Genomic DNA, 72,089 nt, shown 5'->3' with positions numbered 1-72,089 from the left:
TTTGTGGTTCCATATACATTTTTGGACTATTTGTTCTAGTTCTGTGAGATATACCATCCACATTTTAATAGGAATTGTGTTGAGTCCACAGATTGTTTTGGGTAGTATGAACTTTTTAGTGATGTTAATTCTTCCCATACATGAACATATAACATTGTATTAGTTTAAGGTATACACTATAATGATTTGATATTTCTATATATTGTGAAATGATTACCATGGTAAGTTTGGTTAATATCCATCACCTCACATAATTATACTTTATTTTTTCTTCTGATGAGAACTTTAAAGATCCACTGTCTTACACAACAAAGTATTGTTCATTACCTACCTATTTTTAAAGACTCATGGTAGCATGAAATCAAAGTCCTTCTTTCTTCCATTTCTGTTATAAATCTTGGTCCCTCCCACAGCTCCCTGGCCAGTTGAGCATGATCATGTGACCTACATGGGCCAATCAGATGATCTTACCTACGACTTTGAGTCTCAACATTGTGACACATCTATACAAGGGTAGTTAGAGGTCAATTACGGTAGCTGTGCTGGAGCCTCAAGTCTATCCAGAAGTGTCAAGTTGGCGGTAGTAGTCCAGAAAGGCTGTTTCTATCACAGGATCTTTTGTTTGTTTGTTTGTATTGTTAATCCTCACTCGAGGATATTTTTCCATTGATCTTTAGAGAGTGGAAGAGAGAGGGAAAGACAGAGAAACAATGATGTGAGAGAAATACATTGATTGGTTGCCTCTTGCACATGCCCCAATCAGGGCCCAGACTGGGTAGGAGCCTGCAACCAAGGTATGTGCCTTTGATGGGAATCGAACCTGAGACCCATTGGTTCACAGGCCAGTGCTCTATCCACTGAGCCAAACTAGCTAGGGCTGTGACAGGATCTTAAAGATGCCCAACCTTCCTTGGTTTTGCCCATTTTCTGGGCTTGGATCTCCAGGCTCTTAATGCTATGATCTATCCAGTAATTTTCTAGGAAATTCTTGTTACTTTAATTGGTCTGATTTGGCTTCCACCTTTGTCATCAGAGTACTGTGAGTAATGTGCTCATCAATTTCCACCAGCAAGTCCTGCCCTCCTGCACACATGACCATTGTTTATTCAAAGGAGATTCCCCCAAGAGAGGCTGTCAGCATTTCTACTCAATTGGAAGAAAAAGACATAAACCTCAGAACTTAATATAATTAGAACCTTAGCACTAAGGGGTAATGTTGGCCATCACTCCATTTTCACGAATCCACTAATCTGAGATAGATGTCCGGACAGGAGTTCAGACAGGACTTTTCTTCCTGCCACCTAAAGCTAAATTTCAATAATCTTATATCAAAGCCCTAGGTTTTTTCTTTCAAAAGGATGGCAGATTCACAAAATGAGTCAGGTCAAATTTCTGTTCTTGTGGCCATTAAATAAATAGCAAAAGCCAAGTTATGTAGAAATTGCTTTTGTTACAGCGTGTCTTAGATGCCATGTAAGATGCATAAGAGTACAAAGTGACAAGGGAAGTTGATATTTATTGGACTCTCACATTATTGCCTTCATTCTTCAACTCTGCATAGGGAGGTAAATACTGTTAAACCGATTTCTTAGTGGAGGAAAGCGGTTCACACAGAGAAAAGAACTTGCTCAGCCATAGAGCTGGTAATGGTGCAGCCAGGATGAAAAGCAGCTCCCAAATCCATGCTTTGGAAAAACAGAAGCCATTGTGGCTAATGAATTCAACCACATCTGAGAGCATTATGGCCAAAAAAAAATCTACTTTTGCTAGGTAATGCAAATGCATCATAGGGATCATTATAATTACACTGTTTCATTTCAAAGGAATTATATTAATAGATTTACTGATCTATCACATAGTAGGTGGTAAAAAAAATATTGAGTTGGAGTAAGTAATTCCTGACCTGGCTAAGAGGGAAACAGTAACAGATGTAGAAATAATTAATCTGGGCTTTTGTGCGGTGTTTTCCATACTTTTCGGTTTGTTTTGCAGTTTGGCAAAAAATAAATGTCCAAATTCTTTCTTGGCTGTTTCATAATTGATAGATGAACTCAGTCTAATTTTTGATCCATAGAGAATGGTTAGAAATACCAATACCCTCAAGGTTAAATTTTCCAACTTTTGTTGTGGAAATATTTAGTCAACTAACGATCTCCTCCATCCCCTGCTGTTAGTTTTGGCAGGAACTACATCTCTTGTTTTTAAAGAAAAACCAAAATAATCCACAAGGGGTAAATACCTTGTGAAGCTCCCAAAAGCTGGAATGAAAAAGGGACAACATGGAGGAGAAAATAGAAATTCCTTGCTAAAAAAAAAGAAAAAGAACCTGCAAACACATGAATGTGCAATCCTGATTTGAATGAGTTAAGAAGAAAGGAAAAGTACATCTAGAGACCCAAAGGACTGGTGGGAAATTTTTAAAATGTGGTCTTTGCCAAGTAAGGTCTACCTACCCTAAAATCTTATTTGGGGGCCAGTTTCATCCATTCATCCATCATCTATCATCCACCCATCATTCATCTACCAATCATCCATCCTTTCATCAGTGGTCATCTCTCCACCCATTATATATATTGGCCTTTTATTGAGGAGAACCAAAGATGCAAAGACAGACTGTTACTCTCAAGGAGCTCCATGCAAACAACACAGTCTGTTCTTTGTATGTTTGCTTAATATTTATTTATTAGAAATGCAACAGGCACTATGCTTAAAAAGCAGGACAAATATTCCACTTAATTTTTGCAACTATCCTGTGGGAATATTATCCTTAGGTTCCTGAAAGTTATATTATAATATATAGAGACAGAGGCCCGATGCACAAAAATTCGTGCAAGAGTAGGCCTTCCTTCCCCTGGCTGCCGGCACCGGCTTTGCGCGGGCACCTGGAACCTGGGCAGCTTCCCTCTCACCCAGGCTTCATCCGGAAGGATATCCGGAAGGACATCCAGTCTAATTAGCATATTACCCTTTTATTATTATAGATAGCGGGCTGCTGGCAGATCTGAGCCTCCAACCAAGTCCATTTGAGTCCAACGTATCGGCATGTTTTTAACTACTAGTTAAAATGTCAGTTTGTATAAGACACAAACTCAGATCATGAACACAATCATTATTTAATGTTTGGCAAGTAGTGGTGATTATAGTGTTGGAATATGAAAATTGTAATTGTTATGAGGTATGGATGTGTGTTTTCTGGAAGATTTCTGTTAATTCTTAGATAGTGGATTAAGAAGGAAAATGGATTAAGAAAGGCTTTATAAATTTTTGATAGTAAATTTGATCTTTGGAAAATAGTTTGAAGGAGAGTATACTAGTAAAGAGAAAGGGCATGGAAAAAGAAACCTGTCCTAAGAGTTCGTGAAGGAGAAGGTCACATAGGCAGTGCCATTTAAAAACATATATCTTGCATCCAAATAGCTCACTGTGTTGCCAAAAGTGTACAAGCCCACCATTTGAGAGCTATTTATTTTGGGCATGAATGGTTTTTGTCTTTATGCCATCAAGAACAGTGTCCTAGCAAGCATCGGAATTCTTGGGAGGGGCAATACACTAAGCAATTGTTTCTCAGCTGTGAAATTAGCCAGGGTTCTGGCAGAAAAGAGATGGCATGGTGGCACAGTCAATTGTGAACTATTACAAATTTGTGAAAAAAATTAAGAGGAAGCAACAAGGGTTGGTTAAGTACCCTTGGGTTAGTAACAGGGATGTCTCCACCTCCCCTCCTCCTTATCCCAAGGGGGGACCACTTCTGGATCCCTGAAACATCCACAGCTGCAACTCAGCCTGCAGATATTGGAGAAGGGTTGGGTGGTCTTTGAAAGAGAAGCCCAGCACAGCAAAGCAAGAGAAGAGAACACATATACATACACTCACCTCCCTTTCCTCATCTCCATTGGTGAAGCAGGTCAAAAAGCTGCCTGCCCAGGGCACAGAGCAGGTTGGCGAAAGACAGAGGGAGGATTTGAAAAGGCAAATGGAGAATGGCCAGCACAAAGACTTACAGTGGTAAGGTGGACCAGAAGCAATTCGTCACTAGTCACATCGAAAGCAATGAAACTTGCAAATTATTTTATTTTGTACGTTATGGCAGACTCAACGTTATCTCTGCAACAGCTTTCTCTTGCTCACCTGCATTTAGAGTTTCTTTTATGTTTGTGAGAGAAAAGAGTAAAGTTACAGCTAGCTAATGGGGCTGAGAATTATCCATAACCCTTCACACTCTCAGAAGTGTGTGTCTAATAAGTGAGACGCATCCATACTGCGTGTTGTGCGGAGAAAAGGTGGAGTATCATTGCTTTAGTTTAGGTCAACTAGACAGCCTTAAGACAGGAAATAGTAATTAATCTGATCCCATCCTGGCCACTGGTGATGAAGGAGTGGAGGGAGGGTGATGTAGCAGGAAGGAGTATGTGATCAGAACACTGGGCAAGGGATAGGGGAAGAAGGAAGGGACCAAAATAAAAATGCAACAATGTTAATAGTTTCCCTAGAGCTGTCCTTCTTACAGTAAAGAAGCCTCCTCCTTCCCTGACTCAGGAAGTTGAAGACAGTTATAATGGCAGAAGATGCACACAAGTGTGTGTGCGCGTGCACGCACACGTGCACACACACATACACACACATACACACATGGGCATACACAGCTATACACAGCTATACTCGGTAGTATGCCTAACGAAGCTTCGAAACTGAACTGAAGTGCACTGTGGTAAATTAAATAAAGCAAACATACCTTGGCAAGACTTAAGAAAAACTCTAGATTTTTCCCAGAAATAAGCAGTTTCATAAGAAGAGAAGTGAAAAAAACAAACAAAACAAAACAAAAATACCATCCAAAGCCATCTCAGATACATGGAAAGTTCACTAAAGTTTTTGTAAGAAGCTGTTACCAAAATCGTAAAAGTCCTCTCTGAGTTCCAGTGATCTAGTTTCCATTTTAAGTTGTTACTGGCTGGTGCAGCATGTCCATTACCCATGTTGAGCAATGTCTTATACATGCATAAAGAATTAGCATCCCGTGTTTGAATTCAGCAAGCTGTTTCCAGTAAGTAATTTGAAACTCTGAGAAATGCCAAAAACGTAATTACTAACCCAAATAGTCTTTTGTATCTGCATAAATAAAAACGGAGACCAAACTCTGGTTAATAGAGATCATTTCTGATTGCTCTCATATTTTTAATGTTGTGATATGGACGGTAACAGTCGCTTTTTATCATCATATTGTCACTGTTATTTGAAACACCCTGGGAGGAGAGATGGTGGTTGACTATAAATGTATTAACAAAGTAGATACAGTCTTTCTCTAAAAATATGTGACCTGGGGGCAGGCTGAAGGGGGTCAACTGGGGAAAAGGGGGACATATGTAATACTTGCAACAATAATTATTTAAGAAATAAAAATCTGTCACCTAAAACTTGGGGAACACCCTGGAGATTTTGAAAGTCTTTCCCTGCCTTTTCTTGGATTTTCATTCAAATGGCAGTGCTTCTGTCCATAGGAAAGAGATTGAGAGTGTTCATTAGGACTCACAGGGGTGGGGAGGGACATGGATTCTTGCTGTAGCTCCTGCTTAAACTGACCATGTGATCACAACCAATTCTAGTCAACACCTTCTCTCCAATTGCCCCAGGGTGGGAGTAATTTTGTCCCCTTCAGACAACTTGCAAAGTTCTTGAAAGACCTAGGACAACTGAACTGTACTTTAAAATTCCAGGAACCACTGAAAGGGGGGGCGGGGGTCAAAGGAGTCAGATTCTACAAACACAGTGTGAGCTTCAAGTCATGGGCATGAGCCTCAGCCACGGCCAATACGTTGTTTGCTAGGAGCCATTGGTAAAGGTTTTCTCCTCCCAACACAAAGAGATGTACCACACACACTTGAGAATGATTACAATTAGAAGGACTGACAATACCAGAGGGGAGGAGTGGCAACGGGCCTCTTCCACATTGCTTTGGAAAATACTTGGTCAGTTTCATATAAAATATGAATATCTGTTCATCACGAATATTGACCTGTACATTTTTTTTTCTTATATCCTTGTCTGATTTTGGTATCAGGATAATGCTGGCTTTGTAAAATGAGTTTAGAAATATTCCTTCCTATTCAATTTTTAAAAATTGTTTAAGAAGGATTGGCATTAGTTCTTCTTTAAATGTGTGGTAAAATTTATTCGTGAAACCATTTGGCCTTGGGCTTTTCTTTGTTCGGAGGTTTTTAATTACTGATTCAATCTCCTTACTCATTCTTATTCTGTTCAGATTTTCTATTTCTTTGTGATTCAGTCTTGATAGGTTATATGTTTTTAAGAATTTATCTTTTTCTTATAGGTTATCCAATATGTTGGTGTATAACTATTCATAGTAGTAGTCATCTATGATCCACTGTATTTCTGTTGTAATGTTTCTTCTTTAATTTTGGATTTTATTAATTAGAGTCTTCTATTTTCTTAGTCTAGGTAAGGATTTCTCAAGTTTATATTTTTAAAAACTCAGCTCTTAGTTTTATTGATTCTTTCTATTGTTTTTCTGGTCTTTATTTCATTTATTTCTTCTCTTGGTTATTTCCTTCCATCTGCTAATTTTGGGGTTAGTTTGTTCTTCTTCTAATTCCTTCAGGTATAAACTTCAGGTTGTTCATTTGAGATTTTTTTATTACTCTGTTTATTGCTATAAATTTCCTTTTAGAAGCTTTTTCAGCACCCCATTAGTTTTACTTATTTTTAAATATTTATTGTTGAAAGTATTACATATATCTCCCTTTTTCCAAACACTCCATTAGTTTTAGTATGTTATGTTTCCATTTCCATTTGTTTCAAGATATATTTTTTATTTCCCTTTTGTTTCTTCTTTGACCCATTGGTTGTTCAGCTATGTGCTGTTTAATTTCCACATGTTCATGAATTTCCTAACTCTCCTCCTATTGATTTCCAATTTCATAGACTATTGTGATTAGAAAAGATACTTGTTATGATTTCAATCTTTTTAAATTTGTTTCGTGACTTACGGTGATCTATCCTGGAGCAGCCGTGAGCAAACTACGGCCTGCGGGCCGGATCCGGCCCGTTCGGCTGTTCTATCCGGCCCGCGGAGCCGAAAGAGCGGAGGGTTCTCTTGCTCTCCCCTCCGCTCCTTTACTTTGAATTTGTATTAGCTCACACAAACACTCCATCCATGCTTTTGTTCCTGCCCTCCGGTCCAGTTTAAGAACCCATTGTGGCCCTCGAGTCAAAAAGTTTGACCACCCCTGATCCTGGAGAGTATTTTATGTGCACTTGAGAAGAACATGTATTATTCTGCTGATGGATGAAATGTTTCGTATGTGTCTGTTAGGTCCATTTAGCATAAAGTATGGTTCAAGTCCAACATTTCCTTATTGGTTTTCTGTCTGGATGATCTATTCATTGTCAAAAGTGGAGTTTTGACATCCCCTATTACTTTATTTTTGCATATTTTCCCCTTCAGATCTATTAGTTTTGCTTGATATAGTTATATAGTTAGGTGTTCTGATGTTGGGTCCATGTGTATTTATGATTGTTACATATTCTTGATGAATTGACTCCTTTATTGTGATATAATAATTTTTTTCCTTCTTGTTACAATTTTTAACTTAAAGCATCTTTTGTTTGCTACAATTTTAGCTTCCACTGCTCTCTTTTGGTTCCCATGTGCATGGAATATCTTCTTTTAATTTTTTTCTTTATTGATTAAGGTATTACATATGTGTCCTTATCCCCCCCTAATCCCCTCCCCACATGGAATATCTTTTCCTATTCCTTTACTTGGAGCCTTCTGTGTGTTTAAAGTTTAAATGAGTATCTTGCAGGAGGCATACAGTTGTGTCATTTTTTCAATCCATCTATCCACTCTGTCTTTTGATAGAAAAACTGAATACATTTATATTTAGAATAATTATTGTTAGGTAAGGACTTACTAATGTCATCTTATGAATTGTTTTCAAGCTGTTCTGTAGTTCTGTTATTTTTTCTTTATGTCTTGCTGCCTTTCTTTATGAATTAATGATTTATAAAAGTTGCATATTTTTATTCTCTTTATCCTTTGTGAATCTACTATAGGTGTTTGCTTTGTGGTTACCATGTGGCTTATATAAAACATCCTATAGATATAATAGTTTATTTTATGCTGATAGCAACTTAACTTTGATTGCATAGAAAAACTCTACCCTTTCACTTTCCTCTTTTATGTTTTTGATAATACAATTTACCTCTTTTCATATTGTGTATGAAATACGTTGTTTTATAAGTCATTTTTAATTGGATATTCTGTAGGTCAAGAAGAAGAAGACTATATATCAGAGACCAAATGCACAACTTAAAATATTTACTATCTGGTCATTTACAGAAAAATACTTGCCAACTCTTGTGTTATTCTATTTGTGCAGCCCAAAGCATCCTTACTCAAACACAGTTTGATCAGTGCATAACATTAATTTTTGGCACACCTCTATATGCACATTATGGAAATATTTGTCAGGTAGACAGTTGAACTTAATAGGTCCTCTGACATGATGTATAATGCTTTCAAACATCTCTGGTAAGAGAAAGGAGTGCAGCAAAAGGGTAAGGTGGCACTAAAGAAGATTATGCAATTAATAGGACAGGTGAGAACATTGCTTCATGCATATCTAATCAATATTGGTCAGAGAGGAAATAGTCCATTCACGTCCAGCACTAAAGGGTGACCAAGAGGATTGTGAGATAACTGAGATTACTTTTAGAAACACTGTGAGGCATTGTGATTACTGCTAGCTATCCCAGTATTTCAATTGTTTCACACATGACGCCTAAATCTCACACAAATATTGAGAACAGTCACTCTGGTATCTCTCCCTCCTATCTCTGCTCTTCCACTCTCTTTCTGAATATGATGCCAAATCATCATCTTTGTCAGCTAACCTTAACCCTTGATTATTTCTTCTCATATAAAATCTAAAACTTGCCAAGATTCCATAGTTTATCATCATCTGTACCAAACTATCAAAATACTCTTCACCATGTGCCACAGAGTGCACTGGAGTTTATATCCATTATCTTATTTAATCCTCACAGTCCATTAAAAGCAGGTACTATTATTAGACCAGAGCTCCTTAATGCTGACATTATTGACATTGTGTGGCTAGTTCTTCATTGTGGAGAGCTGTCTTGTGCAATATAGGATGGTTAGCAGCATCCCTAGCCTCTACCGACAGATGCCAGTAGCCTCCCTCTCCTTCAGTTTTCACAATCTAAAATGTCTTCAGACATTGCCAAATGTCCCTCAAGATGATAGGCTTCCTTATCACACCCAGCTGGGCAGCATAGCATTAGACACATTTTACTGATAAGGGAACTGAAGTTTGGAGAATTACTAGCCCAGAGTTCCTTTTTAGGTAAGGGACAAAGCCAATATTTCAATTTAGGTTTGCCTGTCTTCAAAACTCTGAATTAATATTCTCTATTGCCTATTCAAACAGAATTCCTGCTCTTCCCACTTATATCACTTGCTCTAGCAGCTTATCCCCTCCCATCTGAAGGAGATACCTGTACACGGATCTCTCATTCACCTCTTTACACATTCCCTTACCTTACATCTTTACAAACCCATCCTTTATCTCCCTGTCAATTATCACATTTTATGCTGTCCCGGATTAATGCACAAACCAGTTTAATGCAACCCTGCTCTAGAATGGATGTTATCCTTAAATATATTAGGAGAGTCGAGCCCCAGGAGAAAAAAACTGGATTTCTTAGAGACTTCAGAGTCATTTGCTTCCATTTTATATTTAAAGAAAAAAGACTATTCCACTTCTCACCCTCCGCCAAAGATGAATATTAAGTTAAACCAGTTACAGAAAATTAAAAAGTTAGAGCTCCAGGGATTTGGAAATGACCTTCCTAAACCATCTCAGTTTACATTTGCAAAGGCTGAGGCCTCTGGAGGAGAGAGAGAAACTCAAGATTAGACAGCCAGCTGGTGGAAAGCTACACCTCTGTATTTCCAGTCTAGATCTCTTTCTACTACAATCTTCTCTTTCCAGAAAAGAGCAAAGTCAAAACTGTAAAACTGGGCTTCAGAAATGGTTAGAATTATTGTTGAATTATACTTAGAAGTATATTTAATAGTTCCATTTTTATAAATAAATATTACAAATGAAATTCATTATTTTTGAAATTACTCTGCAAAATGACAAAGTTCATTAATCTCCCTGCCATTTCTTTTAGCATTTTTCTATGTTTGAGCACTTATGTGCTGAACTCGTTCTCTGACTTAATTCCTACAATGTGAAGTAGGTGCAATGATTATTGTATCAGCTAGGAAGCAGGAACCACTTTTTGGACTTTTCAGCATAAGAAATTTGATTGGGGAAATTGGTTAAACCGCAGCGTCAGAGCTGAAGGAAAAATGAGGGGGGCAGTGAGGCAACTGGGAGATTAGTAACAGCAGAAAGCTGCTGCCATATCTGGGGCTGGAGGCACAATAAGATGTAGTGTCACCAAAGTTCAAAAGTGGGGCAAGAGACACAACAGAAGTGAAGAGAGGGGTGGGAAAAGTACTTTTTTAGCTCTCACCCTCTAGTCTTCCACCAGTGGGTCCCATTGACTGTACCTACTGAGGAAACAGAGAGCAAAGGAGCCTGGGAAATATGATTCCCTGAAATACATATCAGAGCAGAGGAAGGACAGAGAATGTAGATTTGAGGGCAAACAGATATTGACCTACACAATTATCTTTGTTTTATCAACTTCTTTGACTTTGTGCCTGCCATTTCAATAGATTCCTCCTAGACAGAGGCAACTGGAAGGCAGATTGTGTAAGAGGAAGGATAAAGGAAGTTGCTGTTTTAGGTTCCCTTCTCTCTATCCAGAAGAGAAGAAGAGCTTTGAGCCAAGGCAATAGAAACAAGCCAACACTTATTATCTGGTGACTTCACTGTGGTAGAATCTACCAGCCAACAAGTTAAAAAGTATGGGACGCATTAGGCATAAGGCTCATGTATTTCCCAAAAGGAAACATTGTCAAGTCATGTAAGCAATAAAGGCATATTAAAGACTGAGTTGTGCTCTCCAGAAATACATATATTGAAGACTTAACCTCAATGGGATGGCATTTGGAGATAGGACCTTTTAAGGAGGTGGTTAAGGTTCAGTGAGGACCTAAGGGTGGGGCCCTAATCTAATATGACCAGTGTCCTTAGAAGAAGATGATGAAGAGACACCAGGGTGTGCACACACAGAGAAAAGCCTATGTGGGACACAGCAAAAAGGTGGCCGTCTGCAAGCCAAGGAGGGAGGCCTCAGGGTCAACAAACTTGCCAAAACCTTGATCTTAGACTTACAGCCTCCAGAACTATGAGAAAATAAATGTCTGTTGTTTAAGCAACCTCATCTGTGGCATTTTGTTATGGCAGACCTGGAATACTAACACAAGGCACAGCACAGTATGTTCAGTAAGAGTCAGTGCTCATTGTCGCTTTCAAAGATAGTATCAGGAGGTCACTTTTGTGACCCTCCTAGTCTCTGAAATTATTTATCAGACAACCAGGTCCTTTCCATAGTCAGAAGTGAGGCTTAAACATATACTTCACTGGGAGAAAAATATAGCAATGACTCAAACCGATATAAGTGATTTTCTTAAGAGAAGTGGGATAATGACAATGAGGCAACTAGGCATGCAGAAAAGAAGGAATGTTGTATGGTGTCTCGAGGACATTAATGGCACTAAAGATAAACTTTTCCAAGTTTTCAAATTTACCATGTTTGCTGGCTGAAGTCATGGTTAAGAATTTTTTTCTCTCTTTATAGCTGTGATTTGCAGAACAGTTTTAATACCATATATGGAAGCAGGTCAGCAGGCTATTTTCTGGATATGTTTCTTTCTCCAGACCGTGTCGCATAGAAAATTATTAAAATAGCCTAATTTGGGAACATTTCCTTTATCTTAAAAATCCTTGAACTAGCAGGACCCAAGAAACTGGTATCAGTATAATTTTGAGTATATTGTTTTACTGAAGATGCTAAAAATGTAGTCCAAATCAGTCCAAAGTGCTCAGATTGGCCATTCCCAGTGTAGGGATCCTGAGAGCTGCTGTGTGATTGCTTTTGGACAAAACAATTTTAAGAAGTAAATTGACATTCTGCTATTGGCATTGCCATCAGGTCCTCCGGGGGTCTGAGCAGCAATTCGAGATCTGCTTGGGATTAGCTGTTTCACATTTTTAGCTGTTTCATATTTTCTCTTAGAGGCCTGTCCAAGTCCTAGGTGTCATGCGTGAACTCCAGAAACGTGCTTTTCCCTGGAGAACTGGGGAAGGACAAGCATCAGGGGGCTATCTGGGGAAGAGAAGCATGGTTTGCTAGTGAAGCTAATCTCAGAAAGAAACAGAGGAGTGAATTGTGACACCACTGAGTTGCCACTATGGTGAAGAGCGATAGAGGAGTGAAACGACCAGGTTTCCTCCGCCTCCAGAAACCACACTGGGGCAAGTTTGTGAGGCAGTTTGTTAGTATCTTCTGAAGCCTTCTTACTCTAAGGGGAGGTCTCAGATGGGCAGAACTGACACACCTGGGAGCTCATCAGAAACACAGGCCTCCAGATCCACCTAATCAGAATCTGCATTTCAACAAGATCACTAGATGACTTCTATCCCGAGGTATTTTGAGAATTGCATCTGAAAGGGATGGAAACATTTTGCCATGGCTAGGGGGTACACTCAAGGTCTTCATTTCCCTCATGGTACTTGAGGAGAGCATCACTTAAAAATACAGTTTGCTAGGGTAGTATTTTGCTAGGGACTGAATGTGTCTCCCTGACTCCCAAATTCTTATGTTGAAGCCATAACCCCCATGTGACTATATTTGCAGATAGGATCTTTAAAAAAGTAATAAAGGTTAAATGAGTTCATAAAGGTAGGGTCTTAATTTGATAGTATTGATGGATTTTTATGACTTTTATGATGGACTTTTATCTCTCTCTGCACATACATCAAGGAAAGGCCAGGTGAAAACACACCGAAAAGGTGTCTGTTTTCAGTCCTCACCAGAATCCAACCTGCTGGTCCCCTGACCTTGGGCTTTCAGCCTCCAGAACTGTGAGAAAATAAATTTCTGATGTTAAGCCTTCACAGCCTGTGGTATTTTGCTAGGGCAGCCTGAGCAAATTAAGACACATTTATCCCATGAAAACAGATTGTTGGACTCTAGATCTTTGATAAGAAATGGAATGCTGCTGAATCCAAAGCTTATCTACAAACATTGGATTTTTTGATTTTCTGTCAATGATCAGTTGCACTAGTAATAGCTTCTGAGAAACTATCCATCTCCGTCAATCTGAGCATGTACTGCCCATGCTCTTTATTAAATGTAGTAACACACACACTGAGAGGAAGGAGGATGTATCAACACACACATTGGGGATAAGGTCACAACATATACACTGGCCAACTTAGGGTAACGAATCACCCAATTTGCCCAGGACTGAGGGGTTTCATGTGACTTGAGACTTGCAGTACTAAACCCAGAAAATTTCAGTGGCAAACCAGGACAAGTTGATCACTCTAAATGGGTCAAGTTTCACCCGCTGGAAAACATGTAATGAGGAAGTAGATCATTTATTGAAAGGTAAATAGAGCCCTGGATTGGAGCTCTGGTCTAGTCTTACCATTATGTGCTTTGGGTAAGTCACCGCACTTCTCTAGGCCTCAGTTCTGCTCTCTGTGATATGAGAGACTGGATTACTTCTAAAGAGTGTTCTAGTTCTAATAGGTCATCCTTTCTTATTTGCGAAGGGTTCTGTCATTTGAATAGGTAAGGTCCAATTGTATAAACCCACAAAGTAATCTAAGAAGAGGAACAAGGCTATATGCTAAGTGTAAGGATATAACTATGTGTATGGTACTGCCTTCATGAAGCTTACTGTGTATTGCAGGTAAGAGATGATAAATGAGAGCCTGGGCGATGAGTGCTGGGAAGGAAATAAGCAAGTGTTGTAACAGACAATAGTGAGGCATCTTCGAAGAAGAATGATATTGCTTTAACTAAGATTGGAAGAGCCAGACATGAAAAGAAGGGAAGGTAGAGGGAACAACGTATATGTAAAAGCCTGCGATTGTAAAGAGGTTATGAAGCTAAAGGAATAAAAAGGACTTTAGTATGAATGGAGCAGAACGAGTCATAACATATTGAAAAGAAATGAGACTGGAGAGCTAGGCAGGGGCTAGATCATGCCAGGTTTACAGGCTATATAGGGAGTTTACATTTTATTTTAAGTGCTAAGAGAGGCTAGCAAAGGATTTAAAACCATACTGGAGTTACAAGAGCAGGCTAGCCTTATTTACTAAATTATTTTTGAATATTTATAGACAGTTACATGCCATAACAATATAATGGCAAGTACATGATGCTCCTATTCCATAGGTTTGGTTTTAATTAACTGAGAAGAGCCTCCAAAGGTTTGATGCAAGTTTGGGATCTATACTTCCATCTCATCATTTTGAACTCTAGTGTCTACTTCTGCATGACTTTCATGGCAAATGACAAGATTAATCTGAGCCTCAATTTACTCAAACCTGCTCCATAGGGAGTGAAATGTTACTTGGAACACAGCCTTACAATTAAGATCTAATTATTACTGATGCTTAGATGAATGTTCTTACTGGCTGTATCTTCAAGAAAGTAAAAACACAGATTACTTTCCCCCCTGTTTTCCAGTGCCAAATAGCATTTGAATAAACACTCAAGGAGATATTACCCCTAAGGTTGGACATTGACAGGAGTTTGAATTAATGTAGGAAGGCTTACAAATTAGATCTGCATTGGTTTAAGTTTATCCCCCACCTATTATAAAAGCATTTGAGACAGCTTCAAAAATTAAACACGGTACAAACTAGAGCAATAAAGCAAGGGAAAAGAGGGTGCAAATCTCTATCCCTCAGGAAGGTATAACTGTCTGATAGATGAACTCAAAAGACTGAATTCTGCCCTTGACTTTCCTGGAAACTGAGACAAGAAGAGAAATGGTAGTTTGCAATGATGTTTACTATCTGATAACAAGAAAACATCAGATTCACTCTATAAAAACAAACTTTATCTTTGAATTCCACTGGAAAAAAATTTATCCTAGAGATGTGACATTGGGTATCTATGGACAATACATTTGAGGAAATTTTTGAAGGAAAGAAGACAGTAATGCAGTTCAAAATACATGTTTCTTGGGCCAGCAATCTATGGAAGTTAAGAGTGGTATAAATTCACAAAGGCATTTTTGTAAGAAGCTGAGGTATTGTGTTCCAGGTACTTTGCTTTATGACAGGGCCTTTACTCAGAGAACCTAGAAGAAAGAAGACATTTCTTAACATGTCCATTTAGACCCTTTCTTGCAAATTACAGCTACTTTAAGCAAGCCTTTGCTAGGTATTGAGTTGCAGTCATTTGGGGAAAGTGCAAATCTCAGAAAACGCAGATAGTCAAGACTATCAGCCCCAATGTACTTTCTAAATGGCCAGTCATCAGAGAAGCTGAGTTGGCCTGGTGGGATGGGGAGGTTAAGATGTGAACTTGTTGTCTTGTCCAGAACACATCCTACTTCATCACAGCTTTCCTGAACAAAGATCATATCTTTTTCTTGGAAAAGAGCTCTGAATGTTCTTAGGAACTCCTATAAATTTTTTTTGTGAGCCCCAAATTCAATACTCTGGCCCTTGAACAAATGCAGTGTGGACAGATGGAAAGAGAAGCATGGCATCCTATGGGGGATATAATTTCCTGGGGATGTCTGTCTGACTTTACAATTCCTACCACAGTTACTTAAGTGAAATCTGTATAGTACATCTATTGTTTTGCATTTTATACAGTCTTATTTATTGTGTTCAAATTGTTTTTATGACTTTGCTAAGTTCAAGATCTAGGTAATGTATATTTCTTCTTTTCATTAGAATTGCTTACTATTGAACATTAAGATTCATTAAATATTAATTTATTCTTCAGATTATAACCAAATATATGTGTGTATAACCATTTTATACCTTTATTCCATTGCTCATTTCTGACAAATAGATATCTGATGAATGAATGAATGAATGGATTTTAACACAGCTGGAGAAGGGAATGTTAATCATTTCTTTTGGTGCTATGTTTTATAAAGGTATGTAAGAATTTTTTCCTTGGGGCCACTGAAAATAATATATATGTACATTTTTATTCTGCTATATAATGTATGGTTTCTAATCCTTTTAGCTGAGTCATTCTGAGATAAATTAATGTAACACCAATGACATTTTACGGAGCCACGAAGTCAACTACATTAAGGTACCTGGCCTTCATGAAAGGACTCATTCCTGGACAAACTCAATCTGCTTGGGTGTGGATGATTTACATGTGGAATCCACTGGGCCCATTAGTAGCCTCCACCAGTGTGTCAAAGATGAACAGGCCATAGTCCCTGCCCTCTAAGAGCCCACAGTGGGGGAGACTTAGCACAATCTCTATATTTACTAGGTACGTAATGCATATTTACTGAATAAATGAATGACTGAATGATGAGGAAGGTTCACATACACCTATAAAATAGGGATGAATATAAATATGACTGCCTATAAAAGGCACCATATTCAATGAGGGAAGGAAAATAGGGTAGTGATTATTGTCTTTATCACCACTCACAGTCTTAACATTGGTACCAGACTCTGCCACACTGGCCAAAGTGGTGTACAAATGAGCCAGGCTAGGCCAGTTATAATTCTACCTTACTTAAGCCTTGAGGATAAAGGACACCTTGTTCAAGCTAGGCCAATTAGGTCATCTCTTCTAAGAATTAGAAACTTGGAGACAAGACACAGAAGGTCTAAGTCTATCATCTAGAAAATTGCCTTTTGAAAGGTCTATGGGCTCCTTTTGTTTGGATCTCTGAGCTTGTTTGTCACATAGCCTTCCCACCTCTTGTTTGTCCAGTCCCAAATTAATACTCAGGGAACTTTCTTTTTTTGTTGTTTTTTATGTTAATCCTCACCTGAGGATATTTTTCCATTGATCTTTTAGAGAGAGTGGAAGAGAGGGTAAGACAGAGAGAACCATCAATTTGAGAGAAACACACCAATTGGTTGCCTCCTGCATGTGCCCTGACCAGGGCCTGGGCCAGGGAGAAGCTTGTAACCAAAGTATGTGCCCTTGACCAGAATCACACCTGGGACCCTTTGGTCCACAGGCTGATACTCTATCCACTGAGCCAAACTGGCTCAGGCTCTCATGGTACTTTCATGGTCATTGATGAACATGTATAGAATGGCAAAATAATTTGAGTCACCTGACACACCCCTTCCCAGCTGAACAAGGTCCTTATATTTTTTGCTTTCGGACCATAAACAGGTGTCCTTTTTGTGATCTATATAGTGAAAGATATTTTGCATTGTTGTGTTTTTTGTTAGCAATTTCACTGTTTGAAATGGCCCATAAGCTTAGTGCTGAAGTGCCATCTAGTTTTCCAAGACTGTGATATGCCTGCCTTAAAGAGAAAATGCATGTCTTAGATAAGCTTTACTCAGGCATGAAATATAGTGCTATTGGATATAAATTCAATGTTCATAAATCAATAATACATATTAAATAAGGAACCTTTAACACAGTGAAAAAGGGTTGTGTACAGATGAGTGGATAAAAGTGTTGTGACCAGATCCTAAACTTGTATTTCCCTTAGGAGCAATGGCTCAGTATTTGCTAATTCAATGTTCACAGGAACTTTATAGACTATAACTTGAGTGACAAAAGATAATAAACTTTACTTGAGTTAAATCTATAAAAAAAGTAAATTATTGAAAAATTTAAATCCAGAAATATGCATTCAAAATTGTGCAATGAGAGAATTACTTATGTGGCAAGTGTGCAGGGTCTGCTGGAGCTGGGAGAGATGACTAGTAGGGAAATCAAAGAGAGTGTTCTAGGAGGTTACCTTCTGGTAGAATTGAAGCTAAGAACTTTCTTAATGGCTATGTTACCGGAAAAGAAGGCATAGAGGTAATATGTTTTGAAGGAAGAAGATATAGGAAGTTTGTGACTATGGAACAAAGCTGAAAAACAAATTAAAGGAAATATTGAAATTTTGAGTTTGGGTGAATGGGAAAATGTATGGTGGTACAGAAAAATGAGTCAGGCAAGAATCTGGTCAAGGGAGGAAGATGATGAATTTAGTTTTAAATGTCCTGAGTTTGAGTCTCTGTTGGTATGCAACAAACAGTGCATACTTAATAAACAGTATTTATATTGTTGATAAAATTACAAGTAGGAGAAATGTGATGAGGTAGAGAAAGAAGAGGGGAAAGAGAAGAATATCTTAGTAACCAGCCAGAAAAACTGTACTCAGTTGTACCTTTCAAGCTCCAAATGACTAAGTTTCTGATAGCCTGAATCCCCTAGTGAGCAAATTAAGGGTATAGCATGGTGAAATGCCTAGAGATCTAAGTTTCTAGCCTTCAGCAATCAACTCTTGTGATTTCAACTCATTATGGAATTGAAGCCTTGTACCCTAAGCCCACCCAGGTGCCTGGCCGGCCTGAGTCAGGAGCGGTTCTAGTATCAGTGACAATCTGTGTCTAGACTCTAGAACCAGCTCTTGCCAGAAGTACTCAGACGAAAACCCTCCTCTACTTCAGAGGCTCAGACCTTGTTTCTTGGAGTTGGAGCTCAGATGCAAGACTGAGCCTGGAGACTAGAAGTCCTACCGCTGCTGCTGTTGCTTCCTCAGAGTGGAGGTTGGATTGTGCCGCCTGCTCTCAGCCTGTGTCTATGTGGCCAAGCTCTCTCCCAACTCTGAAGCCTGGTCATTAGAGAAAAGAAAGTCCCCGCTTCTTCCAGTCCTGTGGGTTGCCTAATTCCCCGACCCAAAGTAACTATCTTCTCAGTACAGTTGACCTCTCCTTTAGGGGAAAATTCCATCCCCATTTATTTAGTCTTATCCTCATGGACTCATCAATTGGAAAATCACAGGACAGCTTAGGATTGGTTGATTTTTTTTTAACATCTTGATAATATGATAAAATCCAGTCACATGGTTCAAGTCCTGTGACTCTCTATTGTATACCCATAATCTGTAGATTGTTTGGGATGATTTGGTGCCCTGAGAACCCTGAAGAAAATGCCCTCTCTTCTTCCAACCTTGCCAGGGGCCATCTATTCTCAAGTTCTGTCCAGTGGTAATAGAGGTGAGCTCACACAAAGAGAAATGCCAGCATCAGTTGGTGGGATTGGGGGATCAATGTCTATAAGTTCCTGCAGTATCTCCTCACTCACCTGCCTAAGGTGAAAAGAGGAATCATGTTACCAGGGGTGAATGACTGAGGAAGAATGCAGGGCTAAATCCCAAGGTCACATTTAAACTTCCTAGTTTCACAGTATCAAAAAGGAAATAAAAAAGACAGGTGCAGAAGAGTCTCTCAGAAGGATTATTTTTTTCTTTCATTACTTGCTTTGCTTCCTCTGAAATGCCCTCAATGTCTTTCCAAAGTAAAGATAGAAGAGAAAAATAATTCCCTCTCTCTCTTTCTGACATATTATAGCCGATTTTAGGATTCTCCTAAGACTCACTGAGGTGAATTTCCTTTGGTAGCATACAAAGAGCCTTTCAGAAAAGGCACTTACAGATATTACAATGAAATCAGACACCTTTGCAACTGATTTATCAAAACCCTTGAAGGACCATTTCAAATCAAGGCAGGTGGCAAAGGCAAAAAATGTTGAACAAAGGGTGTACATGTGTACATCCATAGGCAGACCTCTATTGCATTTTCTTAAAAAAAAGAAAAGAAAAAAGAAAAAGAAAAACAGTGAGAGAGAAATAGGAAGCACACAAGGAACCATTTTGTTCATTTTTAAAATGTCTCTTTACTGGTTCTGAGCATAAACCAATACAATTTCTAAAGAGCCCATTCAAAGCCAAGTGGAGATAAATAAAGGCATAAAGGTACTCATTGCTTTCAGCATCTCATAAGGGTACAGGTAGAATTCTCTTCTAAATTTAAGGTAATTATAGAAACTATCTTTCCTGTTCCTTTAAGTAGGCACAGTAAAAAATAACCTCCTGTGAAATCATGGCTTTTGATAGTTAACCAAAGGGAGCATCATCTTGGAATAAGCGCAGGCATCAATGAAAGCATAAACAACACACATTGTACTTTATATTAAAATCTTTTCTGGTAAACAGAAAGAAAGGGGGCTGTAGCTCCAGAGAACAAAGGTAGCCCAAGAGAACAAAGGTACCTGGACATCCACTAGGACATCCAGTCCTAGGGAGGACTGAGCTGTGGCAGTCAATTCAATGTGTGCAGTGAGTCAGCTCCTGGGAAAGAGAATCAAATGAGAACAGAGGGCTTAGAAAGGTGGAAATAGCTTTCTGGGGAAATGGGGCCACATGACAACTGAAACCATGTTCTACTCATCACCCAATTCCATGGGAGATATCTCAAGGTAAAAATGGAAACTGGCCCAGCTGGGGGTTGAGTACTGACCCATGAACCAAGAGGTTTCCAGTTGGATTCCCCGTTAGGACACATGCCCGGGTTGTGGGCTCAATCCCCAGTAGGGTTGTGCAGGAGGCAGCAGATTGATGTTTCTCTCTCATAGATGTTTCCATCTCTCTATTCCTCTCCCTTCCTCTTTCTCTCAAATCAATAAAACATTATTTTTAAATGGAGGTGAGGGGGTGATTGATATGGATATCTGGGGAAGAGTATTCCAGGTAGAAGGAATAGCAACACTCCCTAAGTAGGTTTCTATGAATAGCTAAGTATGTTTGCTGAGTAGTTAAGAAAGCAAATGTGCCTGGAGCAGAGAGAGTGAGGGGGAAAATAATAGGAGATAAATTAGAGTCTATCATGGCTATTTGGTCCACAGAGCCAAGATATTCATAAGGAAGTGGTGACTTGGTCTGTGTGACTTGACCTAGACCTGGAGTTTATTGGTGTACCAATGACAGTTTTCACAAAGGCTTCCCCACTGTTAATGAGTTATTGTCAAGTAGCCAAAGTATCATCTTACCTATATCAAACACTTATTAAGCCTCCTCCATGTATCTGATTCTGTAATGGATATGGATAAGTATAAGACATGTCTCAGATTCAATTAACTTGGATAATAAAACATTTAAAAAACTTTATTAGTTAAAAACCATGCAAATCAATACCTGAATTAATTGCCAATTAGAATTGATACTTATAATTGCAAAGAAGAAGATATTGCTAACAAATACAAAGTAATTTGAAGGCAACTGAGATCATCTGAGTGTTAGTGATCTAAAAGAGGAAAGCCTTGATGGCCATATAGTAATTAGATAGGCAGAGAGGAAGGAGAATGGCATTCTGGAAGTACAATAATGTGGCTGTGTTTATAAGGTAAGAATAAAAATATGGCTAGAAGAATATGACGAAGTCAAATCATTAAAGGCATAAGTTATACCCCAGGATGTAAGAAATAGAGTCACTGAATGTTTTGGGACAAGAGACTACAAAATTGTCACTGCTCTTCATGCAACTACTATGGCAGTAGCATGTTGATTGAGTTGTTAAATGGAGGTAGGGGGCAGGTGAGGGGTTAAAGGGCAGAGAAGGAGAGATGACAGAAAAATCTAAAGGTACCAGCCTAGGATTTCATCTGCAGTTAATAAATCTCAAGTACTGGGTGTTATTATAATCAGTCTCCCTGGATTCCTGAGAAAAGGCAGGTTTCTGGATGAGAAAATATAAATGGTGACCTTTCAATAACATGATCTCTTTTCCTTTAGGCTCTCTTCAGTTCCTCCAACCAGTCTGTTCATCTAGAGTCCCAATTTGAATCTTCTTACAGCTCAGGGATCATTCTATTAGATTAGGGCCTCTCTTTCAGGGAGATTTATATTTATTGATTTCAAAGATAGAAACATCAATAATGAGAGAGAATCATTGATTGGTTGCCTCCTGCATGCCCCACAATGGGGATCAAGCCTGCAACACAGGCATGTGCCCTGACTGGGAATCAAACCGTGACCTCCTGGTTCATAGTTGGCGCTTAACCACTGAGTCATGCCAGCCAGGCTCAGGGAGATTTTCAATTTCTATACTAGATTGAGAGGAAAATTCAACAAATTTTACCCAAAATAAATTAAATGGGAACAAAATGTCAGGTCCTAGTGATGTACTGTTTCTTCCCCTCTTCAAATTACTACATTGTGGTTATCAAACATATAGTATTGTTTGTAGAAAAAAAATTGGCTTGAATGGGGACTAGATTATCTCTAAACATACGTAGTTTGATATATCTAATGAAGCATTTCTCTCAATGAAGTTAAAGAGCTCAGATTAAACTCTTATAAAGGGTAGGGAGGAAAGAAGCTGTTACAAAAACAAGGCCATGAGAAACACTTTTGGAATGGCAGAGTAAGGAACTCTAAAAATTTGCTCCCCAGCAAAGTAATAAGAACACTGACAAAGATGATTACCATCAAATCTTTTCAAAACTCTGGAAATTAATAAAGTACTTGCAAAAAGCCAAGAAATGTTTATTCAAGAAAAAAACTGGATCTTATTAAGAACAGTGAGCTTTGTGACATTTAAACTTACCCTATTCCAATCTCTTTCATTCCAGTTCTATGTTAGTCTTGGAAACCAACAGCCTTGCAACCACAGAAAAGGGCAGATCCGGTTTGGGGTACCTCACAAAGTTCTACCTCACAGCACTGTCATTATTTGACCTGTCTGGCAGCTCCTCAGAATAATTCCATTTTTCTGGACTAACCTTTATTTGACTTGACTCTGAGGTCACTCAATGAAGAAAGCCTTATCCTGAGGAAGGGGGTTGTAAAAAATAATCAGTGGCAACTGTTTAACACTACAACTGCCTGAGACAGCAATATCAGTTGGAGTAAACAAGAGGTGGGCCAAAAAACTTAAAAGGAATAAGATGTCTCAAGGGGTGATTTGAAAAGTTTCAACATATTCCTGGGGATCTTGAAGTTAATGTACATAGGCATGCTGTGTGTGTACCCAGGGAAGACCTGAGAAAATCCTAACTTCTCACTTCTGGCTGGTCTTGAGCCCCTGTGTAAGCAAGAAGTGAAGGCTAAGGTACAGATGTAAACCACCAGAGTAGTGAAAACACATCTCAACACACACACACACACACACACATTCTCAAAAAAGGATGGGAGGCTTATTGGTTAAAGGCACTTAAGGGAATCTCTATCAAATCATTATCTGGCCACTAAGCTAACCAAGCAGAGCCTTTTGTGGCTATGCATGACAAAGAAAACAGTCTTTAAAGAAATAGTCCATGGATGTTACTAAACAAATAAAAACATCAGTAAGAACAACAATAACAACAATGGGAAAAGGAGAAAATATCATTTCTAGAGTTGGCACATTATATTATTTCAAATGCCCAATTTTTAACAAAAATTGAGACATACAAAGAAACATAAAAGTACTACCCAACACAGAAACAAAAGCAGTCAAAAAGAAACTATTCTTGAGAAAGACCAGATTTTAGACTTAATTGACAAAGACTTTAAATCATCTTACCTAATAAAAGAGAAACATGCAAATTAACCATCACTCCACTACGCCTGCAGCCAATCAGAGTGAGTATGCAAATTAGCCCAACAAAGATGGAGGTTAATTTGCATATGCAGGCACGGAGCAGTGGAGTGAAGCCTGCTATGAGCTCGGAAGGGGGCAGCGGAGGGAGCTACTGTAGTGGTGCTCCAGACAGAAGCGAGGACTTGCTGGCTTCCGGGCAGCCAGGGAGCGGGGACTTGCCGGCTCCTGGGCGGCTGGGAGTGAAGCCAGGGGAAGGAAGGCCTATTCTTGCACGAATATCATGCAACAGGCCTCTAGTGTATTATAAATAGGTTCATAGAGCTAAAGAAAGACATATCTAAAGAATCAAAGGAAAGTTAAGAATAATGTCTGACCAAATAGAGAATGTCAATAATGTATTTGTTTTCTACTGATTTGGTAACAAATCACCACAAACTTTAGTGGCCTAAAACAAGACAAACATTGTCTAATAGCTCTGGAAGTCAGAAGTCTAAAATTGGCCAATGGAGCTTTGTTTCTTCTAGACAGAGGCTGTTGGGGGAGAATCTATTTCCTTGACTTTTCTAGCTTCTAAGGGCTGCACACATTCTTTGGTTCATGGTTCGGAATCATCCTTCTTTTCTTTCCATTCACATCTCCATTTCTGATTTTAACCCTCCTGCTTCCTCTTTATGAGGACTTGTGACTACATTGAGCCACTTGAATAATCAAGGATAAGATCCTTAACTTAATCACACCTGCTAAGTCTCTTTTACCATACACCGTAACATATTCCACAGGTTTCATAGAATAGGACATCAACATCTTTTGGGAGAGAGGGCATTATTCTGCCTATCACAAGTAAAGAGATAAAAATAATAAGAAAAAAATCAAATAGGAAGTCTGGAGTTGAAAAGTATAACAACTGAAATAAAAAATTTGCTAAAGAGATTCAATAGCAAATTTGAGTAAACATAATTAAAAATTGGCAAACGTGAAGATAGGTCCATTGAGATCATTCAGTCTGAAGAACAAAATGAAAATGATTAAAAAAATTTAACAGAGCCTCAGAGATCTGTGGGATATCATCAAGTGTACCAATTTATACATAATGGGAGTCGGAGGAGAGGAGAGATAAAAGGGCAGAAAGGATATTTTTTTTAAATATATTTTATTGATATTTTACAGAGAGGAAGTGAGAGGGATAGAGAGCTAGAAACATCGATGAGAGAGAGACATCGATCAGCTGCCTCCTGCACACCCCCAACTGGGGATGTGCCCGCAACCAAGGTACATGCCCTTGACCGGAATCGAACCCGGGACCCTTCAGTCCACAGCCCGACGTTCTATCCGCTGAGCCAAACCGGTTTCGGCCAGAAAGGATATTTGATCAAAACAAGTTCACAGCCTGGCAGCTCAGTGGCTGAGCATCGACCTATGCACATGCTTGGGTTGCAAACTCAATCCCCAGTGTGGGGCATGCAGGAGGCAGCCGATCAATGCTTCTCTCTCATCATTGATGTTTCTATCTCTCTCTTCCTCTCTGAAATCAATAAAAACATAAAAAAACCAAAAACGTAAGTTCACATAGTTCCTCAATGGGATCCCAGCAATACAGAATCCTTTAGGGCTATACTACAATGCAGTTGAGAGGTAACACAATATAGTAAAAAACTGGGCTCTGGGGTGCAAACCTCAATTATATCCTATAAAGTAGAATTAATAAATATCCTTGCCTTATAGGGATGTCCTGTAAGGATTAAATTAGATAACTCAAGCAGGAACTAAGCAGAGTATATATTACATGGTAAATTTCAACGCTGACTTTCTGAAAAAAAATATCTTTCAATTTATATTATTTGCTATGTTCTGGGCATCATGCAAAGTACTTTATACCCTGACTCTTTTCAATTCTTATAACAATCCAATGAATTAGGTATTATTATTCCCATTTTCAGATAAGAAATTCAAATTTCAAAGACATTGAACAATTTGCTCAAGGTCACACGTTAATAAGTGTCAGAGCCATGACTTGAACCCAAGACTGAGGCCACCATTGGTTCCCCAAATCACTAGACTCAACTGCCGCTCTGGTAGAACCACATTTCTATGAATTGCAGAAGTGTCAGGTCTCTCTGAGTTGTTGTGAAACAAAAGTTAAAGACTGAAAAATTGAAGTCATCAGAAATTTGCAATATTGAGTTTTCTTGTTTTAGAGCAATTATAACAATGCATGAGGCATTTCATAGTTTAGACATACAACCAACTAGAATTTTGGGTATTAGAAGTTATGGGGAGGTGCTATAGACTGAATGATGTCCCCCAAATTCTATGTTGATGCTTTCACCGCTACTGTGACTGTATTTGGAGATAGGACCTTTAGGAGGTAGTTAAAGTTACATGAGGTTACATAGGTGGTGCCTTAATTCAACAGGGCTAGTGCCTGTATCAGAAGTAGAAGATACATCAGAGCTCTCTCTGTACCATGTGAGGACACAGTGAATAGGTGGCTATCTGCAAGGCAGAAAGAGAGCTCTCATCAGAACCTGACCACATATCTTGGTACCCTGATCTCAGACTTCAGCTTCCAGAACTGTAAAGAAAATTAAATTTCCATTGTTTAATCCACTCAGTCTCTGATGATATTTTGTTATGGTAACTGAGCTAATACAAGAGGAAAACATGAGAAATGAGGAGGTTAAGGCGTCAGATCCTTCTTATATGCACATACCTTTTCACATAATTGGAGTCAGCATAGAAATATTAGCAAAGAACTTGAGTCATAAAACATCTGTATGTAATGTCTGTGTAAGTGTGACTCAACTCAAGTGAAGTTTCTGGTTAAACAGAACTCCTAGGCCTTTTGGAAAATGAACTGATTGAGTGCAGTGACATAATCCTTCGGTCTGGGACTGCTGACAATCATGGCCTGCCAGCACCAGAATTGTCTGGAGTGATTTCGGGTGGGGTCACTAGGAAGACTGACTAGATTGGGAGAGAGGATTCCAATGGCAGAACCTGCCAGACTGGGTATTTCTGAGTAATTTGTAGACAGTGGGGCATTTGGAGGAATTTGGAATTGGGGAGAAAATGATTAAATACATACAGAGCAGTGTGGGGGACACTCTAGAAACCTAAAGATCTGATGTAGGCTAAGTTCGGAGGGGATCTCTAAAGCCCAGGCTTAGCAGGTGAGCATCTGGATTAGGAATGGATGATTTTGAGGGAAGGGCAAACCTGTAGCAATAATTTAATTCACAGGATGCATAAGAGGAACAATTCACAGATTTTAGCCACATTTATCAAGATTTGAGAAATGACAGATAATTTATAACACATGGAAGAATTTATGTCTTTCTGTGATTTACAATTTGCAAACAACAAAATTAAAATTGCATCTTACTGCTTGCCTGGCTTTGATCTATGTGGCAACGACTAAGCAAGTGTTTTGGCCACACTTTAAGGAGAAGAAATTCATCTTCATTCATTCATTCATTCATTCATTCATTCAATACTTGCTGAGTACCTACTTTGGGCCAGGAACTATATTAGGTGCTGGTGATACAATGACAAGCAAGTTAGACATGATTTCTCATAAAGCTTACAGTACAGTGATAATCTTTTAACTTCTTCCACTAAGTCATCCTGTGAACATATTTTCTTCTTGGTAACATCCACTGCTCTGCAAAACCACATCCCAAGAAGTTTCCTCACAAGCTCTGCACAGACACCTTTATAACCAATGCAAACAGGAACGTCTTCCTTATGTCTACTCTGTAGTGTGCAACGTTTATGGGTGACAGCCTAGGATTCTAACCTGTGCTTACAGAATTGCAAGTATTTGGTGTTTCTGCAGTCATTCTCCTTAGGTTTCTGGAGAAGGAAAAGCACACAGTACAGTTCCAGTGTTTCCTGAGGCCTTAAGGTCTCTAAAATCAGTTTTCCGAACTGTTTTGTTTTTAATTAAAATTTACACTGAATTGAATGAGTTAACTTTTGGAAAGCTACTAACAGTTTGCCTGCTATGGAGCAGACAGTAATGGCAGGTAACACAGCATCATTTTACTGAAAATAGAGCTGGTTATGTTTCAGCTGAAAAACAGAGCTAGTTATGCCAGCATTCCCACCTCTTTGCTGATACAGAGAAAATCTCCCAGAATTATACAGGAAAAGAAAATTGGAGACACCATCTACATATGAACATTGACCCACGCATTTGCTTATATATGTTCTCATACTTGAGTCAGGGCAGCTGGTATACAGAGCAGAGCAGAGAGCAGGAATAAACATGCTTGCGTCTGATCAGCGTGCCTGAGATCTGCCTGTGGCCTGGGAAAGCCAGAAAGTTAGCCCATGAACAAACCACCTACTCATGCCTGACCATTCACGTACTCAGCAGTCCAAAACTACCTCCCTCTAGGAGCCAATTCTTAAACCAAAGCTTTCTTTACCAGTTCTAGGGAAAAGGGCAAGATTTATGGGCAAAATGGTGGCTGCTTACTGTCAATACTTGAGTCACCTTCTCGGCCAAAGTGGGTGGCATTTGAACAGATTCCAGAAAAACAAACTGGGAGATGTTATGGAAAAAACACTAGACTTGAGATTGGGGTTCTAATTGTAGCTGTTCCTTATTAGCCACGTGACCTCAAACTGTTACTTCAGCTTCCAGTTTCATCCTCTGTGTGCTGGGAATCTCTGCCCTCCCCGCCTCCCAAGGCCATAGTCACGTTTTCTCATGAATAGTTTCTAACATGCAAAAGAAGAGAGAGAATAGAATAGTGAAAAACAATAAAATATTCCCTGATTCAACAATTTCCTAGATTTTGCCACACTAGCTTCCTATACCACCCTCTGGGTTTTTTTTGTTTTGTTTTTGCTAAATAATTTAAAGCAGATCTCAGATCTCATGTCATTTCACCCCTTTATACTTTAATATGCATTTCTAAAAATATATGCATTATATAACTTCAATATGCATTTCTAAAAAAATATATGCATTATGTAACTTCAATTCTGTTATCAACTCTAACAAAATAACAATAGTTCTTTGAGTTCTGTTATGATCCATTGTGTTTATACTTACTGATTACATTTAAAAAAGTCTGTTTTTACAGTTGATTTGTTCAAAACAGTATTCAAATAAGGCCTACCTATTGTATTTGGTTATGACTCGTAGACTCTTTTAATACAGAGCAGTGCCACCTCCATCATTTTATTTTATTTTATTTTACTGTATTCCTGAAGGATATGATTCAGATAATTTCACATTCTCAATGATCCTGCTTGTTTCTTCATGGGAGCATTTAATTTGTTTGTCTATACACCATATTTCTTGTAAACAAAAATTTAGCTCTAAGAGGTAAATTATATTCAGGTTTGACCTTTTATTTTCATAAACACCTCGTGGGTGGTGCAATAGATTTCATCGTGCCTCAGGTGATAAAAATTTTGGGTTTTGTCACTAGGAGTAATGCTTAAACTGAGCAGTGGGTTCAGGTGGTAAGAGCCTGATGCTCATTTGAAAAATCCCTCAGACATTTTTTAAATTTTTTATTAAATGATAATAAACCACTTTTCTTCATTACCTCGAGATAGTTGGTGACACTAAAATACTGCTTATCCAGAAAAAGCAGAGGAAATGTTTAATTATTTCCCGTTACTTGTCAATTTTCAGAATGAGGAGTTACTTCCTATGCTGACCAATTAAGCTTTTTGAATTTTTTTTGGGGGGGAAGGGCTATGATTTTTTTTTTAACTATCATGAAAACCTATAGATCTTTATAAATTCACTGAGGTTTTTATCCATTACAATTTGTTTGGGCCTGATTTCCAATTGGGGCACAAGCCCGGGTTGCTGGCTTGATTCCCAGTAGAGGGCGTGCAGGAGGCAGCCCATCAATGATTCTCTCTCATCATTGATGTTTCTATTTCTCTCCATCTCCCTTTCTCTCTCTCTGAAATCAATAAAAACATTAAAAAAATTTGTTTGGTGCTCAAATTGCCCCATCTTTGGTTAGCAATAAACCCTATAAACTGGTCCCCATGTCCTTTTGATGTGACTTCATTAGTCTTTGTTGCATCTTTGCTCCCAGTATGAAAACACGGCCCAGGTTCAGCGAGTACATTTCCTGCTTTGGATCTGGAATCAGCCATTGCTCCATGGAGTCCAGATTCCTTTTCCTGGGGCACAGTCAGTTTTCACAAGGTGGGATCATGAACATAAAAATGTAAACACTATGCCAAAACCGGTTTGGCTCAGTGGATAGAGCGTCAGCCTGCGGACTGAAGGGTCCCAGGTTCTATTCCGGTCAAGGGCACGTAACTTGGTTGCGGGCACATCCCCAGTAGGAGGTGTGCAGGAGGCAGCTGATCGATGTTTCTCTCTCATCGATGTTTCTAACTCTCTATCCTTCTCCCTTCCTCTCTGTAAAAAATCAATAAAATATATTTAAAAAAAAATGTAAACACTGAAGTGCCTGGATCCTTACTCTTATTAAATGTGCACTGTGAATATTCCTTATGATGACGACGGAGTCTAGCTGCATCTCTAGGGCTTAGAACAGATCCTGAGATCCAATAACTTTCTGTTACATAAATGGAATTGCTCATTCTAAGATGACTTTCTCTCGTTCCTGAATCAGAATTACTTTTTGTATATTTCATTGTAGTTTATATCTCTGCTAGAGGTCCGATGCACGAAATTCGCGCAAGAGTAGGCCTTCCTTTCCCTGGCTGTTGGCACTGTCTTCCCTCGGGCACCCGGGACCCTGGCTTCCCTCTGGCCGTAGGCAGGTACCCAGGACCTGGGCTTCCCTCGCAGCCCCCGGCTTCGTCAATGTTGTTTAATCGATAAACAAATGAACACATGATATTATGACACTCTTCGTTTTACAAATCCATCAGTGGTTCTCATTGCTCTTGATGACTTTTTAAATTCCTTAAAGTGGTATACAAGGCCCTGTGTCCTCTGGCCCTACCCATCAATTTTTTCAGCTCTGTCTTCTGCTGCTTTTCTTCATGCCCAACCCAGCTTCAGCCCCTCAGACTTTCAGTTCTTTGAAGGTACCTCATTCTATCCTGCCTTTGAACCTTCACGTAGACTCTTTCCTCTGTTTGACATGATTGTCTTCCTTCACTTCTTCCTTATCCATTCTTTCCATTTAATTTCAACTCACATTTTGGATCCTTTTTCAAGATAATCTCTTCTAAAATGCCTTGCGTGGCTTCCCCAGCCTCCCTTGCTATATGTTCCCACAGTGTTTGTTACTTAATATCAGACTAGTACATACTAGTACTAGGTCATGAGTTGTTTAATGTCTATGTTCTATCCTATGCTGCAAGCTCCATCAGGCCTGTGTAGTCTAGCACTCTGCCCCAGTCCCTCAGGAAGTGCCCAATCAGTACTGGCAAAACCAATGGGTCTTAGTAACTGGTAAGCTCCTGGAATATAGGAACCATTCTATTTCCACTGTTATGTCCTTTTTAGCTTCTACAATCATTTGGATTATTTGAAGAGATTCAGAAAATGCTGGCTTAGTGGCTACATACTGTTTCTGATCAAGGCATTCAGTGATCCTAACTATTCAGAGAAAAAATATTTTCTGGCATAGTCCACCACTCCTTTACTAATTTTCTGAGTCTCAGGTGTTGTTGTTTTTTTGTTTTGTTTTTTTCTGGAACACATCTGTAACTTCACCTTCTCAATATAATCTCTAAGCAACTCCAGTACCAAAGAGTCAGCAGCCAAAAAGGTGGTCTATGAAGACTGCCACACTTAGGGGTGCTTGTACATCCCTCTTCTACACATTAAGTACCAGTATATTTGTCCATATGACTATGCTCTCTGGCAGTAAGAAAAGAGTGTGCAATTTGGGGAAGAACTGTGCTCCATCCAGGATGACTTAGCTTTTAGAGATCAATGCATTATTCCATGAGTCCCTTTCAGCAGCTGCTTAGTAACAGAACAACTCCATATTCTATTGCAGCCACAGCCAGGAGAGGAAAAGCTAGTGACACCTACTGGATACAAGTTAGAATGCTTTGTTGACATACGAAAGAGCAAATTGATCTCCATGAATGGCATGCATTTTGAAAAATATTGTCAACCTTACTGTGAACTTTCATTTCAGAAAGAACCATTCCATTCCATTATGACAGGGTGCTCATGGGTTGATCAATTACAAAGTAGGGACTAAAGATGCTTGAAGAAACTGGCATAGCAAATATCTTAACATTCAACCTATTGCTATGGAGAATTGCATATCCAGAAAGTAGAATTCATTGCCAGTGGGGATAAGGTGGGGCGAGGCAGAGTGGGGAAGATGCATCTCTTTGGTGCATCCATTGGTATCTGAGCAGCTACTCATTTGCAAACAGTTTCAGGCCAAGAGAGACTTTTCACAGTGGTTAAAATCTCAGACTTTGGAATCAAACAGATCTAGACTCAAACTCCAGCTTTACTACTTATTAGCTGCATAACCATGGACAAGTTTCTTAATTTCAGATATCCTTAGTTTCCTGTAGAGTGGAATAATAAATAGTGCCTAACTTATAGGATTTTTGTGAGGCACAAGGGGAAAATATATGTAAAACACTTAGTTCATTAACCCATTCCAAGTGGGCTTACTGAGGTAAATATTGAACATAATTACCTCCCTAAAAATATTAAAAAGCTATTTAGATATGATTTTAACAGTTAATTATGTAAAGATGCAAAAGTCAGCTCAGATTCTCAAAGAGATTGCAGACTAGCTGGGGAAACCAATGCATAAATGCCTAACTAGAATGCAATTTGATTGCGATTCCAATAGCTCTATGAGAAAATAGAAATGGGAACAATGAAGTGTGTTCGAAGTAGGGAGAAGCAAGAATGATAATTGGGCTAGCCTTGTGAGATGAAAAGAATGACAATCAAGATGGACAATAGAAAGGAAAGAACAGGTTATGAGTATGGAGGCATGAACATGAAGAGCTTGTTCAGGAGACATGGAGTTGCCTGTTGCAGTGCAAGTGAGGAAACTTTGGGTAGGGTGAAGCTCAGTGCATTCAAGGACCTAAAAGAAGGCATAGTGGCTCAAGCTTAGTTGGCAAGAGCAAGAGGAAGACAGGTGCTCTGTAAGAAGGGTCCTTGAATGTTCTATGATACAAGTAATATACAATGACTGTTTTGTCAAAAAAAAATGTCCAGTGTCCATTTTTTTTTTATTTTTCTAAAAGTTGACAATCTGGTTTTCCTATGGGAATAATCCATGCTGAACTTTCTGTCTATGTGATTTGGGTGGTGACTTACTTCATACTCATGTTCATTTTCAAGGGTAGTCATGTGATGTAGGCCTGGAAAACGAGCATATTGCATCCGCCTCACCATGGTGATTGGTTCAGAGATTGGTGATGTCACCTAAGTTAGTCGAATCAGAGTGAACTCCAGGGCCTACAAAGACTACACACTGCATTTGATAGCTATAAAAATGTGCAAGCCTGAGCTGCCAGGGGTCACCACATGTCCAGTAATGAAGACAACAGGAACTAAGAAAAGTGGAGATACGGACAGAGAATGACTAAGCACTGGTTATGTAATTTGGACTCCTGGATCCAGCCATACCTGATGGAATTTTTCAATTCCTGGACTTTCCAATAGATGTATATTTTTTGTTAGGACACATTAGTTGGCTTGCTATTATTTTTCAACCAACAGATTCCTGATGAACAAAATATCTACCTACCTATTACCATTAAGTCATAACATTTGGAAACTACTAATACATTTCTCAGAAAAATCAGGGATTTCTCTAGTTTGCCAATCCATGTTTTCCAGATATGAACTTTGTAATCCTGCAGGGTGAGAAAACAGCAGAGTCAACAGATAAGTATGAGAGTTATTATAACTTATTTGCAGCTGCATTGCCAGTATTTAAATCAATAGTACATGTCATTTTTTTTTAAAATATATTTTATTGATTTTTTACAGAGAGGAAGGGAGAGAGATAGAGAGCTAGAAACATCGATGAGAGAGAAACATCGATCAGCTGCCTCCTGCACACCCCCCACTGGGGATGTGCCCGCAACCAAGGTACATGCCCTTGACTGGAATCAAACCCGGGACCCTTCGGTCCGCAGGCCGACGCTCTATCCACTGAGCCAAACCGGTTTCGGCTACATGTCATTTTTTAGACAGTCAAGATCGGAAAACTATCTTTATGTGTTTTAAAGACCATTACAGGGCCTCTGCCTTTTTTGGCCATATTTTCACGGCTGAAGCCCTACCGAATGTACAAGAAGAGAGAAAAGAGAGATGAAAGAGGCCTTTGTGACTGACAGCTTTGATTCCCCAGCAAAGCATTACTTTTGGAAATCAGTGTGCTTCTCATTGAGCCTGGCAGCCAGCCAGCTATCAAGAAAGAGCCATCGCTCTGGACAAGGCCACAGCACAAGGCTGGTGTGCTCTCTCTCTGCAGCCCCATCTGGAACCACATGCTGCTCAGCAGGACACTCATCTGCAGGGGATGCATAGAGGCTTCAGAGAAGTCAACTGTTCATGAAAGATGCACTCGGGCTAAAGAGGTCACATTTTCCCTATCATCATCATCATCATCATCATCATCATCATCATCACATAATTGCAAAGGTTCAAACATTACCTCAGTCATCCCATCTAAGAAATGGACCACATTTTTAAGGGGGTTAAGGGAGGAGGTCAACTCCAGAGAAGCTCATCATCAATCATGAATTCTGAGAATTGAAACACCCCCCCCCAAAAAAAAAAAAAAAAAAAAAAAACTAAAGACACCACACTCAACCACAGTGCCCCACACATCTCTAATATACACATTCATCTGTCCTTTGGAGTCTTTATTCTGACTGTACAGTATAAAGAGGCAAATTCCACAGCAGATAACACACTATCTTTTCCTGGCCGAGCACAGGTTTAAGATGTTTTCTTTGTCTTACAGGATCTTATAACAAAAAAAAAAAAGTGGTTTTATTGGGCATTATTTATTTTAAATCAAATGTGAGAAAAACATTACAATGTTTTCTCTAAACATGGATGGATGTTTCAGGACCCAGGACAACTCCATGCAGATACCATATTCTTGATTAACTGCCAAGTCTAACATCATCCAGTGTTTAGGTCAAAGAGATGCTCATTTACCTACAAGCTGCAAAAACTGAAGAAGTGTGTGGGTGTGTTTTTGAGTGCATGATCCCATGTTATTTGCTGTTATTGCATGCTATATATTTTTTCTTCATAGCACTTCCACAACTGTAATTTAAGAATGTGTTTCACGGTGCTCTTATTTCCTGGTTGCCTCTAACAATTGACTAGAAGCTTCATGGGAAATGGGATAAAGTTTGACTTATTCATTCTTAGACCTCCCTGTGCCTATCACAAAGCTGGGAGCACAGAAGGCACTAGTTAAATATTTGCTAAATAAATGACTGAGAGAAAGAAATAGTGAGAAGAATAGAGGGGAATACCCCTTCAAAAATGTTGAGATTAGAAATTAAATATATTACAAATTTTTGTATGTACACATATCAGGTGCATTTTATAAAACTAACCTCATCCTGAAGAAAGAAAATAAGTGAAGGCTTATATGCCCATAGAGAAGGGGTCATGGTTACAGGGAAAGCAAATGTTGACTGAATTCTATCCATCCTGGGACAAGAATAGAGCTCAACTTGTAAGGAATACTAGTATACTTCTTATCCAGAAAGATTGGTTAAAACATACATGAATAAAAGAAACTTAAAGCACATGATTTTTTTTTTAGTAACCCCCTGAGCTGTCAGGAAGTGGGCACCCACATGGATGCAGCAGAATAATATAGGTCCTCTGGAAACTGACTCAGGCTGTGAAATTTGCACCTCCTCATGACAGTCAATGTGGGGATTTTATTAAAATGCAGAATCCTAGATCCTACATTAGGCCTATTGAACAAGAATTTATAGGCTGGATACTGGAGGGTTTTTTTATTTTTAGGAACTTCCTGGTTGACTTTAATACCTTAAATTTTGGTAATCTTTGCCAACTCAAAAAGGGTAACTTGCCATAATATCATGGCTTGACAAAAGTTGCCCCTTAAAATGCTATATTTTAATACATTTTATTAAAGTATAATTTGAAAATTTGCCAATGATTTTGATAAAAATATAAACTATTTTTCTCAACCTCTTTGCTGTTTTAAAATTGGGTGTTGGCTTGTTTTGCCATTTTCATTTTGTATAAAAATGGTTCCCAAATCTGCGATAAACAGAGTTTGGAGTGAAAGATGGAAAGAGTGAATGATGCAAGAGAGATGGATGGGGAATATACCTTGCATGATTATTTTAAGAATATTTGTTCATACTAACAACAGTGGGCACTGATCATATTTAAGCAGGAACAAGAAAGAGTCCACTTTCTTTTTAGCATTTGTGAAAGCTCCTTCTGGGACAAGAAATGGGAATGGGGGTGGGGCAGTCGGAAGGAAGGAATGATAATAAAGAGGAGAAATGATAAATAACAGTTGGTAGCTTCCTGGAGAGCTGCAGGTGAGAGAAGATGGTGGGTTTGGGTAAGCGTATTGATAGTAGAAATGTAGATATATACAACTTTAAGAGCTATGAGAGGTAGAAGTCACAAGCTTCAGTGATTGGTTGGATGTAGCAGAGGAAGAAGCAATAGGAATGACTTCCAGGCTTTTAACTTGGGCAATTGGATGGTGATGGCATTTACTTAAATAGGAAATCCCGAAGAAAGATAACCAAGTTGGTGGGGAGATCACAAGCAATCTTTTATTTCAACCAAGTTTCCCAGGCTCACACCCCTTCCTGAGAAAGCTCTGGCTTGAACCACTAGACCCATTTAGCTCTGCCCCTTCTTTTGCTTCATTACAAAATCTGAGTGAAGAGACTGGAGCCCTTCTATTCCATGAAGAGAATAATCATCAGACCTTAGTGACCAAGATGGGAATGAGCTGGCTCTTCAAGGAGCCCTTCAAAGCAACTCACCATCTCCCTGCTGATTAAACCCAAAGAGAGTCTTCAAAAATATGAGTTGATCGTCCAATAAGAAAAGGCCCCAATGTTTTGTCCTGGTTTTCTTCATGTTAATTATTAATTTAAAGTGAGAGAGTCAATATCAAGTATCTCTGTGCAAAAGATAAAGATAGGGAAATGATTTGAGGGTGGGAAGGCCATAGGTCTTAAGATCAGAAAACTCAGGTCTGGTCTGAATTCTGCCCCTTACTAGCTGTGTAACTTTTCTCATCTCTGGACTATAGTCTGGACTATATCTCTGGAAATATATATCTCTAAACTTATTATTAGAATAAAGGAGCGGGATTATTTGTTTGTTTGATAGCTACTTGTTTTAATATGAGTAGATCAGAATCATTGAGATAATGTATTGCATGATCAGATAATCCAGGATTCTCACACTGTATTTCATTACCTTGCACAAGTACTCCTGATCATCATCTGTTTTATAATCTAGGTATTGGGAAGAATAAAAAATGTATATCTTAAGGCTGTTTTAAGGATTAAATAAGAACCTACACATAGAATTTAACTCACATCATAACTTTATAGAAATTGTCAGAATTGAGTTATGATTTTATACAAGTCCTCAAAGATGTAATGAAAGATAAACTCTTTTAAAGCCAGGAGCCCTGTTGTTTCATGTGCCACAGGTACTGCTTAAGAATACAGAGACTAGCCCAGCCCGTGTGGCTCAATGGTTGAGCATCGATCTATGAACCAGAGGTCAGGTTTGATTCCCCATCAGGGCACATGCCTGGTTGCAGGTTCAATCCCCAGTGGGGGATGTGCAGAAGACAGCCAATCAATGATTCTCTCTCATCATTGATGTTTCTATCTCTCTCTCCCTCTCCCTCCTCTCTGAAATCAATAAAAATCTATTTAAAAAAACACAGAGCCTATGGTAAGTGTACATGGAGGTGGGGGAGAGGGAGGGGGTGATCATCTTTATATCCCTTTCTTGTTTTTTACTGCTTAAGCAAGTTAACATATTAAAAAAACAAATAAATTTTTATAAATTTAAAAGAAATATCACATGGGAATGAAAGAAGAGATCTTTCCTGAGTAGGGCCCCTTTCAGAAGTTGTTAGGAGGAAGAAGATGAAAATGTTCTGTCTTTTCCCCACACTCCCCAGAACCTGCTCTCTATTCCATAATTTGGTCAGGTTGTGGACTCTTAACAACTGCCTGGGAAGTCAGCCTTATTTCATACAATAGGCATTAAGCTCTCCCTGCTGACCCAGCATAATGAGAAACATTCAGTATAAACTTCTCTTCCCCCCTCCCCCCGCCACTTAAACCCTGCTCATAGCACCCCAGAATTTGAATGTCTCAGTTAAAAAAACATTTAGTCTTAACAGTGTCGGAAAAAGGCATATTTCTACATCGGATAACTTAAGGGTGGTAGGCAATGATAAAATATATCCTTTAAAATATTTTTTTTTGGAAGACAAGTAGAAGAAATCCAAATTTTGACATCTGAAAAGGTTTCCACTTTTTTCCAGCATCAAATCTCAACTGGCTTCTTGAAGATATAAGACAGAAACAATTGCTTTGGAGGACAGTGAAATTATACTTAATATAGCAATGAGAGTACATCTCTCCTCTGCAGTGTTTCTTCTAATCAGTCTTAAGTAACAGTGAAGAGACATTTGTCAGAGCATAATTTACTCTTCACACGAAGAGGAAGAAAAAAGACTAGAATAATTTACTATGTTTGCATCACCAACCCAAACATTAAACAGGAGGGAAACCAATTTTTCATATCATATGAGATGGTGATTTATAGGAAAAAGAGAATAACAAATTTATCTTCTTGTGGGACATAAAAATATCTAAGAGAAAAGTACAAAAAGAGCAACAAGTCTCAAGAAAATACTTTTGACCTAAAAACCTTCCTTTTTTGGTACCTGGAGAAAGTAAGACACTCCCCTAATCCCAGTCAAACATAATGAACTTTGGTTCTTGAAAGGGTTATAGCCTCAATTTGAATTGGAATGTTCCCTCCTGCTGGAAGTGTTCTGTGTCAGACCCTCTTTCCACTAAACACTTTTTAAATTTAATTACTGCTTTACACACGAAAGAAATTAAAGCTCAGCTCAAAAACTGCTGAGCTGATGTGGAATCTTGGCATGGAGCTAACATTTTGCTCAAAGTTTCTCCAGTTCATCTTGACTGAAAAAAGATGTTAGCTTTCCCCCCACTAACGCCCATATGAAATGGGGAGCTCATGTCCTCAAATTCATTAGTTCTGGAAGATTCCAATTTAATTTCAGCCATGAATGCCTTCCTCAGATGCTGTTTTCGGGTTAGTGTATCCAAAATATACATATACAGGAAATCTCCAGTTAAAAAACAGGTTATATTCCAGAAGTCCATGTGTTAACCCTCCGGCTCTCAGTTTGTCTTTTCTTATAAGTACAATATTTGGTTAATTCTAAGGCTCAGAGTGTTGTTCAGCTCCAATATAGGTTATGGGTTTTTTGGTAGACTTTGAAAGAAAAATGCTTCCTGAGATTTTTTTAAAGACAAAACCTGCTAAAGAGTGCAGCTGCTTTGGAAAATAGTCTGGCAATTCCTCAAATGATTAAACCTAGAGTGACCATATGATCCAGCAATTCCACTCTCAGAGATATGTCCAAGAGAAATGAAAACATATGTTTACACACAAAAATTGGTACACAAATGTCTACAACATCATTAGGCATAATAGCCCGAAGTGGAAACAACCCAAATATCTAGGAAAGGATGAATGAATAAACAAAATCTATAATGTCCATAAAATAAAATAGTATTCAGAATAAAGAAGAATGAAGCATTGGTGATGCTACAACTTGGATGAGCCTTCAAAATTTTACACTAAGTGCAAGATGCCAGTCACAAAAGTCCACCCCACCCAAAACCTATTATAGGTCTGAACTTAATGATAAACTTGGAATTTGTAATCGTTAAGAAAGAAACATATTAACACTGATGTGCTGCTAAACCCCAGATCTGCTTTACTTATTAATCTTACACATTTACTCTGTCCAGTTGAGTCAAGATTGAAGGATGAAGGTGTTGGATGCTAAGAATAGTTCGGTAACTAGAGGAGTCAGCCCCAGGGAACCTCTGGCACTTCTCTTGATGGGAATTCTTACATTTGCCATTTAAATAAGAAATTGAAAGTCAGGAAGTCTTAATCCTGTACTGAAGGAAATAGGACAAGACTGAGACAAGGATTTATTGATATCTAAGGAGATAGGAGGAGTCAAAATTAAAAACACTTGCTCTCTCCATAGATTTGAAGGGCAGAAGCAAAGAAAGGTAGGTCATAGTGCTCAGCAGGTAGATTTTCTTTTCTCATTTCACACAACTGACAGTCTTAGAATGGGTGTGTTTATAAAATTTTCATGACCTAACAGCATTTTATATCTTGAATAACCCTATAACATCAAAAATGTTTTTGGGGAAAGCAATATAGCCAATAGGAGGAATAAAGGTCTCTAAAACTATTAGGTGTCAAATGGCCTTTAACATTTATACCTAATAGCTTATATTAATCAAGTCAAAAGCCCAACCTGCCAAGCCTTAAGCTAAACACTTAATATAAATTATTTCACTATATTCCAATGCCAATTTATGTGCTAAGTGCTATAGTTATCTTTGCTTGACAGATGAGGAAATTAAGTGACTTGTCAAAGCTTACAAGTGGTATAAGCCAGAGCTTAAACCAAGATCAGTCTGCCTTTAAAGCACATTGTCTTAAAATGTCACCACTTTATACTGCTTCTTTAAAATCTCTAGAAATGTACATGACCCCTGTTTAACTGTCAATTAATTTATATTAAATGTTAGAATTAATAAACAAATTTAGCAAGATCCTGGATATAAAATAATTTTAATTTCTATATACTAGCAAGAAAAGAAAAATAAATTTAGATATTTATAATATCACCAGTAATAAATAGAAATAAATTCAATGAATGATGTGAAAGATGCCTATATTAATATTTTATATTGAGAGAATTAAAATAATATCTAACCAAATTGAGAGATTTACTATGGCCATGGATGAGATTTACTATTTTAGTGTTTTCCCAAAAATTATCTATATATTCAATGCTATCCCAATCAAACCCCAGATTGGTTTTTTTAATAAAAATTGACAAGCTGATTCTAGAATTTATGGGGAAATGAAATGTTCAAGAAAATCATAAAGAACAGCAAAGCTGTAAAACTTATACTTCATGAATCAAGTTTACTATAAAGCTACAATAATTAATGCAATAAGTACTGGCACATACATAGACAAATAGACCAACAGACTGGAAATAGAATCTAGAAACAGATTGATTTATGGCAAAGGCAAAATTTCAGAGGAAAGAATGGTGTTTTCAGTTAATAGGTCAATTGGATATACATGGGTAAAAGAGAAATCTGACCTTTATCTTACATGATACTAAAAAATTAATCCTAGATAGACTGACAATTTAAACATGAGAGAATATAACATAATATTGGGCTAGGCAAGAATTTTTAATTTGGACATGACAGCACTAACCATAAAGGTTGATTGATAGAACTTCTATTGATCAAAAGACATCAATAAAAGTGCAAAAAGGCAAGTGACCGAGTGAGAGAAGATATTTACAATGCTTTGTTTTTCTGACAAAGGGAATACATCAAGAATTCCCATAAATCAATTAGGAAAATATAGTTAACCCAATGCAGGGAAGGAATAGTTAAAGATACATCTAGAAACTTCAGAAAAGAGGTTAAGAACGACCAATGCACATATAAAAAAGTGCCTATAAGTTATCACAGAAATGCAAATTAACATCACAATACAACCTCACTACATACCCAATAGAATAGCCAAAATGAAAAAGACAAGTGTTAGCACATACCTGGAGCTTGGAAACATCAGCAAGTGAAATTTCTAGTTGTCCCATATTTGTTATAACACTTGCGGTAGCTATGAAGTTGAATCCATTACCCATCATTACCATTTCATGGTATATACCTAAGACAGACCTGTACGTATGCCCACAACAAACTATTGCTATATGCAACCACACAAATAAATTTCACAAACATAATCATGAGGGAAAGATGGCAGACACAGACAGTATCTACTATATGATTCTGCTTATGTAAACTTCTCAAACAGATTCTATATAAACTCATCTGGGATGTTAGAATTCAGGTTAGTGGGTGAAAGTCAGTGACTGGAAGAAACTGGCCTGAGGAAACTTGGGTGCTGATAATGTCTTGTGTTATATCTAGGTGTTGGTTGCACGGATGTGCACACTTTAAGAAAATTCATTGAAGTATACACTTATGATTTGTGCCCGTTTCAGAATGTTATACTTCAATTAAAATATAATAAAGACTAAATGACCCTCTGCATAAATTTCTGTTTGCCTGGGAAAAATGAAGACTTTTGAGAGGCAGATAAGGCACACAGCATTCTATCTCCATCTAGGGTCTTCTATCCTTCTAAGTACACAGATTAGTGAGTTCAGCGAATTCATTAGCTATCTGGAATGAAATTGAATGCAGTATACTGTGTTTCCTTTTAGAAAAGCATCACTTCATTAGCTTCAATTCATTTGTCCCATGTCTATGAGAGCAGTGGTCATTTGCCATGTCTGGGATCAATACCAACAACTTGAGAAGACTGGTCTCTATGTTAGCAACACACACCTGCACAATTTTCCCTTCTTGTCAGCCCATCCCTTGAGGAGTTTCAGCCCCACTTCCATGGACTCTCCAGGCTACTACAGAATTCTCCTCATCAAGAAAAAAAATATTTAGAAATGATAACTAAAAAGAAAACGGCATTTGGAAAAATCTTAGAGATTGCCTCGTGTGTTTTTCCTCTGGTTATCCATTTTCAAGATGGGGTAACAGATGAGCAAAGAGGAAGATAACGTGTCCAAGTCTATAAAGCTCATTAGTGACAGAACTCAAATTAAATCAATTCTTGTGATTGCCAGTCTGTGCTTTTCCATGGCACTGAGCTCCTCCATTATTTTGTCACGGTCACTATCCACTCGTCATGTCTGTGATTTGCTGTGCACATTCCCTATTAAGATGTTACTTGTCGCCTTGCAATACTACAGTTTTCTTCAAGACAGAGGTTATGCTTTACCTGACTCAGGCCCCGACACACACGAGGCTGATTCAATCAGCTACAATCAATTACTCCACACTTTATCCAGATTACATTCTCTCAGACCATGTAAGGAAGAGATAATGGCAGCATGAAATAAAATAGACGGTGCTTGGGAGAACAGTCTATGCCAGCATAGACAGACATGGTCAGGTTAACAGCCCTTAAATTTCCCAGGTCTCCCTTAATCCCTGAGTGATTACAATCTACTTGCCATGGAAGAAGAGCTCGATCAAAGGCACTTTTGCTGGCTGTACTTCAGTCGTTCGTCTACTTGGAGCTGAAAATCAAAGGAGACAACTGATATTTTTATTTTATTGAAACTCACATTCATTTTCCATCAAATTTCCATTTTTTCCCTTAAATGGGTACATTTTAATTTTTGGCTCATTATTTATTATCATTTCATTTATTTAGAAATGGAAACTCCAAGCAGTTTGATTAAGAGATTAAATAACGGGACTTTTGAGATCTAAAAATAATCTAGGTATGGGCTGCATTAGGTTTCAAAATATTTGGGGTTTTGATCAAATCTCTAAACACATTATTCCCACTCTCTGCTTCTTTTCAAATTTTAAACACATGTATATTTTAAGGAAAATTCATTACAGTTTTCAGAATCACTGCTAAAGATATATGAGCTTTTAAAAGAGCCTTTTCTTTAAAAAGTAAAACAAATTCTTCCTAAAATAAAATGAGAGGGTGAGGGAATTTTGGTCCTAAAAATGTTATCAACCCTTCAAAAGCTACAGATATCAATTCAGTTAAATACCTGCAACATTTCCAAGAACATTTCTCAAGAAACTAATGTCAGTTGACTACTTAAAAAGCTGTGCATTTTGCCTGGTGCTTGATTTATTCTTGAGAACAGCTCTTTGATGAAGGAATTATTAGTTCCCGAGTGGTTAAATCACTTGCTCAATATTTAAAAGAAAGAAAATGACAGAGCTGGGATTCATACCAAGTCTGCTTAATTCTAAAGACGGAGCTTTCAAAAGAATTGTCATTTGAGTGTCTTCAAGCTGGTTTAAGAGCTACAAAATAAATATGAAAGTATAAATTTGTATTACTTTATCTAGGCTTAGAAAAAATAAAAGAGAAAAACGAAAAAATAAATTAAGCATATGAAATAAAGCCTCCAAAGACATTCTTATGTCATGAAAGTTTTTAGCCTTCAATATGCCTAGCCAGGGCCACCTAATGGTATCTACAAGCACTCTGGGAGCTAACAATTAATTGGCAAAGTTAAATGAATGAACAGAAATTACCACAGCAATGAGCACTATCTTTTTGTGGCACAAAAGCATCTTTTTAGCACTTAGTGGAGGAAGGATGCCAGAGAAAGGAAGAAATGCTCATGGGTTGAAAATGACTTCTAAAAAATTGAAGTAGATCAAAGACAATGTGTTAGAGAAAGCTAAGTCCTGATGAATCATATTATTTAATTTCAACAACTCAACACACATTTAATATCATGGGCAGTTAGTCCATTAGAATCGAAAAGTTACCATGAAAGACACCAATGTACAAGCAGTGTTTGAGGAGGTTAAAGCACCTGTGATTATTTCAGAGTCACAGTGATAGGTCAGAAGCAGAAGTTACCATCATCATTTCTACTTTTGAGCAACAAAACGGTCTCCAACAAGAGCAAAGGTCCACCCAAGATCATGCAGCCCATCAGGAACTACAGCTACTCTTTAAATTTCCTCCCTCCCAACCCAAATCTCCTTCTTGGTTGAGCAGAGTATTCATATGACAGAAGTGCAGACAGACATAATCATATAATAGATAATTTGTTGTGCTAGCCAATACTCATCATTAGGTTTTGGTAACACATACTCCCAAGGATGTGGGGCTGAGGATCCAACCCATTTTTTTCCCCAGTTGGCAGCATCTCAGCATCATTCTTTCCCAGGGGAGTAACCATGGGGAATGAAGAATGATGTAACCTTGAGAGAAGTTGAGTTAATAATCAGAGAATTCTAGGGAAATCTATTGACTATTCACAGATTTCCTGTGTGTATGATTATATGCCTAATTCTTCAATTGGTCAAGAAATTTATCGGGAGCAGGAAACAAGTTACCAGGTAAACCAACAGAACAGATTTCTATTTTTATGCCTGCTTTTGAAGGTGTTAGAAAGCAAGCAGTCAATTCCAGGGATTCTAAATTCTAGACATGGAAGGTTTATGGAATAACCAGAGAAATTCCTCCTTATTAAAGGAATTGGCATTGCCTACGGCCAGCTGAGAATCTTTCACTATGGCTTCAGTCAATCATACTTTACAAAGAAAATGACAGTAGATATAATTACAACCACCATTTATTGAGCAGCTACTACAAGCCAGGTGTCAGAACAACAACAACAACAAAATGGCAACAGTGACAAACATTTTGCAGATGGTTGTGAAAGTAGCTTGTTCAATGTCAAATATTAAGAGCACAACAGGTACTTTAACTGAGATTAATTTGGCTAAAACTCACATGGATTTAAAACCATACCATCCTTCCTTCCACAAAATGCAGTCTCCACCATTTTTCTCTGATGTGTGTTTACAAGAAAAAAATTGATGATGCTGTCCACATGCTACCCTGTGAGCCTGGGTAAAGATGGTTTGAAGGCAGGGACGTGGGGGGTGGTGTGTGGAGGGATGTTTACTCTCCTCTACCTTGAACCATAAAACTCAGCAGTTGGACTTGGATACTTCAAAAACATGAAAAGATTTGGGAAATGGAAATTAGTCATTAATTAAAGCAGTTTACTGGGCGGGGATCCAAAAGAAATGAGCAACGGGGTACAAGTCTTTGCTTTCAAGTGACCATAACATAAATGTGGCTGCAGTGATATTCCTGGACCAATTAATCAATTCCTCTCTCCTCTTCTATTCAAATTTTGAGCAGACCTTACTTTAGCTAGAGCAATTGCCTTGCAAGGTCACAAATATCAGGGTTGCAAAGCTGCTTCTTGAATAAGGCAAAGATTAAGGCTTTCCATCAGATATTCCTGAAGATTAATGAGAAGAAACTGGGACATAATTTTATCCTTGACCAGACACAAAATGCTAAGCCAAATAAATTACCAAGTAAAGTCAGACAATAGCTGGGCTGTCAAGGATATGATTCCTTCTCATCTCTTCCATTACCTCCAAATTGTTCTCTTTCTGGGTAGCAGCAAACTTGAAAGAATCAGAATGGCTTTAGCAGCAGAACTACATTTGGGTTGAATGGGTTGAAATGACTGGGCTGGTCACACAGGCATGGGAAAGGAACAAAGCACCAACATCAAACAATAGCATAATGGCCCTCCTGCCTCACTGGCATCTCCTAATTCCTTCTGTTAGGCTCTGGCCTAACAATGCAGTTTTAGCTAATGTGGTGGCCTGTGAAAAGACTGGATTTCCTTTTTGGGACTTTGGTGATTTTTCTGGAGAAGTTCCTAAAATATAAACACACACAGGTCTGGGGTTGGTGGCTCTAAAATACCTTTCTCACTGAGCAGCAGAGTAAAAGCACACAGCTTTAGGATCAGTCCTCAATCAGAGGTCCCTCCCTTGTCTGGCTTGGGCCAAATTTTTTTTTTTTTTTTTTTTTTTTCAAATTTTTATTAAGGTATTATATGTGTACATATCTTACCATTGCCCCCCACCCCCACCCCACTCCCATACATGCCCTCACCCCCCAAAGTTTTGCATCCGTTGGTTACTCTTATATACATGCATATAAGTCCTTCAGTTGATCTCTTATTTCCCCCACCTCTCCCTAACCTTACCACTGTAATTTGACAGTCTGTTTGATGCTTTACTGCCTCTGTAACTATCTTTTTGTTCATCAGTTTATAATGTTTTTCATTATCCCCAAATGAGTGGGATCATGTGGTATTTTTCTTTCATTGACTGGCTTATTTCACTTAGCATAATGTTCTCTAATTCCATCCAAGTGCCTACAAATGGTAGTAATTCCTTCTTTTTTACGGCAGCATAGTATTCCATTGTGTAGATGTACCATAGTTTTCTGATCCAGTCATCTGCTGATGGGCACCTAGGCTGTTTCCAAATCTTAGCTATTGTAAATTGTGCTGCTATGAACATAGGGGTGCATATATCCTTTCTGATTGGTGTTTCTGGTTTCTTAGGATATATTCCTAGGAGTGGGATTACTGGGTCAAATGGGAGTTCCATTTTCAGTTTTTTGAGGAAACTCCATAGTGTTCTCCACAGTGGCTGCACCAGTCTGCATTCCCACCAGCAGTGCACGAGGGTTCCTTTTTCTCCGCATCCTCGCCAACACTTGTCGTTTGTTGATTTGTTTATGATAGCCATTCTGACAGGTGTGAGATGGTATCGCATTGTTGTTTTGATTTGCATCTCTCGGATAATTAGTGACTTTGAGCATGTTTTCATGTGTCTCTTGGCCTTCCTTCTGTCTTCTTTCGAAAAGCTTCTATTTAGGTCCGTTGCCCATTTTTTTATTGGATCATTTATCTTCCTTTTATTAAGTTGTATAAGCTGCCTGTAGATGTTGGAAATTAAACCTTTATCAGTGATACCATTTGCAAATATGTTCTCCCATACAGTGGGGTTTCTTGTTGTTTTGTTGATGGTTTCTTTTGCTGTGCAAAAGCTTTTTATTTTGATGTAGTCCCATTTGTTTATTTTCTGTTTGGCTTCCATTGCCCTAGGGGCAGTATCGCTGAAAAAGTTCTTTTGGCATATGTCTGAGATTTTGCTGCCTGTGGATTCCTCTAGTATTTTTATGGTTTCCCGTCTTATATTTAAGTCCTGTACCCATTTTGAGTTTATTTTTGTGTATGGTGTAAGTTGGTGATCTAGTTTCATTTTTTTGCATGTATCTGTCCAATTTTCCCAACACCATTTATTAAAGAGACTGTCTTGACTCCATTGTATGTTCATGCCTCCTTTGTCAAATATTAAATGCGCATATTGGTTTGGGTCGATATCTGGATTCTCTATTCTGTTCCATTGATCTATATGTCTGTTCTTGTGCCAGTACCAGGCTGTTTTGATGACAGTGGCTTTGTAATACAGCTTGAAATCTGGTATTGAGATCCCTCCTACTTTATTCTTCTTTCTCAGGATTGCTGTGGCTATTCGGGGTCTTTTTTTATTCCAGATGAATTTTTGGAGAGTTCTTTCTAGGTCTGTGAAATACGCCGTTGGTATTTTAATGGGGAGTGCATTGAATCTATAGATTGCTTTGGGTAGTATGGACATTTTAATGATGTTGATTCTACCAATCCATGAACATGGTATGTTCTTCCATCTGTTTACATCTTCCTCTATCTCTTTTTTCAGTGTCCTGTAGTTTTCTGCATATAGGTCTTTTACCTCCTTGGTTAGGTTTATTCCTAAGTATCTTAATTTTTTTGGTGCGATGGAAAATGGGATTGCTTTTTTAGTCTCTCTTTCTGTAAGTTCATTGTTGGTGTATAGAAATGCCATAGATTTCTTGGTGTTAATTTTGTATCCTGCTACATTGCCGAATTCATTTATTAAGTCTGTTAGTTTTTTGATGGAGTCTTTCGGGTTTTTTATGTACAATATCATGTCATCTGCAAATAAGGACAGCTTTACTTCTTCTTTTCCAATTTGGATGCCTTTTATTTCTTCTTCTTGTCTAATTGCAGTGGCTAATACTTCCAGTACTATGTCAAACAGGAGTGGTGAGAGTGGGCATCCCTGTCTTGTTCCTGTTCTTAGGGGAAATGGTTTTAGTTTTTGCCCATTGAGTATGATGTTAGCTGTGGGTTTATCATATATAGCTTTTATGATGTTGAGGTATGATCCTTCTATTCCCACCTTGTTGAGAGTTTTTATCAAGAAAGGGTGTTGGATTTTGTCAAATGCTTTTTCTGCATCAATTGATATGACTATGTGATTTTTATCTCTCAATTTGTTTATGTGATGTATCACATTTATTGATTTGCGGATATTGAACCATCCTTGCATTCCTGGGATAAACCCTACTTGGTCATGGTGTATGATCTTTCTGATGTACTGCTGGATCCTATTTGCTAGAATTTTGTTGAGGATTTTGGCATCTACATTCATGAGGGATATTGGCCTGTAATTCTCTTTCATTGTGTTGTCTTTATCTGGTTTTGGTATTAGGGTGATGCTGGCTTCATAGAAGGAGCTTGGAAGTGTTCCTTCCTCTTGAATTTTTTGGAATAGTCTGAGGAGGATAGGTTTTAGTTCTTCCTTGAATGTTTGGTAGAACTCTCCAGTGAAGCCGTCTGGCCCCGGGCTTTTGTTTGCCGGAAGCTCTTTGATGACTGCTTCAATTTCTTCCATAGTTACTGGCATGTTGAGCTGTTTAGATTCTTCCTGATTGAGTTTTGGAAGGTTATATTTTTCTAGGAATATGTCCATTTCCTCCAGGTTGTCCAGTTTGTTGGAATAGAGTTGTTCGTAGTATTTTTTAACAATCCTTTGTATTTCGGCGGGATCTGTTGTTATTTCACCTCTTTCATTTCTGATCTTGTTTATTTGGGTCCTCTCCCTTTGCTTCTTGGTGAGCCTGGCTAGAGGTTCATCAATCTTGTTTATCCTTTCAAAGAACCAGCTCCTGGTTTTGTTGATCTTTTGTATTGTTTCTTTGGTCTCTATGTCGTTTATCTCCGCTCTGATCTTTATTATTTCCTTCCTTCTGCTTACACTGGGCTTTTCTTGTTGCTCTTTTTCTAACTCTTTGAGTTGTTGGGTTAGGTAATTTATTACCCCTGTTTCTTGTTTTTTGCAGTAGGCTTGTAGAGCTATGAACTTCCCTCTCAAGACTGCTTTCGCTGTGTCCCATAGATTTTGGATTGTAGTGTTTTCATTGTCATTTGTTGTCATGATGTTTTTTATTTCTTCTTTGATCTCTCTGGTAACCCAGTCATGGTTTAATAGCATGCTGTTTAGTCTCCATGTGTTTGATTTCTTTGGGTTGTTTTTATTGTAGTTGATTTCCAGTTTTATGCCACTGTGGTCTGAGAAGATGCTTGATATGATTTCTATCTTCTTGAATTTGAAGAGACTTTGCCTATGTCCCAACATATGGTCTATCTTTGAAAATGACCCATGTGCGCTTGAGAAGAATGTATATTCTGTGGCTTTGGGGTGAAATGTTCTGAAGATGTCAATTAATTCCATCTGGTCTAGTGAGTCATTTAGGATTGATGTTTCTTTGCTGATGTTTTGTTTAGAGGATTTGTCCAATGGTGATAGTGGGGTATTAAAGTCTCCTACTATGATTGTATTGCTGTCAATGTCTCCCTTGATATCTTCCAGGAGTTTTTTTATGTATTTGGGTGCTCCTGTATTGGGTGCATATATGTTTACCAGAGTTATTTCTTCTTGTTGGATTGCTCCCTTTAGTATTATGAAATGGCCTTCCTTATCTCTTGTTATGTCCTTCAGTTTGAGATCTAATTTGTCAGAAATAAGTATTGCTACCCCAGCTTTTTTTTCAGTTCCATTTGCCTGGAAAACCTTTTTCCATCCCTTCACCCTCAGTCTGTGTGCGTCTTTTTTTCTGAGGTGGGTTTCTTGTAGACAGCAGATATATGGGTCGTGTTTTCTTATCCAATCTGTTACCCTATGTCTTTTGATTGGGGCATTTAATCCATTTACATTTAAAGTTATTATTGATAGGTACTTATTTGTCGCCATTCCTATTCTTTACCCCTGTGTTACTTCTTCGCTTCCTGTTTCTTTCTTTCTTTCTTTCTTTCTTTCTTTTTTTTTTTTTTTACAGTAGACCCTTTAGCATTTCTTGCATTGCTGGTTTGGTGGTAATAAATTCCCTTAGTCCTTTTTTGTCTGTGAAGCTCCTGATTTCACCTTCAATTTTGATTGACAGCCTTGCTGGGTACAGTATTCTTGGATTCAGCCCCTTCCTTTGCATGACTTTGTATATTTCATTCCATTCCCTTCTGGCCTGATGAGTTTCTGTTGAGAAATCAGTTGCTAGTCTGATGGGGGTTCCTTTGTATGTAACTTTCTGTCTCTCTCTTGCTGCTTTTAAGATTCTTACTTTGTCGTTGGTGTTTGCCAATTTAATTATAATGTGCCTTGGCGTCGGTCTTTTGGGGTTCATTTTGCTTGGGACTCTGTGAGCTTCTTGGATTTGTGTGGGTTTTTTCTTCCCTATATCTGGGAAATTTTCTGTCATTATTTCTTCAAAGAGGTTTTCTATTCCTTGCTCAGCTTCCTTTCCTTCTGGAACCCCTATTATGCGGATGTTGTTTTGTTTCGTGTTGTCCCAAAGTTCCCTTAGACTCTCCTCCTGCCTTTTAATTTTTTTTTCTAGAAGTTGCTTTTCTTGGGTATTTTTTTCCATCTTGTCTTCTAGCTCACTGATGCGGTCCTCTGCTTCTTCTAGTCTACTCTTGATGCTTTCTATTGAGTTCTTTACAGCAGCGATGTCATTTTTCATTTCTTCTTGGTTCTTCTTCATTTCCTCTTGGTTCTTGCTCATATTGTCGAATTTGTCTTCCATTCTTTTCAGCCACCTTATGACCATTTCTCTGAATTCTTTTTCTGGAAGGTTGCTTGCTTCCATTTCGTTTACTTCCTTTTCTGGTGATGCCTGCTTTTCTTTCATATGCGGGCTGCTTCTTTGTCTCCCCATGGTCTCTCTTCTCTGGGTGTCTGGTTATGTAGTTCTCTCTCTCCTTATCCCAGGCGAAATCTGACCTTTCCGTAGTGGAGTGTAGAGCTTCTCTGAACCCGTGTGCTTGCGCCAGTTGGGGAGCGTTGTTCTGGGGCTCGCAGCTGTTCCTGGGGTGCCGCCGTTGTGGATTCTCAGGCTTCAGATAAGCTCCACTTTCCGGATCAAGATGGCGCAGACTCCAACTTTGAGATCTTCCCAGCCTTTTGCAAAGGGATGCAGTTGGGAGAAAAAGACTCGGCCAGGGCTTTTCCTGGGTCTTCTGTCCACTCATCAAACCAGAACTCCCCGACTGGGCAAGTGCGGTATGAATAGTCCCCAGGTACTTTGTGGAAGGCTGGTCTCAGTGAAGCCCTGCATGTGGAAATGTCCTGTGGGCAGCTGGGTCCATGGTATGGAGCTCAGGAAAGACTTCTGGGTTGAAGAAACCAGCTTTGCTGGTCTTCTTCATGAAGGTGCCAATCACTGCCATGAATGGCACATCACGCCTGGGATGAGTCACTGCAGTGTTTATCTCCCTAGCTAAACCGAGAGCTCTGTGCGGGCAGGGTCTGCGTGGGACCTCCTGGTATCCCTCCAGCGCTTGCAGTGGCTTTGCCCAAATTTTGTTTTATTAAGATGAGCAAGGAAGCAGAAACATTTGTCTAAGACTAAGAATGGTCAATGTGTTATTCTACTAGATCTTCTCTACAATCTAAAACAGTACTCACTGGTTTCCACTCTCTCCTTATAAGATCTTCTTTTTTTCTACTCAATGTCTCAACAGATATAGACCTTCCACCTGTTCTGGAGTGGCCACCAAGGGTTTTGCTTTCCATTCAGTGACCACTCCAGAGGGGGAAGGTGTTTTAGCTCCTTTTCATCCTCATCCATTGGGTAAGATGGTTGCAAGTGTTAGATCCAGTCCTCCTTCATCTCATCTGAGGCAGGTTCAGTGGGTGGCCCTTCTCTCCTCTTTCAAAGCAATTTGGAAAAGTAAGGGGCACAATTTTAGGCAGAGGTTTTTAGGGGAATGCAGTTGTCATTCCATGTTCCATTTGTCATTATGTATGAAATGTACATTTCTTAGAAAATGACACAGGTATCTCAATGCAACTGACTTAATAGCTCTATCATTCATTAGGTAGTGAATATTAGGCTGTTCCAAGTTTATAAATGGAATTTTGAGGATAATCTCCCCAAACAAACACCCACACTGATGGAATTCTGGGTTCAAATCTGAGATCAGGTTTTCATTAATTGCAGTTATTGGACTTCATTAAGCCTAAGTGAAACTGCTATGATATGAGATCATGGGACTGTAGCATTTTATCCTAGGAATGAGTTCCTAAAGATTTCTCACTATTCAAAATTTCCATAATTCAGGACTAATTTTCCCATAAGAAAGTGGGATTCACATTATTTCAAAATTTGTATATTTCTTTATGCCTTTCTATTTGAAATCTGCATAAAATAAAACCTCATTGTAATGATAATAGTACTATAACTTTATGGCATCTTTTGAGAAATAACTGAAATAATCCATGCATATAAACACTTTGTACCTGGCACAGTGCTCAGTAAATGATCATTGTGACTTTAATTATATTGTCACTATTACTGCTATTAGTACTATTATTATTATTACCAGTACTCTGAACCTTGTGTACTCTAGTCTTCGTCATTTCAAGGATGATTGTCAAATTATATTTCAGAGCAATTCTATCATTTAAAAACATCGAATTCCTTAAAAAATTGTTCCCTTCAGAATTGCTTTGATGGAATTATGCTGGAGAATGAGCATAATCGCACCGAAGGTGATTATGCAAAAGAGCCCTGTGAACCGTGCCACTGTTCTTGCTGCTGTTTGCTCTTGAGGTTGGTTGTCACATCTTGCAAGAAAAATCCCTGGCTGCTCTGGTTTCCAGGAATGGTGAAGAGTAAAAGTATCATTTTAGAAATATAATCCCTGTGACAAATCTTCCCTTGGACCTCCAAAGAGCCACGGCTAAATCTGTAGCTTGTGTAGGACATTTATGTATCATCAGGCCTCTTTGTTCTCTCTCACCTATGTTGATCTTTTTTCTTTTGCCCCATCTTTAATTCATACTACTTTGCATGGGGAATGTACCCTTGTAAGCTCTTTGCAGTCGTTTCTGGAGGAAAAGGAGTGTATGCATGAATGAATGAATAAATTCCTTTAAAATAAAGGAGAGGAGGGGTACATAGAACAGCTTCCAAACACAAGCTTGCTAATTATAAATATTCATTAAGGCTGTAGAAATTGCTGAAGTGGAGCTTCATTATCTTCTACAATGGACATCTATCCCTTCTGCAGGCCCAGCATCAATCCATCTGTTTTCCTTTGGGAAGCACTTCCTTCCAATCACAGGTCCTGTGGTTTTGGTGAAATAGATACCACTTTTGGCTCCTGGGCACTTGACTCAGCATAGGAGTACTTTATTCATCTCCAACCCCTGTGATTGGTTTATGAATGGGTTCATAACCTTAACTGGGGGGATGTGGATTACTCCTGGGATTCCAGGTGTAATTATTGGGAAGAGGTCCTCTTTACACTAGGGTTGTTCAATGGGTAGGATACAAACTTGGCAAATCTAGGGATGTCACATGGCAAGAACACTCGAGGACAGAGGTGAGAGAAGTGAGAATCCCTGAGTGTGGCTGACATTCTTTGTGTTCCTGAATCCACCTAAAAGTAAAGCTTTTCTGCTTCTGGACTTTTCTGTTATGTAACAATGAATCACCTTTCGTTTAAGTCAATTTGAGTTATTTGCAACAGATAGAGTTCTGCCTATTATTCCACCTCAAATACTAATTTTCATCTGGTTTTTCTCTTACTGAATATAAAGTGAAATATTACATGAAAAGAAAGCAAAAGTCAAAGTTGTCAAGCATCTCTATGGGTCTCCTCTTGAACATCCCCAACATTCCTCATCATATTTCAGCCTGGCCATTTCCTTGCAGTTAGAGGCTCAAAGTTGAGAAAGTTTACTTAATATTTGCATCCCCAAATTTAGGAAACTTAAAGATGGAAAAAAGTTCTGTCTACATATCAACATGCTGCAAATAGCTGGTACTGAGCTGTGATGGTTGCTTTTGAGTGTGAAATAAAACGAAGAAGCTTTTGAGCATATGTAACTTCCTCTAAGAACTCACCCTCCACACAGTTCTTACATACTTCCCAGTAACACCAATTGTGTGACAACTATAGTATACTCTTTCTACTTCTTAGAAAAGTTTGCTGTAAAACAGTCTGCCCTGTCTTGCTAGCCTCAGCCTCATACATCTTGTGTTCACTGCATCTCTTGATTACATCACTCCCCTTGTGCTTGATTTAATCTCATGTTGTTTTGTAACATGCTGTACAGGCTTGTGGCCTGGGAGCAATAGGCTAGAACATGTTTCCTGGGTATGTCGTAGGCTATGCCAGCTAAGTTGGTGTAAGTACACTCTATGATGTTTGCACAATGACAGAATCACCTAAGGACATTTCTCAGAATGCATCCCTATTGCTAATGGTGCATCCCTATTATAATTTTAAATATAACAAAAATAATTATATTTTTTGAAGTGTTATTAAAAAACAAAACCACTGAGAGCTGTTCTAAAATATGTAATGCAGGAAATTCCCATAAACGGCAGCACTGTGAGGGAAGTCACCCCTCTGTGACACAAACTCAGTGACAGCTGGTCTTGCAGCAAAGCTTCCCCCTGGCAATCTCATGAGCTGTCTTATCCTCCACCTAGAAAGAAGGGGGCATGTTGGCCTCAGTGAAACATCAAAACTCCAGCCTTCTCCTCGGGGTCTTTTATCTTCTTGGCTTCAAGGAAACTATTTTAAGTCATTGAATTCCAGGAAGCAGTAGGACACACATTAACCTTTTTACTTTGCCCACAGCAGCCATTGTAACCACGGGTGCTTCTCAGATGCCACGATGAAGACCCGATTTTACTGATTTGCAGTAGCTCTTCAGGGTGAATTTGCACAGCCGACTTTCTTTAAAACAGAACCCTGCATCTTCCTCTTCAAAAGATGTTGTCTTGCAGCAGCGGTAAGAAATAAATAGACGGTTCATAAGAGTCCGTGCCTGGAGAAAACACACTGGGTTTCTGCACAGCAAACCCTGCAGCCATAGCCGATGGGACCTCAGAGCACAAAGACCCAGCTATGAGCGCCAGGGTTCCTGAGTGTAATTAAGACCATAGCGATCCATTTAAATAAACCGACATAATTATATAAACTATATGGTAATCTTGTGGATGATAGGAGGCTAGTTTATGTAGTTTCAGCCAACTAGAAATAATATTAATGATACAGGTTGCATGCAACTGAGCAAACACCATGTGTCTGGCACTGCATTAACATGTATTTGTGGGAAGCCACCACTTGCCAATGTTGTCAGTGCACCAAGGAATGCAGAAGGCTGATAGGATAGTTGAGATAGTGGTGGCTCAAGGCAATTCCCTAACCTGATAATCCTTTTTGTTTACCAAACTTTACCTTTGATATGCCTGTATGCATTGCTAGAGGGCAAGATGTGTATCTAAAACTGAATAAAAAGCAGACGGGTGCCTCTTCAAGAAAGACATCTCCGCCTGGCTCCCCATGCTTCTAAATTCATATTTCTTATATAACATTTTCATTTGTGCATCAGCCCCTCCTTCAGATCCTGAACCCCGCGCAAAGGTAGAGGCATGTATTCCTTGCTACACCCTTGGGAGTCCCTCTTACCTCTGTTTCACAGATGGACAAACTGAGGCTTAGTGAGGATAAATAACCAGATCTTCCCGCCAACTCCCAGCATCCTTCAACACCTTTTTGCACATTGCTTTTCCTCTCACTGGACTAACTCAGAAGACTTTAGTAATTTGCCAATGATATGCTGCCTACAACCTTCAAGCTTTGAAAAGTATTTTCACATTTGGGATGACTTGGAACACATGTTATAATTGAATCCACCCCCATTTGTTCTAGCCATCGGCCTGAGGGCTGGGAGCAGCGAGGAGTGGCAGGGCTCTCCCTGTGCTGTCTTTGGGGGAAGAATGACTTTCTCTGTGCCAATCCTTGGACAGATGCATCAATCTAACTTTTCATTACTTAGAAATACAATCTGATGTTGATGAGCAAATAGCACATGTAAGAGAATCATGTGTATCTTTCCCAAACCTGCGAGGTAGCTTTTATCACCTGATTTTACAGGTAACAGCATATGTTGCACAGCCATACACTCAAGTCTCCTATTCTCAACACTCCATACAGGACTGCAAACACCTAGTGTGCAAACAGCCACTGCCCCAGTTTGTGCTCATGTTAACCATCACTCACAGTATTTGTCTTAGATTAGGTTCCCCCAGAAATAGACCCTGTGGTGAAGATTTGAGTACAAAAAATTGATCTGGGAGTTGATCCTATGGTCAGGGAATGAGGAGTCAAGACATGGTGCATTAATAATCAGGTTAGCTCCTTGGCAAGTGGCGCTCAGGCCTGCTCGGGATTGCTGGGGGTTGGGGGAGCGGTGGGGGACACATATAGAGCATGCCCCAGCATTGTCCTCCACCAGGGCATTTTCCACCAACCTCAGCCAGTCCTTGGCTGTCTCCAGGGGCATTAAGGGCCAGGCACTTTTTCTGCCTGCCTTGTCTGCCTAGACCACACTAACAAGCTCTGGAGGCCATAGAAAGTCCCTAAGCAAGGTGTTTGCAGTTGGAAGCCTATGAGTACTGAGCCGTGAAGTGCCAAGGGGATGGGGATGGGGCATGGGCTTTGTGGACTGCTGTGTTCTTTCCGCTACATCTAGAAGCAGTTCTCTACCGGCTCCCCCTACCCCAACCCCACCCCACCCAAGGCAGCCACCACCACTTCAGCGGAACCCCGTAAGCAAACTGAAGTCAGTTGATCATTTTTATTCTTACTTTACTGATTTATAAATGTAAAAAACTTCTGCTCTGACCAGGTAATAGGTAAATTGTCAATGTTGATGATATGTAATTCAGTCTTATGTGTTGCCCGTATAGTTTTCTAAGAGACAGAGGGCAGTGTGGGTTATGGTTAACAGCATAGATTCTGATGTGAGACTACTGACTACTGATTCCCCTTCCAGATGCTCAACTAAATTGGCACGTGACCTCATGAAAATTACATAATTGCTCTGTCTCAGCTTTTTTCAATACTTGGGAGCAAAATAGTATCACATAGGTTTTTCTGATAATTAAATGAGTGCCTGCCTATCTATCAAACAATCTATCATCACTTAGTAAGTAATGGTAAATGTAATATGTTATCATTATCAATATATGACATATAACTTACAAAATGTAGTAGCAGATTAAATTTTAAAGATCAAATGTGTGGAGTCTTTAGTAATGTTACTTTCCATTATAAATGGCAACTCTTAGTCACTGGGAGACTGTGCTCATGTAGCTAGACTTGATAATTCAGGCAGGAAAAAAGACTGAGAAATAATTTGTCATTTATATAAGGGAACATGGATCCAATTTCGGCAGCCAGAAAAAAAAAAAAAAGTGTTCTATTTTTCAACGTACATAAAAAAGAAAAACCACCTGAAAGTAGAACTGGGAATCTTGTCCCCTAGTTCCTTTAAACCCGAGAGCCGCAGGCACCTCCCTTATATTGATTTCATCTAGTAAGTGGATCCTGGGCTTCTTAACTGAGACAAAATTGAACCTCAGCTCTTCAGAGCCTGCACTCTCTAGAAATCCCCCAGGGGTCTGAAATCACTGATCAGATGAGAAAATCCACCATTTCAATTACCCCTTTTCTCCTTTGGGAGGTAAACCAAGTCAATAGGGCATCTGACTTTTCATGGATGTGTGCTTTCCTTAACCTGCAGACTCAGCTCAGTTGCAGGCTGGGCAAAGGGACCAATTGGGCAGCCTTGCAGAAGAAAGCACTGATCCTCTTTCTTCCAAATCACAAGCTCTGACAAGCATGCCTGATACATCACCAAGCATCACTAGAGATTTGATTTCTTGTCTCAGTGTGAGAAAATCCCCAGGAATAAATACTGGCAAAAAAAAAAAAAAAAAAGTCTATATCTCTATATTAAAATCACTGAGGATGTCTTTTCCTGTCCTTTTTCTCCCTTTCCTTTTCCTTCTGATCAAACAGAGAAAGGTCTTGAATGACTTATAGCTCATCAATACCCGGAGAAGGCAGGCAATAGGACCCGAAATCCACAAGACGAAGTCATTTTATAGCTCTGTTTCAAAAGTGGACTATATTCTACTCATATGTTTTAAATTAACTTCCTTTTGTAAGGGAGTTTCTGCAACCAAGGAGAAGCTATAAAACTTTAGGTTGCCTGCATCTCCTAATAAAAAAATAAAACTTTAAAGTCCCTTTTAGCTTTGAAATTCTATGGTGCTATAATTCTAGAGCTCTGACAAGAGAGAGAGAGGTTTGGAATGAGTTGGAAGTGGACTACAAGGAGAATGCCAATTGGAAAAATAAAGTCTATTTTTAAAAGGCAAGCAATATAAAGCCACATCATGAATTTTTCTCTTTTTACAGGGAGATGCTCAGAAGTTAGCAGAGATTCTTGAGGAACTAGGCAGCAATGCCAAAAGCCAGTCCAATACCTTTGCTCTTGGTCCACGCCAAAGGTCAACGGCAGCTTTGATGGAAAGTTCCCATACAGCCTGATGGCTCCTGATCTCAAGCATCAGTGCCTCTAGGCCTGAAGCCCTCTTCTGCCTATAGAAAACCAGAAGGAGGGGGGGGTTATACCTCCAAAGAGCCACTCACTATGGACCAGGGACAGATTGTAGAGGATAAATATCTCAGGTTCCTCATACCCCAGGGAGATAGCAATGAATAGACAATGTGAAAACTCGAGGCCTCAGTTGTACCTATAGAGAGGCCCTCATCCCCTATGTGGAAGAGTCAGCTCAGAGGAAACATTCTGAAAGAATGGGTGTATCTTTCATTAATTAAAATTTATGTACATTTATTAAATCAGGACTTTTTATGGCACTGTCTCCAACAGGAAGAACACATGGGTCCAGGAACCAAGAGATGGCAGCAGAAGTGGTGCCAAATATGTCACAAAAATGTACACTCCAGACTCTGCAGGATTGGAGGTCCTGGTCCTGTAAGGAGACTCACTCTGCAAAGTAAATACAGCAAAGGTGCCATTGACTACAAGGTCTGGCTTCCACTAGGCAATTTTAGACTCCTTGTGCTTAGGAATCGGATGTGAAAAGAGGAGTGTGAGGGCTAATTGGCCATGTTCAGCAGGAGGAGGAAGGGCTGTTTTCACACACAATGGAGGCACGGAGGATATATGAGAGAGCCAGGTGATCTACATTGGCACTTGCTGGCACTGACTGAAAACCATGGGCAGATATGTGCACCATCCCTAGATTGAGAAGCGTCTATCAACTTTTCAGATGACTCAGGAATTTTTTAAAAAAGATATTATCAATTTTGTTTTAGAAGAAGTAGCCCTTCTGCTGAAGGGATGGTTTCTAACCCTTTTTTTCTTCTGCCTTCCATCATTTCCTTTTATTTTATTTTTGCATCTTATTTTGATGCTTATACAAGCTCGTTTACAAATTCATCATACACTTCAAAGGAAAGAAAGCCATTTAAAACACTGAGCTTCTTTTTCCAAGAATCTCAAAATGTTTATCAACCGTTAGGCTCCATAGAGCCCCGGAGGAAACAAGGAAGAAGACAATCAGACAGAAGAAGCGGGGAATGATGTGATATATTTCATCCCAGAATTCAGTAGCTATGGCATCTTATAGTTCTTATTTGATCTATCTGCCAAAACTTCCCTACCATCATTGGTTTAAAAGCAGGCAAAGGGGGCTGGAGGAATGGAGACATCTATAATAGTCTCAACAATAAAAATAAAGAAAAACTAAATAAAAGCATTTGGTTAAAATCTTTATTCCATCCAAAATTTTCATATTTCAATATTTGCCATCAATCCCCATACAGCCAATTAGTTCCTTACTAGGGAATGACCTCCTTGATGGCAATGCCCATGGCAGAGAGACCAGTCCAGCCTACAGTGAGTGCTCAGAAAACATTGGGTGGATGTTCTTGTGTCATCTGAACAAATATTTTCTTAGACAAGGTGCCATACTAGCCACATGATCCCTATTTTGAAGGAGTTCACAGTCTAGTGAGATGCAAAACTATAAAGATGTGCTACAATGAGCTGGCAACAATCATCACTCTCTCTGCTCTCTTTAGTCTTCATGCTGTGGGCAACACAGAATCTCATTTCCTGTTAGGATTCCTCCCCAGCCAATTTCCTCACTCCTTCACTCACACTGCTGTGCTCCCAGAGATGGCTATTTGGAGATATCAAGCTAGATAATGGGGACACAGACAGATGGACAGCTCTACTGGAGAAAAATAGTGTCTTTTCTTGTGTTTGGGACTTCAGCCTCTTTCAGTCATGAGAAAATATGCCAATTGGTATTTATTGAGCTCAGCATTTTGCCAGGCATTGCACGCATTCATTCCACATTACTGTGTACCTACTATATGCTGGGCTAGACGTCAAACACTGGGAAAGCAATGATGGGGTAGATAACAGCCCCTGGATTTCTCTTATACACAGTAACTAGAGGCCTGGTGTATGGCATTTGTGCACTGGCGGGGGTGGGGAGGTCCCAGCCTACACCCTCTCGCAGTCCAGGACCCCTTGAGGGATGTCCGTCTGCCGACTTAGGCCCACTTCCTGTGCTGCTCAGCCAGAAGCCAGGCTTGCTGCTCCTTAGCACTGCTGCGGAGGCGAGAGAGGCCACCACCGCTGTGCTCGCCAGCTGTGAGCCCATTTCTGGCTGAGTGGCACTCCCCCTGTGGGAGCACACTGACCACCAGGGATCAGCTCCTGCGCTGAACGTCTGCCCCCTGGTGGTCAGTGCGTGTCATAGTGATTGGTCATTCCGCCATTTGGTCAATTTGCATGTTAGCATTTTATTATATAGGATAAGTATTATTCAGTCAAAGCAGACAGGTGCCATCTCAAACCGTTAGGAATGTATAATCAGGTGATGTATTGTCAGAGCCTAGGAAAGCCATAAAGTCTATAATCACCGATACTGGAGGGAGGAAAAGAAAGCATAATTTTACTCAGTGCCCTGTGCATAAGGTCATTGTAGTCACATTTAAATGAAATTACATTCCAGGTGTAAGAGCAATATGATACATAACAATCCTCAGTAAAACTAATAGAAAAATTTCTCAGTCACAAAAACGGATTAAATGCATTTCATTTCAGATGCCCCAAATCAAAGCCTTTATGTGCTGTGTTCTGCTCTGCCTTCCCGGGTCTTACAGAGAAAATTGCCTCTAAATCAGGTTATCCTGCTCAAAACTCCAAGTTGGGGTTAGGCCAGAGCCCAAATCCAGAGCTACCAATCATTAGCAAGATGACCTTGGGCAAATTTCTTAATTTTTTTTAGCATCAGTTTTTTAGCTATAAAATAGAGATCATATTACCTATTTCCTGGGCTTGCTGTGCATAAGAAATGAAATACAATAATGTATGCAAAGTTCCTGAGTCACGGTAAGGGTTCATTTATTTATATCTACTATGATCATAATGATCATTACTGTTACAGTTATTGACTAGAGGCCCGGTGCACGAAATTGGTGCACTTGAGGGGGGTCCCTCAGCCTGGCCTACACCCTCTTTCAGTCCAGGAGCCCTCAGAGAATGTTCGACTGATGGCTTAGGTCTGCTCCCTGCTGGCAGTTGGACATTCTTAGCACGGCCATGGAGACGGAAGTCTGGCTTTTGGCTGAGTGGCGATCTTTCTGTTGGAGTGCATTGACCACCAGGGGCAGCTCCTGCATTGAGCATCTGCCCCCTGGTGGTCAGTGTGCATCGTAGCGACCCGTAGTTTCACTGTTCGGTTGATTTGCATATTAGCCATTTATTATATAGGTTGTTGATATTCACTCCAGGAGAATATTCCAACTAATGTCACAACTTTCATGTCAGAATGTGTATACCATCTGCCCCAATTCTTGGAATGTCAGATCCTTGGGGTCAGGGGCACCCTGTGTAAGTTTTTTGTGCCCAAGCTCTTTGAATAAAGCTTTTTGTACACAGAAAATAAGCTTTGGAGTCAACTTCCATAAAACTTTATTAATATTTATAGATCTACTCAGGTTTTCTTTTTGTTCTTGACTTGATTGGTAATTAATTTCTTTTAGAAATTTTCCACTTCAGCCAGGCTGGCGTGGCTCAGTTGTTGAATGTCAACCTATGTACCAGGAAGTCATCGTTCAATTCCCTGTCAGGGCACATGCCAGGTTTGAGAGCTCAATCCCCAGTAGGGGGCATGCAGGAGGCAGTTGATCAATGATTCTTTCTCATCATTGATGTTTCTGTCTCTCTCTCCCTCCCCCTTCCTCTCTGAAATCAGTGCAAATGCTATGGGACACAATGAAAGCAGTCCTGAGAGGGAAGTTTATAGCTCTACAGGCCTACTTCAAAAAAACAAGAAAAAATGCTAATAAATCATCTAACTCAACAACTCAAAGAATTAGAAAGAGAGCAACAAGAAAAGCCCACAGTGAACAGAATGAAGGACATAATAAAGATCAGAGCAGAAATGAATGACATAGAGACAAAAAAAAAAAAAAAATACAGAAGATCAATGAAACCAAGAGCTGGTTCTTTGAAAGGATAAACAAGATTGATGAACCTTTAGCCAGGCTCACCAAGAAGCAAAGAGAGAGGACCCAAATAAACAAAATCAGAAATGAAAGAGGTGAAATAACAACAGACCCCACAGAAATACAAAGGATTGTTAAAAAATACTATGAACAACTCTATTCTAACAAACTACACAACCTGGAGGAAATGGACACATTCCTAGAAAAATACAACCTTCCAAAACTCACTCAGGAAGATTCTAAAAATCTCAATAGGCTGATAACTATGGAAGAAATTGAAACAGTCATCAAAAAGCTTCCAGCAAACAAAAGCCTGGGGCCAGATGGCTTCACAGGGGAGTTTTACCAAACATTCAAGGAAGAATTAAAACCTATCCTCCTCAGACTATTCCAGAAAATTCAAGAGGAAGGAACACTTCCAAGCTCCTTCTATGAAGCCAGCATCACCCTAATACCAAAACCAGATAAAGATAACACAATGAAAGAGAATTACAGGCCAATATCCCTCATGAATATAGATGCCAAAATCCTCAACAAAATTCTAGCAAATCGAATCTAGCAGTACATCAGAAAGATCATACACCATGACCAAGTAGGATTTATCCCGGGGATGCAAGGATGGTACAATATTCGCAAATCAATAAACGTGATACATCACATAAACAAATTGAGAGATAAAAACCACATAGTCATATCAATTGATGCAGAAAAAGCATTTGACAAAATCCAACACCCTTTCTTGATAAAAACTCTCAGCAAGATAGGAATAGAAGGATCATACCTGAACATAATAAAAGCCATATATGACAAACCCACAGCCAACATCATACTCAATGGGCAAAAACTAAAACCATTTCCCCTAAGAACAGGAACAAGACAGGGATGCCCACTCTCACCACTCCTGTTCAATATAGTGCTGGAAGTACTAGCCATTGCGATCAGACAACAAGAAGAAATAAAAGGCATCCAAATTGGAAAAGAAGAAGTAAAACTGTCCTTATTTGCAGATGACATGATACTGTACATAGAAAACCCTAAAGACTCCATCAAAAAATTACTAGACTTAATAAATGAATTCAGCAATGTAGCAGGATACAAAATTAACGCCAAGAAATCTATGGCATTTCTATACACCAATAATGAGCTTACAGAAAGAGAGACTAAAAAAGCAATCCCATTTACCATTGCACCAAAAAAATTAAGATACCTAGGAATAAACTTAACTAAGGAGGTAAAAGACCTATATGTGGAAAACTACACGACACTGAAAAAAGACATAGAGGAATACATAAACAGATGGAAGAACATATCATGTTCATGGATTGGTAGAATCAACATCATCAAAATGTCCATACTACCCAAAGCAATCTATAGATTCAATGCATTTCCCATTAAAATACCAACAACATATTTCACAGACCTAGAATGAACTTTCCAGAAACGTATTTTTTTAAAAAGAAAAAATTGTCCACTTCACCTTACTTTTCAAAGTTATTGGCATAATTTTTCTAATATTGTTACTCTAAATTTTTTTCTGTAGTAGAATTATACCTTCCTTTTCATTATGCATTTTGTTTCATTGATGAGTTTATTGTTCTCTTGATAAGCCATATCATGGCCATACCACATGGACAACAGACTGGTAGAGGTTAGGAAGAGGTTCAGAGAAGAATCCCATTCTCTCCCAGGCAACAAGCTATTTGCAAATCAACTATATCTCATGCCTATACGAGGTTCTCACCGAGGGTATTTATTGTCACCAGTCACAAGTCTGAGGGGGTACAAACAGCAGCCAACCCACAGAGACATCCAACAAGGAGTGTTTGCGTGAAGCCCAGTTCCTCCTGTTTAATCCCTCTCCCAGCATTACCATTTATTTCAAAAATTCAAAAGCTAGAAAGTTTAATGTGCAAGTCAAAGGCCAAAGAAATACCCAGAGCCCTGCTCAGTGTTCTGATGAATGTGTTAAAAAGAAATGTGATTAGAGAAATGATAGTGTTAAGCAGGGGATTATGCAGCTTGCTCATGTTTTATGGATTGATAAACTGCTCTTCTGAATGATAATAGTCTGAAACATCACCTTATGACTTTTTCTGTTCTGTGGTGGTAGTGATAGTGGTGGGGTGACCCTGTGTATGTGTGTGTGTGTGTTTGTGTGTGTGTGTGTGTGTGTGTGGTGTGCATGTGGATAATACTTTCAATACAGTTTACCTTTTGTTATGAAAATTCAAGGAGAAATTGGTCTATTTGCACAAATGGAATATTGAACACCTCTGTTTGTATATGTGGAAAGAAAGACCCCTGAAGAGAATCAGCCAGAAGGTCACCGACTTTGGGTTTGAAACATAGTGGATGATGTGGACCAGCAACAAATTACGCACACCATAGAAAAGCCCCCTCCTCTTATCAAGCTAAGACTGGATGAGTGAATTTATGTGCAAGTGAGAAATGATAGACAGCTTCAAGGTAGATCACATACTTATGATCAACATTTAAATATGATATTGGGAGATATGGAAGAAACTGACCACTACAGAAACTGATGAAGAAACACATGAAGATATATATAAATCAACAAAACGGAATATTCCAATTGTCTCTGTCCAGGGAGAAGATGTTGTGCTAGTTACCCCTCCATTGAGAGTTGGCTGAAAAAAAGAATGTATCCTGCATGGAAATTAGGAGACTATATAATTGTATCTTTAAATGTGGAAGATCTTCAAAATAGAAACCTGCATTAATTTTGATATTAAGAAATGACCATGAATTCTTCCACTCCTGAAATGAGTTGATTTACACATAGCTCACAAATTCTTAAGCAAAATGACATTTTTTATTTTTTTCCAACCCTTCCAATAACTGTGATCACCAAGATGTAGACCCCTTTTTTAGGAGTTGATTTGCGCCATTGATTTTTTTCAGACAGTTGTTGATTTTTTTTTTTTAATGTAAATTAAATATGATGGGTTTTTTTGTTTACAAATAAAAAATAAGATCACCAACACAACTGGCAACATTAACCCTAATATTTTTAACCCCCATGCTTTGCATGACACAGAGGCAAGACACATCTTATTTTGAGCCAGGATAAAGGCAGGACTCTATGTGGAAGAGGACAAGGTTTAGTTACCCTGTTGACCTGCTTGGGTCAATCACAAAGGTTCTGAAATCTACCCTGCCTGGGGATTCCATGAGTTTCTTATGCTTCCTTAGTAGTAATGCTTCTCAAATCTAATGCACCTTAGAGCTCACAATGCATTTTCTCATATATTATTTTAATGCTTTATGTCTTATCTCGGGGGGGTGGGAAATAGCATGGGCCTTACTTTCCCATTTGTAAAGATTTTTAAAAAAGAGGCTCAGAGATTTGTAAACCTTTCTGGGGCTTAATATGGGATAACTCTATGATCAGAGGTGGAGGGACGAATGTGGGTTGGAACCTAGCTCTGCCGGTTCGCTAGGGGATGACTTTGCTAAAGCAGCTAAAGCAACAATCTGAGTCACAGTTTCTTCTTCAATAAACTGTGGATGATCATTCACAACTGGCCTAGTTGCGATAAGGAACAGATGTAACACATTCAGGTGCTTAGCTCCATGTCTGATGGAGTAGTGAGTTCAGCAAACAGAAATTCTCATTATTGGCCAACTCCAACATGGCTTGCAGCATGCCTGGAGTCTGCCTTTGACATCCTTCTCCAAAGTTACCTAACAGAGTAAATAGCATAAATGTATTAAGAATGATGCCAGAAAGGCAGTGCAAATTAAGTAAACATACACAACCATGAAATATTCAGAACAACTAGATTCTAAAGGAATTTTCAAAGGGGTCAGGATATGATGCTTGCGGAAATCCAGAGACCAATTCTTCATATGTTTCCCCTGAACTGTACTTGTGTTCTGAGCAAAATTATTTGGGGATAGGAAACACAGCAGAGGTCATTGTCCAGAGGATTAGCAGTTTCCTCTTCCTAATCACCAGGGCAGTCTATGTAAAAGCCAAGATGAGGCAAAGACCACCTCAGTCCATCCCCATTTTTCAGCCAAAGCTAGGGGTATATATATTGCCATGTCTCTTCTGCTGCCTTATGACTACTCTGATTTCAGACAAGAGGGGATGAGCAGCAGCTCATGAAAGCAACTCTGGTCTTCATGACGCGAGCCAAAGGAAGGATTTGGAAAGATAGAGCCTCATACACTGGCAGTTTCCAGCCAGACCTCGATCCAGCATCTCACAACATGAACAGGTCTATAAATAATAAGCAAATAAAACTCTGAATGTTTATCCATATTCTCCCAGAGGATGTGGCCAGGAGACGTATCAGTGCACCTGTGTTTCAGGGAATTGTTCACAAATGAAGAGCTAGTAAAATTCCACATGCCTGCAAGTGGCCAAATCATAACAGAAGGCCTGTTATCAGCTGGGTAGAATGCAGCATGCTAAGCAGGAAACTGCTACCACCCTAGTTAGAGCCATGGACATATTTCTCCAGCTTTCTCTTTCTCTGGGTGAGCTTATGCCTTTGGGTAGCACCTCATTAATTCCGAAGGCACTAATTGGGAAGATGCAGCAGTGAGGATGTAGAAAGAGGGATACCCACAACATAATAGCTGAGATGTGGGGAGCTCACCAAGCACTTCATCACCCACCACGCAATCTGCTCACCTCTAGGACTGAGCAACCCTGTAGCCATCAGTCCCAGGGCTCTGGTCTGCCTCTGGGAACATAAGACCATGGGAAGTTTAAAGACAAAGCAAAGTGACTGGATCTTTCCTGCTGATTCAATCCATGAGCACTCATCCACAAGGGATGAATGAGGCAGAGGAGCTGGAGATATGCTTAATTAGAAAGAGCAAAGGCATTCTTGCTCCTATTTTTTGCCTGAACAACCAGGGTTTCTGTCTGGACCATTGCATTCAATAATGGAGGCTCACAGCTTTTTATCTGAAGCATTGATTTTCACTTGCTGAACCAAGAAAGCTGGTTTTCATCTTGCAGATATGTGATGAGATTACAAAATAGACTTTCCATGCAAGAAACACAGTGAAGGGAACTGAGTTAACCCTCCTGATTTCACAATGAAACAGACTCTTTGAACTAGGGTAAATGTATGTTCCAACAGGGTGCATGACTCACCTACCAGGATGGGGCAGGTCCAGTTCATTTCCTGTGCTTTTTGTTCTGTGTTCAGACCCCATGTCTAACACCAGCTGCATGATTTTAGGCAAGATCCATAGATTCGAAAAGCCTAATTTTCACCATTTATAGTGCTGTGGAGAGGATTAAATGAAGTAATGCACAGTAATGCATGCAAAGTGCTTAGAAGGATGCCTGGTATTTTAGTAAGTTCTCAATAATTTGGGCTATCTTGAAAATCATCATTATAATCACTAGGAATCAGGAGATTGTGAAGGAAGAGATATAGCCATCATTTTGAATTTGGATGAATTAATGGAGATGCCAGGGACATTTCCAAGGAAGACACAATTAAATATATGAAATAAAGGCCCACTGAATAGGGAAATGTGTCAGAGGTTGGCAGCCCAGTTGGGTGTATTTTCTGAAGGTTGCCTGGAACATTAGTGCCAACTATAGGCTGGAGTGGAAGGTCTGCTACGTGCCTGGCAGTGTGCTAGACAATTTACACACTTACTTTAGTTGTCACATACTAGGCTTATAGAAGTGCTGACTCAATAGGGAGCAAATAAGAAGAGAATATTCCCCCCCACCACCTCATCATTGCCCTTTAAGCCTGCCCTTTAGAATTAAACCTCAGTAAAATCTCAAGTGAATTCCCCATCTTCTCTTGTTACTTTCATATAAAACGAGTCTCATTTGTGAGAGGCCTTTTTACAAGTCCAGTGTTTTCTAATATCAAACAATTACTCTCTCAACAGTTTTAAAACCCTCGCCCTGAGCTCAAGGTGGACTCGAGTTTGGACACATACAGTGGAAAAGTTGTGGTGAGCTGAGTCCTCACTGTGTCCTTCCGTCTCTTCCACTCCTTCTTCCTGGTTGCTAACTGTCTCCCCTGTCTCCAGGGTTGGAGCAGAAGGATGAGCAGGAGGGGCAGGGAAGGTTTCACGGGACTGTGCCATTTTAGTGTGGCTTTGGAGCCCCACTGATTGTGGCAGACGCTGCCTTGGAGGGTCCTCCATGCTGGCACCACTTTGTTTTTTATCTCTGGGTACTGGCTGCTCCTTCTTCCTGGTCACTGACCACTCCTCCTTGAGCCTTGTTCTGACCACATGCTCCTGCCCACACAGGCTGCCCTGTTGGTGGGCTCCCTTTTGCAACAACCCAAGCCAATTGCCATCTTTGGCACACACGCAGGGCAGGTGGCCCACATGCTTGTCTTGACTAGCCCCTTGCAGGCTGCCTTACTTGCCATGCTCAGGGCCTGTCCAGCCAGCTTGTCCCTTGAGAGAGTTAGGCACTTTGCATCACCCAAACGCCAAAGGACCCTCACAAGTCCTCACAATGTAATTTACCTCAATGATTTATTGAGTTCCTACCACTTGCCAAGCACTGTTCAATGTACTCAGATTACAGCATTGAGCAAAACAATGGCCTGCCCACAGGGAATTTACATTCTAGAGTAGTGAGACAGATAATGACTACAGAACTAGTAAATGACATAAGTCACATGATGACAGTTGCTATGTAGAAACACGAAGCAGGGGAGGGAGATGGGATTGCTGAAAAGGAATCAGCACGTTAAACGGTCAGGGAAGATGGCAGCCAGGAGACTTGGAGGGGATCTGCAGGTGGGACCGAGAATCTTTCTCCACATCCCACATGCATCTCTTAGTGGCATTGGGGCCCCAACCCCGCAATTTCCAGGTGGGATGAAGGATGAACCTTCCTCTTAGAAGCACATCCTCTTCTACCAGCAATGGGCTCGAGGTGTCAGAAGCACATCCTTCCAGTCCCCTCCTTCTCAGAGAATTCTGTTTCCCTTGTATATCCTCTTCTATACACTTAAAGAAGTTAATGAACTATGATTTTTTAAAAATCATTCCTTGGCAAATTCTATATGTATGATCTGGGCTTCATTTTTTAATATTCATGAGCATTTCATATCCTCTGTTTCTCAGCTTCTGGACCTCAGACACAATTCCTTGACCACAGAAAAAGGATTACTCAGCTTCCTGGGAGATACAATGAAGAGATTGAGTCATTTAATCAAAGTCTCAGATAAGAGGCCATGGGAATGTAGACCTAGCTTTCCTGCACAAGCGTTTTTTTTAATTAGATCATGCTTGAATCTTAAGAAGGTATCATTCAGACACACAGGCAAATAAACCAAACAAAGCAAATAAAGGAAGAATACCTATTAAACTATGTATTAGTTTTCCAAGAACCCTGAATATCCAGGCAGCTCTGTTTTGCACAAACTCGGCTCCCAATTTCTCTGCTTTGATGAAATCATTAAAAAACAAATCTTTTAGATGTTCTTGTAAAGGATGTGTTCCGGTGATGTCTCAGACTGAACAGGTAATTCAATCTCTAAAACCGTCATCTACTTGTTGGGAGTGATATGCTTTATTAACAGAAAAAAAAGTGCCTGTATCTTTTTAGCAACATCAACTTCTCACCAAATTTTAAATATTCTTCCTCCTATCACATTGCCCAAATGATGGTACAGGGTTTTGAAAGGATAATAATGCACAGTTGAAAATTAGTTTTAACTAGAATTTGGAGGCTTATCACTTTAACCACCTGTAGTCGGCATCATTAAGAGAACTTGTCTTAGGAGAGATGAATGGTAAATAATTAGAATAATTTTCTCTACATATTATTCTCTAGATTTTTGTGTCCCTTAATACATTTTCTTGTCTATATTGGTATATGGAGCTGTCTGACACAGTGAGGGGAAAAAAAATCACAAAATACTACCAGACCTTCATAGTTTATAGAAACATTTTTAAAAACTTTATCTCATTTTACCCTCATTAAAACTATGTGGGGTTGATAAGGCAAAGTTTTCACACATCTACAAAAATGTGCTAATAAGATAACTTTCCATGCCTTATTTTCCCCCAACTATTGAGGGGCAAAAGCTACGGTTTTGCCATGTACCATGACCCTGCCAGCCTTAGCTGCCTGGGTCAAGGATGGACAACTGACCTAGGTAGTCTTTTACAAGCCCCATGACAAAGCCTTGTATGAACAACTCTACCCAAAAGGAAATGAGCTGAAGCTTATTCAACTTCATTCTAGTGAAGTTGGAATTGGAAACTAATACACTAAGGTCTGGGTAGGTAAGCCAAGAGGTCACCTGGACTGGAGAGTTGAGGCACCCCTTATGGGATAGGTGCAATATGAATAAATGGAGAAAGGCAGTTTGTAAAGAAAGGAGAGAACATGAAAGTAGGGAGAGCATGAGACAGAACAATCTCAGCAGTAATGGCTTTCTTCTCTTCATTTTTAGCTCCTTTGTTTTATAACTTTGGATTTCCACAAGACACTTATTTTTGCCTGATACTAAGTCCTCTTTTCCTTGTGCTGGTTCTTATGGATTACTATTACTTGCAACCAGCAGAATTTGAATCGGAACAATTCATTGTACTGACAGCTTCTTTATCACTGTACTTAGAATCCCAAAGTCTTTACCATACCAGTAGTTTGAGAGCATCTCTCACCCCAGACTCCCACAATGACTTCATTTTGTGCTACTCCCCAACCTTTCATTAAACTCCAGCCAGTTTAATTTCTTTTAGTTCTTCAAAATATTAAGCTCTTTCCCATACCATGGAATGAGAGTTCCATAAAAGACAGGGACACTACTGTTATATACACTTTTGTATTTACAGAGCTTAGCAAAGCACTCAGTACAGAGCAGATGATCAATAAATTTTGTTTAGTAGCTAATAAGTGACACTCAAGAGCTCAGATCCATACTTTCTCATGCTCTATTCATTATGCCACGTTGCTCAGTCAATCTACATCCAATTAATGTAAACTTTTAATTTCTAAATGATAAAATCTATAGTTATCATGGAATCCATTAACCCATATGTGTTTAGTGAGCCTGAAGAGGAAACAAAAGAACTG

At 39.2% G+C, this 72,089-nt stretch overlaps 1 pseudogene across 1 annotated transcript; it reads left to right on the top strand.

Moving 5' to 3' along the window:
* Positions 1-51,538: 51,538 nt before the first annotated feature.
* Positions 51,539-65,686, top strand: LOC308257793 (U6 snRNA-associated Sm-like protein LSm3; annotated as a pseudogene). The gene is made up of 3 exons: positions 51,539-51,691; positions 57,168-57,243; positions 65,384-65,686. The product of its transcript is annotated as a U6 snRNA-associated Sm-like protein LSm3 (transcript).
* Positions 65,687-72,089: the final 6,403 nt, after the last annotated feature.

This window comes from Plecotus auritus (genome assembly GCF_963455305.1).
Source record: "Plecotus auritus genome assembly, chromosome: 9".
Taxonomy (NCBI): Eukaryota; Metazoa; Chordata; class Mammalia; order Chiroptera; family Vespertilionidae; genus Plecotus; species Plecotus auritus.
The sequence above is the reverse complement of the archived record's forward strand: the minus strand, read 5'-3'. Positions and strand labels throughout refer to the sequence as shown.